The 72,089-nt window shown below is 44.4% G+C and overlaps 3 protein-coding genes and 2 pseudogenes across 5 annotated transcripts in view; 3 read left to right on the top strand and 2 right to left on the bottom strand.

Moving 5' to 3' along the window:
* The window catches only part of LOC125552498 (AAA-type ATPase family protein), a 5,658-nt gene extending 5,125 nt beyond the window's left edge, over positions 1-533 (bottom strand). Inside the window, exons 1-2 of one of the 2 annotated variants that reach the window (XM_048716076.2) lie at positions 146-533; positions 1-48 (exon numbers count right to left, since the gene is read on the bottom strand). The exon at positions 1-48 is cut by the window's left edge and continues 44 nt beyond it. In XM_048716076.2, coding sequence (XP_048572033.1) covers positions 1-48; positions 146-417 — 320 coding nt within the window. In that variant the 5' untranslated portion in view covers positions 418-533. The remainder of the gene's footprint in view (positions 49-145) is intronic. The other variant, XM_048716075.2, reaches the window with a different exon arrangement.
* A 19,397-nt stretch (positions 534-19,930) lies between these two features.
* On the bottom strand, positions 19,931-21,288 carry LOC125555733 (ervatamin-B-like). The gene is made up of 2 exons (XM_048718593.2): positions 20,916-21,288; positions 19,931-20,627 (listed from the first exon to the last, which is right to left on the bottom strand). The coding sequence occupies exons 1-2, from the start codon at positions 21,124-21,126 to the stop codon at positions 20,059-20,061; spliced, it is 780 nt and encodes a 259-aa protein (XP_048574550.1). The 5' UTR covers positions 21,127-21,288; the 3' UTR covers positions 19,931-20,058.
* A 4,689-nt stretch (positions 21,289-25,977) lies between these two features.
* On the top strand, positions 25,978-29,349 carry LOC147957523 (uncharacterized; annotated as a pseudogene).
* Positions 29,350-35,508: 6,159 nt separating this feature from the next.
* On the top strand, positions 35,509-53,624 carry LOC147957522 (uncharacterized; annotated as a pseudogene).
* A 10,300-nt stretch (positions 53,625-63,924) lies between these two features.
* The window catches only part of LOC125520573 (putative indole-3-pyruvate monooxygenase YUCCA11), an 8,691-nt gene continuing 526 nt past the window's right edge, over positions 63,925-72,089 (top strand). Inside the window, exons 1-5 of one of the 2 annotated variants that reach the window (XM_048685528.2) lie at positions 63,925-65,005; positions 65,147-66,986; positions 67,407-68,883; positions 69,054-69,421; positions 69,889-70,504. In XM_048685528.2, the coding sequence (XP_048541485.1) occupies positions 64,025-65,005; positions 65,147-65,341 (1,176 nt within the window). In that variant the 5' untranslated portion in view covers positions 63,925-64,024 and the 3' untranslated portion in view covers positions 65,342-66,986; positions 67,407-68,883; positions 69,054-69,421; positions 69,889-70,504. Of the gene's footprint in view, positions 65,006-65,146; positions 66,987-67,057; positions 68,884-69,053; positions 69,422-69,888; positions 70,764-70,844 lie in introns of those variants that run through there. The other variant, XR_015610224.1, reaches the window with a different exon arrangement.

Below are 72,089 nucleotides of genomic sequence, written 5' to 3'. Positions count from 1 at the left end.
TGCCACTTGGCGATCTTGTCCTGGTACACCCTCACCTGCCCCCTCTCGCTGCAAACCCCCCACACAGCACACCAATCAGCGACCTCAATCAAACCCTAATCAAGCCGCGCGCGCGCAGCGGAGGGAAGGGAATCAGAGAGGGGACCTGGAGGAGACGGCGTCGGGAACGCGGGCGGCCTTGGCCTCGAGCATGACGCGGAGGGCGTTGCGGTAGTGCGCCTCGGCGTCGTCGGGGAGGCCCCACTCCTCGGCGCGCACGGCCTTGTCGATCTCCTCCTTGGCCAGCTCGAAGTAGCCCCGCAGCTTCACGGCCACGCGCTCCCCCACCACGGCCGCCGCCGACGGCGCCGGCGCGTCCATGTGCGGCGCGAAGAGGAGCGACGAGAGGGAGTCGGCGAGCGCGCGGAGGAAGCTCATGCGCCGGCGGGGGGGAGCATCGTCGGAGATTCGCCGGAGGAGGGGAGGGGGAGGAGGTTTGCGTGGGGCCTTGGGGTTGTTGGGGGAGAGAGGCCGGAGAGTCTAGTCCCCCGCGGCACGCATCTCCCGTGGGCCGACGCTGCCGTTTCTCGGGCCGGATGGTATCTTTCCTCCGTTTGACTTCACACTGTTCTGGCCCGAAGACCATGGCCGCACTCGCGTGGCCCGCCCTACCCCACACGGTTATATCTCGCTTCACACGAATATAGTTCATGGAGTTAGGAGCTCAAATATCGAGGCCCACAAGTTTGTGAGACACGGGGTTTGGCTCTCATGTTTGGTTAGGCCAACTTGATGATCTTTTTTTCGTCTCTGTAAACGGAGACAGCCCTGGGACAGCTATGGCTATAGCCCCAGGCCTAGGAACAACTTCACTCAACATAGCATAGCCGCAGGCTTAACCTGCTGCTAGCTCCGCCACTGACTGTAAACACTGTGACAATTAAATAGAGCTTCAGAGTTTGTCTTAAAAAGAAAAGCCTACCTTGACACACAAAAAAGATGGAATCTGCTATCAATTCAGGCGCAGCACGAGCGGCCCGGCTCAGGACTCCCTCGTTTAAGGTTCCCTCGTTGTACTTTTCTTCTGCTTTCTCTTTCTTTTTTGTTTGGTTATTTTTGTTTTTTCATAGATTTTCTTCAATTTTTTCTTTGCTATGACTTAGTTTTATTTTCATTTTTACTGGTTTTCTTCATTTCTTTTTTGGTTTTCACAGATTTTTTTTGTTTCTTCCTTTTTTACTTTTACTCTTTCTTGCTTTTCCTCTCTCTTTCCTTATTGCACTGTTTTCTTGGTTTTATTATTTGCCTTTTTGTTATTTACTTTCGTTTCTTTATTAGTTTTCTTTTGATTTTTCCTTTTATATTTTCACCACGTGTCTACATTGTTTTACGCATTATACATTTTCCATACATGACAAAAAACTTTTACATACATGTTTAATATTTTTCAAATTCATGATGAACATTAATTTTAAATAAATATTTCAATATCTATTCTGGTATATATATATATATATAAATAATATTTTCTAAGTAAGTACAACTTTAACCATTTTCATATATATGACTAATTTTTTCAAACATATATTTTGATGTCTAATTTCTTCATGCAAATTGTACATTTTTCTTACATGATACATTTTTTATACATGTATAACCTTTTATATATACACCTTTGACATTTTTCATATACATGACTAACATTTTTTTAAACTTATATTTTTTGATACATCAGGAACATTTTCATATACATATTATACATTTTTGTATACATCATGACCATTTTATATACATGTTTCATTTTCCAAATACATTATTCATATTTTTTTAAACCTATAATTTTTATTTCTAATTCTTTTCATACTCACTGTACATATTTGTAAACATCGGAAACATTTTATATACACATTTAACTTTTTCAAATGCATGACTAACCTTTTTTTAGTGTTTTATGTAATTTTTTTGTAATATATATAAATATTAAGAATATTTGGATGTATAAACTAAAATATAAAAATAAATCATAAAAACAAAATGAAAAGTCATAAAAAAGCAAAAGTAGGCAGTTACTTGGCTGGCGCATCTCGCGGTCACCTTCAGGCCAGGCTATCTCCATCTCAAGCCAAGCGAGAGATATAGGGTTGCCCACCAAATAGCGACCAAACATGTACCCCCACTCACCCACTATGTAAACTTGGGCCAGCCCAACAAGCTCCCTCCTACTTTCGTAATATTCGGTCTTTTTCTAATTTTTCTTTCATTTTTTTGGCTTTTTTCATCTTCGCTCTAACCGATTTTTCATTTTCTATTTTCATTTATTTTTATTATTTTTAAATCTCATGTTTGCTTTATCTTTTCATTTTAATTTTGCTTTATCTTTTATGTGTTTTCTTTCTTTTTATTTTTCATTTTGCGAACAACTTCCAAATTCGTGAATTTGTTATGAAATCAGGCATATTTTCGTATTCATTATCGTTATTCAAAGTCTTCAAATAAAAAGTCAAATTGTAAAAAAATCATATTAGGAAAAAAATTAAATCATGAATAATTTTTGAATCACGAACATTGTTTTACAAATTATGAAACACTTATTGATTTGAATATTTTTATGACACTAGAGAAAGTTTTAATTAACCGGTAAACATTTTTTGCATCAATGATTTTATTCATGAACATTTTTTTAGAAACATTTTTTGAAATGCATGAACATCTTTTCGGTTCAATGATAATTTTTTGAATTTATGAACTCCTTCGGTAATATGGGAACAATTTTTGAAATTGGTAACCATTTTTTTAATTTCAAAAATATTTTTTAATTCATGAAAAAAATGAATATGCAAAAAATTCTCAGAATCAAGAACATTTTTAGATTTCCCAGAAAAATCAAAATCACGAACTATTTTTGAATCCACGGACATTTATTTATTTCCCGAACATTATTCAAAATCATGAAAAAATTATTCATTGACATTTTAGTACTTCCTGATAAAAAAACCATTTTTGAAAAAATTACAACTTATTTGAAATCCCGAATTATTCTATAGAGTAAGGATAAAAAAGAGAAAAGATAAAACATAGGCAGGAAAAATTTATTATGCAAGTATGCTACAGATGTCTCACGCAAACTATGTATGTGCAATGGAGATAGTTCAAGATGGATGAAAATGCCTCACTGAACCCCTTGTTGTGGATTGGTAACTGCCCTTCCCTAAGTATAACACTCATAGGTTATGGATAGGGAGTTGGCCCTTATACTCATCATAGGAAGCTTGTGTATGTAGGTTTTTCTTCGAACAATAGGAAGCCTATTGGTCATATATGATTCTTATTGCACCATTTAGCTGACATATTTTTCTTTGTGTGGACACTTACACAAATCGAACATTCACACAAACCTTCTAAAACCTACCACGAACTCGAAAGAAGCAACTCCTGAGATTTATCACTAATACAAATGATTTGATTCATTAGCGGATATAGGGGAGGGGTCAAGGGGGCCATGGCCCCCATACACATATTACAATTTCTATTTTACAAATGCAAGGTTTGGCAAGCAAGCACATGCAAGCGGCCTGTTTTCCTTTTCCTTTGTAGCTCCACTTAATGAAAACAAAATCCAGACGGTGAAGTCACGGTTTACGCAGTGCATGGGAGGTTGCGTTCAAGAAAGAAATTGCACATAAACTTACATAATGCAGCTGGACCTGGACTGTTGGGGAACGTAGTAATTTCAAAAAATTTCCTACGCACACGCAAGATCATGTGATGCATAGCAACGAGGGGGGGAGTGTGATCTACATACCTAGTAGATCGACAACGGAAGCGTTTGGTTCATGTAGGTCGTACGTCTTCACGATCCGACCGATCAAGCACCGAAACTACGGCACCTCCGAGTTCTAGCACACGTTCAGCTCGATGACGATCCCCGGACTCCGATCCAGCAAAGTGTCGGGGAAGAGTTCCGTCAGCACGATGGCATGGTGACGATCTTGATGCACTACAGCAGCAGGGCTTCGCCTAAACTCCGCTACAGTATTATCGAGGACTATGGTGGCTGGGAGTGCCGCACACGGCTAAGGAATAGATCACGTGGATCAACTTGTGTGTTCTAGGGTGCCTCTGCCTCAGTATATAAAGGACCAAAGGGGGGAGGCTGGCCGGCCACATAGGGCGTGCCAGGAGAGTCCTACTCCCTCTGGGAGTAGGATTCCCCCCCCCCAATCCTAGTTGGAATAGGACTTGTGGAGGGGGGAAAAGAGAGAGAGGGGCCGGCCCCCTCTCCTTGTCCAATTCGGACCAAGGGAGGGGAGGGGCGCGCGGCCCATGTAGGGCTGCCTCTTCTCTTTTCCACTAAGGCTCATCATGGCCCATTTAGCTCCCGGGGGGTTCCGGTAACCTCCCGGTACTCCGGTAAAATCCCGATTTCACCCGGAACACTTCCGATATCCAAACATAGGCTTCCAATATATCAATCTTTATGTCTCGACCATTTTGAGACTCCTCGTCATGTCCGTGATCACATCCGGGACTCCGAACAACCTTCGGTACATCAAACTGCATAAACTCATAATATAACTGTCATCGTAACCTTAAGCGTGCGGACCCTACGGGTTCGAGAACAATGTAGACATGACCGAGACATGTCTCCAGTCAATAACCAATAGCGGGACCTGGATGCCCATATTGGCTCCTACATATTCTACGAAGATCTTTATCGGTCAGACCGCATAACAACATACGTCGTTCCCTTTGTCATCGGTATGTTACTTGCCCGAGATTCGATCGTCGGTATTCCAATACCTATTTCAATCTCGTTGCCGGCAAGTCTCTTTACTCGTTCTGTAATACATCATCCCGCAACTAACTCATTTAGTTGCAATGCTTGCAAGGCTTAAGTGATGTGCATTACCGAGAGGGCCCAGAGATACCTCTCCGACAATCGGAGTGACAAAACCTAATCTCGAAATACGCCAAACCAACATGTACCTTTGGAGACACCTGTAGTACTCCTTTATAATCACCCAGTTACGTTGTGACGTTTGGTAGTACCCAAAGTGTTCCTCCGGTAAACGGGAGTTGCATAATCTCATAGTTATAGGAACATGTATAAGTCATGAAGAAAGCAATAGCAACATACTAAACGATCGGGTGCTAAGCTAATGAAATGGGTCATGTCAATCACATCATTCTCCTAATGATGTGATCCCGTTAATCAAATAACAACTCTTTTGTTTATGGTTAGGAAACATAACCATCTTCAATTAACGAGCTAGTCAAGTAGAGGCATACTAGTGACACTCTGTTTGTCTATGTATTCACACATGTATTATGTTTCCGGTTAATACAATTCTAGCATGAATAATAAACATTTATCATGATATAAGGAAATAAATAATAACTTTATTATTGCCTCTAGGGCATCTTTCCTTCAGTCTCCCACTTGCACTAGAGTCAATAATCTAGTTCACATCGCCATGTGATTTAACAGCAATAGTTCACATCACCATGTGATTAACACCCATAGTTCACATCGATATGTGATCAACACCCATAAGGGTTTACTAAGGTGTGATCATGTTTTGCTTGTGAGATAATTTTAGTCAACGGGTCTGCCACATTCAGATCCGTAAGTATTTTGCGAATTTCTATGTCAACAATGCTCTGCACGGAGCTACTCTAGCTTATCGCTCCCACTTTCAATATGTATCTAGATCAAGACTTAGAGTCATCTGGATCAGTGTCAAAGCTTGCATCGACGTAACTTTTTACGACGAACCTTTTTGTCACCTCCATGATTGAGAAATATTTCCTTATTCCACTAAGGATAATTTTGACCGCTGTCCAGTGATCTACTTTTAGATCACTATTGTACTCCCTTGCTTAACACAGTGTAGGGTATACAATAGATCTGGTACACAGCATGGCATACTTTATAGAACCTATGGCTGAGGCATAGGAAATGACTTTCATTCTATTTCTATCTTCTGCCGTGGTCGGGCTTTGAGTCTTACTCAATTTCACACCTTGCAACACAGGCAAGAACTCTTTCTTTGACTGTTCCATTTTGAACTACTTCAAAATCTTGTCAAGGTATGTACTCATTGAAAAAACTTATCAAGCGTCTTGATCTATCTCTATAGATCTTGATGCTCAATATGTAAGCAGCTTTACCGAGGTCTTTCTTTGAAAAACTCCTTTCAAACACTCCTTTATGCTTTGCAGAATAATTCTACATTATTTCCGATCAACAATATGTCATACACATATACTTATCAGAAATGTTGTAGTGCTCCCACTCACTTTCTTGTAAATACAGGCTTCACCGTAAGTCTGTATAAAACTATATGCTTTGATCAACTTATCAAAGTGTATATTCCAACTCCGAGATACTTGCACCAGTCCATAGATGGATCGCTGGAGCTTGCATATTTAGTTAACACCTTTAGGATCGACAAAACCTTCTAGTTGCATTGTATACAACTCTTCTTTAGTAAATCCATTAAGGAATGCAGTTTTGTTTATCCATTTGCCAGATTTCATAAAATGCGGCAATTGCTAACATGATTCGGACAGACTTAAGCATAGATACGAGAGAGAAAATCTCATCGTAGTCAACACCTTGATCTTGTCGAAAACCTTTTGCGACAATTCTAGCTTTGTAGATAGTAACACTACTATCAGCGTCCGTCTTCCTCTTGAAGATCCATTTATTTTCTATGGCTTGCCGATCATCGGGCAAGTCAACCAAAGTCCATACTTTGTTCTCATACATGGATCATATCTCAGATTTCATGGCCTCAAACCATTTTGCGGAATCTGGGCTCATCATCGCTTCCTCATAGTTCGCTAGTTCGTCATGGTCTAGTAACATGACTTCCAGAACAGGATTACCGTACCACTCTGGTGCGGATCTCACTCTGGTTTACCTACGAGATTTGGTAGTAACTTGATCTGAAGTTACATGATCATCATCATTAGCTTCCTCACTAATTGGTGTAGTAGTCACAGGAACAGATTTCTGTGATGAACTACTTTCCAATAAGGGAGCAGGTACAGTTACCTCATCAAGTTTTACTTTCCTCCCACTCACTTCTTTCGAGAGAAACTCTTTCTCTAGAAAAACTCCGATTTTAGCAACAAAAGTCTTGCCTTCGGATTTGTGATAGAAGGTGTACCCAATAGTCTCCTTTGGGTATCCTATGAAGACATATTTCTCCGATTTGGGTTTGAGCTTATTAGGATGAAACTTTTTCATATAAGCATCACAACCCCAAACTTTAAGAAACGACAACTTTGGTTTCTTGCCAAACCACAGTTCAGATTGTGTCGTCTCAACGGACTTAGATGGTGCCCTATTTAACGTGAATGCAGCTGTCTCTAATGCATAAACCCCAAAATGATAGTGGTAGATCGGTAAGAGACATCATAGATTGCACTATATCCAATAAAGTACGGTTATGACGTTCGGACACACCATTATGCTATGGTGTTCCATGTGGCATGAGTTTGTGAAACTATTCCACATTGTTTTAATTGAAGACCAAACTCGTAACTCAAATATTTGTCTCCGCGATCAGATTGTAGAAACTTTATTTTCTTGTCACGATGATTTTCCACTTCACTCTGAAATTCTTTGAACTTTTCAAATGTTTCAGACTTATGTTTCATCAAGTAGATATACTCATATCTGCTCAAATCATCTGTGAAGTTCAGAAAATAACGATACTTGCCGTGAGCCTTAACACTCATCGGACCGCATACATCAGTATGTATTATTTCCAATAAGTCAGTTGCTCGCTCCGGAGAACGGAGTCTTAGTCATCTTGCCCATGAGGCATGGTTCGCAAGCATCAAGTGATTCATAATCAAGTGATTCCAAAATCCCATCAGCATGGAGTTTCTTCATGCGCTTTACACCAATATGACCTAAACGGCAGTGCTACAAATAAGTTGCACTATCATTATTAACTTTGCATCTTTTGGTTTCAATATTATGATTATGTGTATCACTACGATCGAGATCCAACGAACTATTTTCATTGGGTGTGTAACCATATAAGGTTTTATTCATGTAAAGAGAACAACAATTTATTCTCTTAAATGAATAACCGTATTACAATAAACATGATCAAATCATATTCATGCTTAACACAAACACCAAATAACACTTATTCAGGTTCAACACTAATCCCGAAAGTATAGGGAGTGTGCGATGATGATCATATCAATCTTGGAACCACTTCCAACATACATCGTCACTTTACCCTTAACTAGTCTCTGTTTATTCTGCAACTCCCGTTTCGAGTTACTAATCTTAGCAACTGAACTAGTATCAAATACTGAGGGGTTGCTATAAACACTAGTAAAGTACACATCAATAACATGTATATCAAATATACTTATGTTCACTTTGCCATCCTTCTTATCTGCCAATCACTTGGGGTAGTTCCGCTTCCAGTGACCAGTCCCTTTGCAGTAGAAGCACTTAGTCTCAGGCTTAGGATCAGACTTGGGCTTCTTCACTTGAGCAGCAACTTGCTTGTTGTTCTTTTGAAGTTCCCCTTCTTCCCTCTGCCCTTTTCGTGAAACTAGTGGTCTTGTCTACCATCAACACTTGATGTTTTTCTCGATTTCTACCTTCGTCAATTTCCGCATTACGAAGAGCTTGGGAATCGTTTCCGTTATCCCTTGCATATCATAGTTCATCACAAAGTTCTACTAACTTGGTGATGGTGACTAGAGAATTCTGTCAATCACTATCTTATCTGGAAGATTAACTCCCACTTGATTCAAGCGATTGTTGTACTCAGACAATCTGGGCACATGCTCACCAGTTGAGCGATTCTCCTCCATCTTTTAGCTATAGAACTTGTTGGAGACTTTCATATCTCTCAACTCGGGTATTTGCTTGAAATATTAACTTCAACTCCTGGAACATCTCATATGCTCCATGACGTTCAAAACGTCTTTGAAGTCCCGATTCTAAGCCATTAAGCATTGTGCACTTAAACTATCAAGTAGTCATCATATTGAGCTAGCCAAATGTTCATAACGTCTGCATCTGCTCCTGCAATAGGTCTGTCACCTAGCGGTGCATCAAGGACATAATTCTTCTGTGCAGCAATGAGGATAAACCTCAGATCACGGATCCAATCCGCATCTTTGCTACTAACATCTTTCAACACAATTTTCTCTAGGAACATATCAAAATAAACACAGGGAAGCAACAACGCGAGCTATTGATCTACAACATGATTTGCAAAATATTACCAGGACTAAGTTCATGATAAATTTAAGTTCAATTTAATCATATTACTTAAGAACTCCCACTTAGATAGACATCCCTCTAATCCTCTAAGTGATCACGTGATCCAAATCAACTAAACCATGTCCGATCATCACGTGAGATGGAGTAGTTTCATTGGTGAACATCATTATGTTGATCATATCTACTATATGATTCACACTCGACCTTTCGGTCTCCGTGTTCCGAGGCCATATCTGTATACGCTTGGCTCGTCAAGTATAACCTGAGTATTCCGCGTGTGCAACTGTTTTGTACCCGTTGTATTTGAACGTAGAGCCTATCACACCCGATCATCACGTGGTGTCTCAGCACGAAGAACTTTCGCAACGGTGCATACTCAGGGAGAACACTTCTTGATAATTAGTGAGAGATCATCTTAAAATGCTACCGTCAAACTAAGCAAGATAAGATGCATAAAAGATAAACATCACATGCAATCAATATAAGTGATATGATATGGCCATCATCATCTTGTGCTTGTGATCTCCATCTCCGAAGCACCGTCGTGATCACCATCGTCACCGGCGTGACACCTTGATCTCCATTGTAGCATCGTTGTCGTCTCGCCAAGCTTGTGCTTCTACGACTATCGCTACCGTTTAGTGATAAAGTAAAGCATTACATCGCGATTGCATTGCATACAATAAAGCGACAACCATATGGCTCCTGCCGATTGCCGATAACTCGGTTACAAAACATGATCATCTCATACAATAAAATTCAACATCATGTCTTGACCATATCACATCACAACATGCCCTGCAAAAACAAGTTAGACGTCCTCTACTTTGTTGTTGCAAGTTTTACGTGGCTGCTACGGGCTTAAGTAAGAACCAATCTCACCTATGCATCAAAACCACAACGATAGTTTGTCAATTTGACTCCGTTTTAACCTTCGCAAGGACCGGGCGTAGCCACACTTGGTTCAACTAAAGTTGGAGAAACTGTCACCCACAAGCCACCTCTGTGCAAAGCACGTCGGGAGAACCGGTCTCGCGTAAGCGTACGCGTAATGTTGGTCTGGGCCGCTTCATCCAACAATACCGCCGAACCAAAGTATGACATGCTGGTAGGCAGTATGACTTATATCACCCACAACTCACTTGTGTTCTACTCGTGCATATAACATCAACATATAAAACCTAGGCTTGGATGCCACTGTTGGGGAACGTAGTAATTTTAAAAAAATTCCTACGCACATGCAAGATCATGTGATGCATAGCAACGAGGGGGGGAGTGTGATCTACATACCTAGTAGATCGACAACGGAAGCGTTTGGTTGATGTAGTCGTACGTCTTCACGATCCGACCGATCAAGCACCGAAACTACGACACCTCCGAGTTCTAGCACACGTTCAGCTCGATGACGATCCCCGGACTCCAATCCAGCAAAGTGTCGGGGAAGAGTTCTGTCAGCCCGACGGCGTGGTGACGATCTTGATGCACTACAGCAGCAGGGCTTCGCCTAAACTCCGCTATAGTATTATCGAGGACTATGGTGCTGGGGGCGTCGCACACGGCTAAAGAATAGATCACGTGGATCAACTTGTGTGTTCTAGGGTGCCTCTGCCTCAGTATATAAAGGACCAAGGGGGGGGGGCTGGCCGGCCACATAGGGCGTGCCAGGAGAGTCCTACTCCCTCTGGGAGTAGGATTCCCCCCCCCCAATCCTAGTTGGAATAGGACTTGTGGAGGGGGGAAAAGAGAGAGAGGGGCCGGCCCCCTCTCCTTGTCCAATTCGGACCAAGGGAGGGGAGGGGCACGCGGCCCATGTAGGGATGCCTCTTCTCTTTTCCACTAAGGCTCATCATGGCCCATGTAGTTCCCGGGGGGTTTTGGTAACCTCCCGGTACTCCGGTAAAATCCCGATTTTACCCGGAACACTTCCGATATCCAAACATAGGCTTCCAATATATCAATCTTTATGTCTCGACCATTTCGAGACTCCTCGTCATGTCCGTGATCACATCCGGGACTCCGAACAACCTTCGGTGCATCAAACTGCATAAACTCATAATATAACTGTCATCGTAACCTTAAGCGTGCGGACCCTACGGGTTCGAGAACAATGTAGACATGACCGAGACATGTCTCCAGTCAATAACCAATAGCGGGACCTGGATGCCCATATTGGCTCCTACATATTCTACGAAGATCTTTATCGGTCAGACCGCATAACAACATACGTCGTTCCCTTTGTCATCGGTATGTTACTTGCCCGAGATTCGATCGTCGGTATTCCAATACCTATTTCAATCTCGTTGCCGGCAAGTCTCTTTACTCGTTCTGTAATACATCATCCCGCAACTAACTCATTTAGTTGCAATGCTTGCAAGGCTTAAGTGATGTGCATTACCGAGAGGGCCCAGGGATACCTCTCCGACAATCGGAGTGACAAAACCGAATCTCGAAATACGCCAACCCAACATGTACCTTTGGAGACACCTGTAGTACTCCTTTATAATCACCCAGTTACGTTGTGACGTTTGGTAGTACCCAAAGTGTTCCTCCGGTAAACGGGAGTTGCATAATCTCATAGTTATAGGAACATGTATAAGTCATGAAGAAAGCAATAGCAATATACTAAACGATCGGGTGCTAAGCTAATGAAATGGGTCATGTCAATCACATCATTCTCCTAATGATGTGATCCCGTTAATCAAATAACAACTCTTTTGTTTATGGTTAGGAAACATAACCATCTTCGATTAACGAGCTAGTCAAGTAGAGGCATACTAGTGACACTTTGTTTGTCTATGTATTCACACATGTATTATGTTTCCGGTTAATACAATTCTAGCATGAATAATAAACATTTATCATGATATAAGAAAATAAATAATAACTTTATTATTGCCTCTAGGGCATATTTCTTTTATGGACGCCTAGCGCGCAATATTTCCGGAGAGAATCCGGCTCGCCATGACGGCCGGGAGACAAGACAAATCGGCTCGCCTTGACGGGTAGCCCGCTTTTGAATGATATTCTATTCTTGACGTTGCTTGATACCGGCCCCTCAGATCATGCATGGGAAGTTGCACGGATCGCCATCTTGTGAAAGATCCGGATGAGACTAGCCAATCCACCGAGCATCCCACTCCATAGGGCGTGTTTCAGATGCATTCACATTTGGTACATGATTTGCATTAACACATATGATGGGTATCCAATTAGATATAATTCATATATATTCAATCCCTAGATCTATCTTACTTTCCTACTTGGTAAATGTCACACTTGCAGATTTGGTCTAGCGATGGAGATAAACAGAGCGTCTTTAACTTTGAATTCAGATTTAGTACGGGTTGTACCAAAGCAGAAGTGGTATCCCAGATGAAATTTGTACAAATTCCGAATTATCCAAAAACATGGAACTGAGTCCCAATTTCATTTGCGTTAATTGTGTTCATAATCATGGATGTGCTACACAGTTTTGACTTGTGCTAAGCTGTAGAGTCAATCAAAGTTGTGACTGACACTTATCTGAGCATATCTAATTGTGTAGCTTGCCGTCCGTACTATAGCTGCTTACTCGGCTGAGAACCGCATCTAATTGACTATCAAAATAGTTAGTATTTGTCAATGAGACTAAATTTGATTGCTGCTTTTGGTTTTTTGTCCTTTTGCTAGCTAGCTAGTCGTCTTAGTCACAGGCACAACTTTGATCCGATAACAATAAATACAACAGAGCAACAAACAATGACGCACTATAAACAAAGAGAACAAGTGAATCAAGCACGGCAGCTAATTTAACACTCTACGACTTAGGGCCCTCCCTCACATAGTATGCACAAATAAACTTGATGGCTTACTATTTACAACTTATTTGAAATCCCGAATTATTCTATAGAGTAAGGATAAAAAAGAGAAAAGATAAAAGAAAGGCAGAGAAAAATAGGGGGCGTCCCGCCCGCATATGGGCCGGCCAAAAACGGCGCATGAGGGGGATCGGGTGAGTTGGCTGGTTCAGATGAGGAGGCCCCCTCAGATGGTACGCGCTGTTTTTTTCTTCTGCCTTTTCTCTTTGTGTTTCTATTTTGTTCTTCCCATTTTTTGAGTCTAATGTTACTATTTAATTTTTTTATTTTAATCCTTTTATAGTTTTATTTTTTTTGGTTTTTGCACTTTTTTGGTGGAAATATGCATATAATTTCAGAACATGTACATGAAGTAAACAATTATCACGTATTGAAAGATATGTATATAAACCTTATATTCATGTAGACGAGTTAACGTTTAGAAAGTTCATGGATGTTCTTAATATATACATGAACATTTATATATATATATATATATATATATATATATATATATATATTGGAAATAAAATGCTCATCACATATTTTAAAACATGTTCATGTACAACAACAATTACTATATTAAAATGTTTACGCAATTTTGGATAAATCAAAACAAAAAGAAGCAGATAATAAATATATACTACAAAAATGGATTGACATGAAAAGGAAAAAAGAGAAACTGGAAATGAAAGGAAAAAGAATAGAAACCATAATCTAGAAAGAAAACAAATAAAAAAGTCACCCAACCAAGCTCGACTGGGCTCTATAAAACTAACTGGGATTTGGGACTCTGTCATTACTTATTGTTACTCACACATTTCGCTAAGATTGTTGATATCTGGCAAACAATTAGTGATGTCCTTACTATGGCTTTGTTTAAGCGCCATGAACGCCTCTTGATCTAACCTTGTTTAGCAAAACACCATGTTGGTGCAAAAAAAAACGACATATCCCATGATTGCTCATGGAGCGGAGTACACTTAGATGATCATGATAGGGTGCATGCGAGACAAACGATTTTACCCAGGTTGAGGCCCTCAAGGTGGAGTTAATACACTACATCCTGCATGTCTAATTTTATTGACGGTGTTCGTCTCGTATGAGATCTTGTAATATTTGGTGCCGACTTGGGAGGCCATACCTCCCCTTATATAGGTGTACAGGAGGTAGGGTTACAACAGTCCAAGTCGATTTACATATTGTAACCACAGCTGATCTACCAGGGCCCAGGCTATAGCTGGGCCGCGAGGCTGGCCTGGCGATAGTCTTTACCGGGGAACAGATACCCCTGATATATTCTACTGTTAGTAGCCCCAGAGTCCGTCACGAGCTCGGCTAATTTGGCTTTATGTTGAACGAAATGCGCCACCTTGGATTGCTTGGCGAGGTCTTGAGGGTGTCCTGAGTATCCTTGCAATGCAAGAAAATGTCTTGTGTGGGCTTGTGTTGAAAGGGTTGGAGATGACGCGATCCGCCGGGCTTGTTACCCCAAAGAGGAAGGTGCATGGTGAGCAAGGTGTCCGACCTTCCTATCTTCTTTTGTTGTTGGAGACATCCGGTTTCACAGGAAAAACCGGCCTCACCAATGCTTGTGAAGCGTCGCGATTCCCAAAGCCACATGCCCTTCGAGTTCCTGCTGCCCAAGGAGCTCACTTGTAGTCTCGCCAGTGCCCCCCTTCCGGCCAGCCAAGGATTCAACCTGTCCGAGTTGACCAGCGACACACTCCTCTGGTTCCTAGTCTTCATCAGGTTCCAAACCGTCGTATGCATGCGCGTACCGCCTGGTCGTTGTCAGAAATTTGATGGTCATTGTGCTAGCACTAGTGTAGAAACGGGCTATAGCCCCGTTACGTAAGGTCCTTTAGTGCCGGTTCTATAACCGGCACTAAATGGTGGAGACTAAAGGTCCCTCTTTAGTCCCAGTTCAACATAAACCGGGACTAAAGGCCCACCACGTGGCATCGGTCATTGTACGTTCATTTTCGGCTCATCTTTATTACACAACACCGAAAAGATCAAATTAATACAAGTTCATACACACTTATTCTCATAAAACAACATACAAACTCTCTAGCTAAAGCATTTAAATGCAACAACAAATGCAATCAATATCACAACTAAGGTAACAATTGATCCAACAACATAATGATACCAATCCTCACTACCAATGGCATATTTTTTAATCTTTCTAATCTTCAAGCGCGTTTTCTCCATTTTGATCTTGTGATCATTGACGACATCGGCAACATGCAACTCCAATTCCATCTTCTCCTCCTCAATTCTTTTCAATTTTTTCTTTCAAATAATCGTTTTCATTTTCAACTAAATTTAACCTCTCGACAATAGGGTCGGTTGTAATTTCCGGTTCACATACCTCCTAGATAAAAATATCCATGTCAACTTGATGGACATAATTTTTTATAAACACGAAATGCAACAAATAGTTATAAAAGAGAATATACCACATCTGAATCATAAACCGGAAGAGGGCCGACGGGGACGGATATCAAAACCATGGCACTATGTATAACAAACAACGTACGGGTAAGAAAATTATAGAAGTAACTATATATCTAAATCACACAAACATGATTTTTTTTATATAAAAAAATATAAGAACAAGAGGCTCACCACAAGGTGGTGCCGGCGACGGGACGGTGCGGGCGATCGATGGTGGTTAGGACGGAGACGGGAAGGCACTAAGTAAACCAGACCTACATATGCAAACTAAGAGTTATTTTGAGCTCAAATTGCATATAAATCAAATAAACTACCACATATAATTCCTCCCAAACTAAAACCCACAAATCACTATACTTATAAAGCATTGCAAGAGCTAATCTAGCAATGAGAGATGAAAGGACAAAGTTGCTAACCTTTGTGATCACTTGGATGGATGGGGTGCCTTCAAATCTTAACAAATTTTGTCAAAAATGGAGGATGAGCTCGAAACGACAATGGCTGGAGCTACAGGAGCTGTAGCTCGGGACGACAATGGCTGGAGCTACAGGAGCTGTAGCTCGGGACGACAAGGGTGAGTTCATAGCAGCAGCCACTTGGTTTTTGCCTCATGTATATGCAATTGAGGCGGCAGAAATTCAGGCTATAAGGAATGGATTCTGGCTAGCACAAAAAATTGGCTGCACCTCCTTGATAATCGAGTCTGATAGCTCAACTGCACTTGAGGCGGTGAACCAACATGAATTATATGGTCCTGATGTTGCTGTGACTACAGAATGCAACCTTATACGGAGGGAGTTTGCATCAGCGACATGCGATCACTGTTTTCGGGAAGCTAATGAGGTGGCCGATGCTCTAGCAAAACACTCCTTTAGTAATAGATGCTCTGAATTTTGGGAAGCCTCCATTCCCGACTTTATTTCTCACATTATTGTAAAAGACCTGTCCATTATTTGAGAAATAAAGTCTTTTCCTTTCAAAAAAAGAAGTGGTTGCGCATGTATACATATGATACATGAATTTCACACATATTAGACTTGTTATCCGACAGCTCGTTTTCCGAGTCGCAATAGAAGATGCAACGGGCTAGATGCCAGGTGCATTTGAGCACAGGCACCAAAACGCCATGCTCTAGTTATTGACTCTATTGCATGATTAAAGGGAAAAGACTGAACATAAACTCTTTTTACAATGAGTCTCTTCTTCACAGAACTGTAACTGGTGCTATATTATTAGAAAAATATGAAATGCAAGTCGTTTGAACTATCATTGCGCCAGTAGCTGAAATTCAACTATTTGCTATTGTTGTCACCAACAGAACATTTTTTATAGTTCAGAATCCAACCAGATAGCTCGCACATTGCTTCCTTTAGAAATATTATCAAGCTAAGCCGAATAATTACATGTGGTTATCTTAACACCTTAAAGCCTAATGATATAAGAATATATTGAAGGCACACATGATCATGTTGTATAGATAAAATCAGCTACCTCATACACTAAAAAAACTCCCAGGCATATGAAACTGCTAGGGGTATAAAGTAGAACATGATGAATCCATATTCGATCTTGGCATGAGAGGTGGATTGGGAGAGAAGGCGGTACATCATATAAACTTGCGTCGCCATGGAAATGCCATGGCATACATATCTCTCAAGCAACATGGTTTGCGTTGAGAGATTGACAACTACATATCAAATTGGAGAGTGACAACTTGTAGCAAGACACTGGACACAAGAATGACAGGGACGATGCCTGTGAAGAGAGAGGGGGAGAGGGATGGTGATGAAGCAGTACCTGGTATTTCTTGTGGCACGAGATGGTGAGCAAGAGTAAGACATCAATTTCATTGAAAGGAATCGAGCAAGACAATAGATCTGGTGCCAGTAGGAAGTATGAATGCTCAGCAATGCAGAGGTCGTCTCATCGAATCCTTTGTACAACATCATCCATCATCCTCCTCTCCTTGCCTCCCTTGTTTCTCCCTCACCATCCTCCGTTCTAGAAAGCGTGCATTAGGTCAAGAAAAATAACTTCTCGGAGATGATGCATTGGGAGTCATGACGTACACAACTTACAAAGGAGCAACTGCCTTGTGGGAGTAGATCAATAGAAGGCGACCGGCGACCAAGTGCGTAATCAGGCGACTTCATTCACAGAGGCTACCAGATGCATAGGGAGCAGCCATGGGGTACACAATTGTTGGGTGAGAGTAGATCAACCGAAGGTGAGGTATGAACGACCAAGTGCGTAATCAGCCGGCTTCACGGAGGCGTGCAGATAAAAAAGAAGCAATCATGGCGTACAGAGCTACAAAGAAAACAACTGCCTAGTGAGAGTAGATCAATAGAAGGCGAGTGGTGATGGAGTCCGTAACCAGTCGTCTTGAGGTGAGTGGCGGAGGCATGCATGAGATTGCGAGAAAACACTAGGCGCGCGGGGGGGGGGGGGGGTGAAATCGAATCTAATGCTTTTGGTACACGATCATCAAAGAGGTGAGAGGAAAATTAACTAAGGGCATAGGTGGGTAATTATTTTCACATCAACCGGGATCCATCGTCTGTCATTATCTAATTAACGGCCATATATTTGTGAGTTTTGTGGGATTTTCTAGCACATTTATCTATTTTGATCTATATAGTGCTTTTAGTATATAATGGAAGATAGGTAGATGGATAGATTGTATGTGCAAGACTGGTCGTGCGACAAAGATTAAAAGGTGTAATGCAGGCCCACTGGCCATTAAAAATCTGCCATTATGAAAATTTAATTTTTATGTTTCTTATTAAAAATGGCCTACCAAATTAATGGCGGGATGTTTTCATTTCTTGTGATATTTACTAGCTTATCCTATATACCTAAGAGAGTGATCCCCTCTAGTACTTCTAATTACCTCAACATGTGTGCTTCCACATCATCAAAATTGTTGTACCGTTAGATTTCTAGCTTGCTCCATTAGCATTCATCTGACCTATGCATGAAAATCCTTCACCATGCGACATGCATTAGTGCATTCTAAGCGGGTTTTAAATTGCATTGTATTTTATTGTAGCATGCACAACTTTTCATGATAATATTATTTTTATGCAGAATTTCTCATATAGTTTAGATTGTAAGGAATGAATTAGTATTCTACACAATGTGTAGAAACTATATATCCAATTCCACGGCAACGCGCAGGGTATGGTATAGATTCCTTGTTTCTCGTGTTTCTAGTTAACCAATCAAGCACATTTGATATATGATGATAAAAAGGATGGATGGCTCACATGATCTACAAACAGAGTAAAAGAACTCAAAGTCTTAGTGTTGGTTGCTTAGCAACATAGCCTAGGAAATGGCGTACATGATTGAAACGGTATGGAAAGGCAACAAAAAATGTGTTCTGTTTGCAGTCTCGGCCTGAGAATGCTAACCATACTCTTTTCCAATGTGAGATGTCTCCTTGTGTTCATTTTCTATCAAAGAAGTTGTCGGATGGGCTGAAATCCCAGCAAGCATGCAGGGCGTTTCTTTAAAAAAATTAAGTGAGCAAGCAGGATTTTGCACGTATATATAACTGGTTTGCTATGATATTAAGGAATTATACTCTTGGGATTGGGGGGATTTTGCACAAATTTGTACACACTTGAAATTGTTGGCCGACAAAGCAATGGTGAGGTGTCAACTATCTAGTGGTTGCATGGATTCTAATATTTGTTTGGGTGGTTTATTAAAGCAGTTTGTTCGATTCAAAGTATATCAAATATGTAAATGCTATATCACCGAAAGTACGGAGGAAGAGAGATCATGACTGGAAAATAGAAAAACTAGGAAAGGTCATGAATTGATGAACAAGTCCAGTGCCAATAGTCTGCCGCGCTCATCTTATTATTATTCCACCACACACTACATCATCACACATCAAGGTTATTTCAGTTTATATACCACAATGGCTAATAGTGTGCATGCATAATTTGCCAGCATACATTAAGGCACTCCCACCGCACTCATGTTAAGCTACATCATATGCATTAAACATATATTTTGATATCTTCTCTAGTGGATTGTATCTAACAGATCCCTCATTTAATGTGTTTTATGTGAGAGGAAAAGTATGAGTTATCTTGATTTTGGCGCTAATAGCTATATGTAGATGAAGATATCATACCCCTCTTTTTTCTCACTAAATAGTGTGCCACATCTAGGGGTTATGACAAAGATATAGTCCAAGGTGAAGCAATTGGACTACCCTCACAGTTGTTAGATCCTAGATAGCTAGCACTCCCTCCGCTTCCAGAAGAAGGCCTAATTTTTATCTCAAATCAAATGGTGTAATTTTTTTTATCATTTTGTAGACAATTAATACTACCAACAACTATAATACAAAGTTAGTATCACTAAATGCACAAAAAACGTATTTTATTATATTGTATCTATTTAGTATTGTAATTCTTGATAGATTTTGCTTACACACTTGACCGAACTTTGTAAGTCTTCATTATTAAGACGGATGGAGTAGTGGTCTAGAGTCTAGACCGGATGTGCGGCGTAATTCGCAATGCCGCAGAGGCCTGCATCGTGGCCAGGTCCACGTTGCACGTAGAAGTAGCCGTGATCACCCCAATGGACGCCATACGAACTTTTTAAGATCCAGTATTTTCTGCCGTCGGCAAGGGCGCCATAACCCACTGCCAACATGGAGTGGCCAGCCTGCCCGCACGGTCCCGAGAAGATGCCTCCTGTGTAGTTGAGGAAGCTTGCTGGTTCGACCGACATCTTGACGGTCACCGGCTGCTGAGAGACGGCGAGCAAGAGCTCTTGCTCGGTTCGTATGGTCCAGACGAAGCTTGTGATGGACGCAGAGATCATATGCAGCTTCTCCCGCTTGCAGTCTTGGACTCGGTCCACGTACGGGTACGTCTCCTCAGAGGCAACGCCTCCGTTGCGGAGGACCCAGTCGTACGCCCTGAGGTGCGACTCGATCATGCTTTTGTTGGAGCAGTCGCATATCTGCTGGCTCGATAGGCGGACAAGTCTCCCGGAGCGGATCTTGTGCAGCCCCTCGATGGCGCCCGCCGTCGAGATAGCCCAGCAGGAACCTGTGCATGTAGATCAGATATATTACTTGGTAAGGAAGGGACGGAAGGACAAAGTAAGGTTCCATTCATGTTCTAAGAGCCTAGTAGTAGTTCATAGACTAGTATCACATTCGTCCCAAATTATCTTCCATTCATGTAGTGCGAGCCTAGTAGTAGTTCATAGACTAGTATCATCATAGTCCCAAATTGCTTATCTAGACACCTTTTCGTGTTAGATACATCCGTATCTAAAACAAATAATTAGGGACGGAAGGAGTAATAAGCAAGCAACGAGCTCCATTTCCTTACCGAGAACTCCCTGGTCCATGACCGGCGTGACAGCACCATGCGCACGCCAATCGACCATGGGCGGCGGTGTGCGAGCAGTAAAGATACTAGCGGCTGAGCGCGGCGTGAAGGTCACCGACCTCGGCCGCGGGATGCAATTTGCCCCCGATGTGCCTCCCGCTGTGCCTAGGAGGCACACCAGCAGCGCGATCGTCTTGGCCAGCGCCATCATGAGCTCTTAGTGCAAGTTTTTCCCTTGCTCTCCACTAGTCTCTCTGATCAGATCGTTTTGTGTGACGTTTAATTTGTTCTTAGCCTTTGTGCGTGGCTGATGAGGCCCAACGGATGCATATGTATAAAGATGCCAGGGGAGGTTAGGGCATCTCCAAAGCTGACCCGCAAATGGACACGGAAAATGTCTGTTTTTATGTCCGGGTGTGTTCTGCGGACATGATGCGGGAGGGAGCCATCCAAAGATATTCACAAATTAATCCGATTGGGAGGAGAGAGAGTAGAGGTGGATCATGCATGTGATGGGATATTGTGTTGTGGTGTCCAATTGAAAGGAGAGAGAGGAGAAGGAGATCATGCATGTGAAGGAGAGAAAAAGAGGAGTACCACGTAGGTTTTTTTGTTGTTGGTCAATTGCATGTCACGACTCCGGTCTAAGTTTGTCTCACATTTACTGGAAAACGGACGTCGACGTCCGGACCACTTCGTGAACCGATAAGGGTCTCCATTGGATAACAAAAGTTGACACGGTCTGAACACCATAATCTGAACATATACCAGAGCTTTGAGGGTCTCCTTTAGAGATGCCCTTACATGCTTTGCTGCACAAGGAAAACCCTACATCTGATTAGGATCAAAATTACAATAACACCCTCGCTATCTATCCACCCATCCATCTGTTGAGTGGGCACGTCCTGAACGCATGGGCATCTGCACCCACTTAAAAAAAGCATTTTAAGCACGTTTGAAAATGTCAAAAAATTTAAAAGAAAAATTCACACATACGTGTTCGCAAATGTGTGTGCATGGCACAAAGTTTTGTGAAAAATGTCTTTTTTTTCTTTTGTCTCTGCAAAAAAGAGAAATTTCAATGCTTCTAAATAGCGTTCCACAAACACAAATTTTGTTTTGTTTTTTTGCATTGGCCACAAAAAAAATTATTTTTCCGTAAAACTTTATGCACGCACATAGAACATGGAGACGTACCCATGCAACCTTTTTCAGTTTTTTAGCATTTAGAAAAGTGTTTTTTAAGTGGGTTCATATGTACCTGGATTCGTCCATGCACTTCCCTCTATCTATCTATCTATCTATCTATCTACCCCTCTATCTATCTATATATTTATGTATCTATCTATCAATCAATTGATCTATCTATCTATCTATCTATCTATCTATCTATCTATCTATCTATCTATCTACTGTCTATATCTATCTATCTATTTATCCCTCTATCTATCTATATATTTATCATTTATGTATGTATGTATCTATCAATCAATCAATCAATCAATCTATGTATCTATCTATCTATTATACGTATACTAACTAGTAAAGTGGTCCTCGCAAATGTGAGAGCATCGTATCTATTTCTGTAAACATTGAAAAAAAAACTATCTATCTATCTATCTATCTATCTATCTATCTATCTATCTATCTATCTATCTATCTATCTATCTGTCTGTCTGTCTATACTACAAAGTGGCCCTTGCAAATGTGAGATCATCTTATTCATTGATCTGAAAATGTTATGAAAATAAATTATATCTACCTATCTATCTATTGTACTAACAAGTAAAGTAGCCATTGCAAAATGCAAGCATGGAATTTATTGCTCTGAAAATGTTTGACAATAAAATTTTACTTTCATAGATATTCATATTACGGGGTTGAAAATTTATATTGTGATTACATAGACACTCCTTAATATAATATTATCATGGTGAAACATAATCTTCCTGTTGAAATTTTAGGAGAGCTTGAACCTCCAAAAGCTCATCCTTTGTCTGAACTTTAATATTTACCTGATAAATTGAAATATGCCGATTTAGATGAAAATAAAATATATCCTATTATTATTATTAATGCTAACCTTTCAGTGCATGAGGAAGAAAATTTACTCGTTGTTCTAAAGAAACATCGAGGGGCAATTGGTTACACTCAGGACGATCTTAAAGGCATTATCCTACTCTCTGTATGCACTAGATTCATATGGAATCTGATGCCAAGCCTGTTATAGATCATCAACGCTTCTTGAATCCTAAGATGAAGGAAGTCGTAAGGAAAGAAATTCTCAAACTCTTAGAAGCAGGTATAATCTACCCTATATATGATAGTAGATGGGTTAGTCATGTTCATTGTGTTGATAAGGAAAGAGAAATTATTGTTGTTCCTAATGATGAAAATGAACTTATACGACAAAGAATTCTTGTTGGTTATAGAATTTGCATTGATTTCAGGAAATTAAATAAATCTATTAGGATAGATCATTATCTCTTGCCTTTATTGGTCCAAGTTAGAAAGACTATCTAGCCAAACACTTTTTTGTTATCTTGATGGTTATTCTGGTTTCTCTCAAATAGTTGTTTATCCTGAAGATGAAGAGAAAACAACTTTCACCTATCATTTCTGAACTTTTTTTATAGACGTATGCATTTTCGTTTGTGTAATACACCCGCTAATTTTTCAAAAAGTATGGTTGCTATCTTTGTTGATTTTTGTAAGAAGATCATGAAAGTATTCACAGACCATTTTTTGTCTATGGAACTTCTTTTGATTGCTTGCACAATCTTAACATGGTTTTATAGAGACGTGAGGGAACTCACGTTGTCTTAAATTGGGAAAAGTGTAACTTTATGGTAAATGAAGGTATTGTCCTTGGGCATAGAATTTTTGAAAAAGGTTTTTAAGTTGTCAGAGCCAAAGTTGAAGCTATTGAGAAGATGTCTTGTCCTTTAGATATTAAAGGTACACAACGTTCTCTTGATCATGCTGGTTTTTATAGGAGGTTTATTAAAGATTTCTCAAAAATGTCTATACTAATTACTAATATTTTGAAAGAAGATGTCATTTTCTTTTTGATGATGATTGCAAGGAAGCCTTTGAAATTCTTGTGAAAGCTTTATTCGCTGCTCCTATAGTTGAACCACCTGAATGGAATTTGCCTTTTGAAATTATATGTGGTGCTAGTGATTGTGTTGTTGGTGTTCTTGGGCAAAGGGTTCATAAGGAACTGAATGTTATCTATTATGCTAGCAAACTTTAGACACAACTCAAAGAAACTATGCTACTACTGAAAATGAATTTTTAGTTCTTGCCTTTGAACGTGATAAATTCTAATTTTTTATTGTTTATTCTGAAGATACTATTCATATTGATCATGCTGCTATTAAGTATCTTATAGAAAAGAAATATACTGATCCTAGGCTTATTAGATGGGTTTTATTTTTACAAGAATTTGATATGCATATTGTGGATAGAAAATGAGGTAATAATCAAGGGGTTGATAATTTATATATGATGGAAAACATACCTATTGATCCTATTCCCGTTAACAATAGTTTTTTGGATGAGGAATTAGCTGTCGTGAAAGTTTCCTCTCATACTAATCCTTGGTTCACTGATTATGCAAATTTTAATGTTGCTAAGTATACTTCACCTAATCCTTGGTTCGCTGACTATGCATTAGGGGTACTACTCGGACATAGAGATGACAAACTTCTCACAAGGGTAAACATGACGAACACAGATGAAAGATCAAAGTAATACACGTACACTAGTAGAAAAAGGGTCAAACGTGAAGCACATTAGTGCCGGTTTGTATTTGAGCCGGCACTAATGTATACATTAGTGCCGGTTCCAATGGCTAGCCGGGCCGCTTTCATTAGTACCGGTTCATGGCGAACCTTTAGCACCGGTTCGTGCCATGAACCGGTACTAATGAGAGTGGTGGCAGGATGTTGTCAGACTGGGGCCCCTCCAGCCCCTTTAGTACCGGTTCTTGGCACGAACCGGTACTAAAGGTCGTCCTACATAAACCCTCCGTCCACCCGAGCTCGCTCTGTTCTTCCCCTTTCCCCTCTCCTCTCTCTGTTCTTTCCCTCTTCCTCTCGAGCTCATCACACATTTTGCCCAAAATTTGTCAAGATTTGAAGGCCCCCATCCATTCAAATGATCACAAAGGTTAGCAACTTTGTCCTTTCATCTCTCATTGCTAGATTAGCTCTTGCAATGCTTTATATAGTGATTAATTTGTGAGTTTAGTAATTTGGGAGGATATATATATGTGCTAGTATTTGATTTATATGCAATTTGAGGTCAAAAATAACACTTAGTTTGCATATGTAGGTGTGGTTTACTTAGTGCCTTCTAAATCTTCGTCATAACCACCGTCGATCGCCCGCACCATCCCGTCGCCGGACCACCTTGTGGTGAGCCTCTTGTTCATGAAATTTTATATAAAAATTGATGTTTGTGTGATTTGGATATATAGTTACTCGTATAATTATCTTACCCGTACGTTGTTTGTTATACATATAGTGCCATGGTTTTGATATCCGTCCCCGTCGGCCCTCGTCCTTGTTATGATTCGGATGTGGTATATATATTCTCTTTTAAAACTAGTTGCATTTCGTGTTTATGACAAATTATGCCCATCAAGTTGACATAGAAATTTTTTCTAGGAGGTATGTGAACCGGAAATTCCAACCGACCCTGTTGTCGAGAGGTTAAATTTAGTTGAAAGAGGAAACGAATACTTGAAAGAAAAATTGAAAAGAATTGAGGGGGAGAAGATGGAATTGGAGTTGCATGTTGCCGATGTCGTCGATGATCACAAGATCAAGATGGAGAAAATGCGCTTGAAGATTAGAAAGATTAGAAAATATGCCATCGATAGTGAGGCTTGGTATCATTATGCTGTTGGATCCATTGTTACCTTAGTTGCGATCTTGATCGCATTTGTTGTTGCATTTAAATGCTTTAGCTAGAGAGTTATTTGTTTGTTTCATTTAAGTGTTGTATGAACTTTATGTATGAACTTGTATTAATTTGGTCTATTCGGTGTTGTGTAATGAAGATCAGCCGGCAATGGATGTACGATGACCGATGCTCTCCCCAGTTCGTTGAGGGCGTGCATACTTTTCTGCTTGCGGCTGAGGCAAACAAGCGGGCGGATGGTTTTATGCCTTGTCCATGTGCTGGCTGTAAGAATGGTCACAATTACTCTACGTCAAGAACCATTCACGTCCACTTGTTTAAGTCCGGTTTCATGCCCCACTATAACGTTTGGACCAAGCACGGAGAAAGAGGGGTTATGATGGAAGACAATGAAGAAGAAGAGGACGACGACAGCTATCCTGGCCATGGGTTCCCTGAATACGATGATACAACAATGGGGGAAGAAGCTGAGCTGGTAATGCGGGAAGAAGCTGAGCCGGCAATGTGGGAAGAAGCTGAAGAAGAGGCATCGGATGAGCCCGTTGATGATCTAGGTCGGGCCATTGCCGATGCAAAGAGAAACTGCGCAAGTGATTTGGAGAAGAAGAAGTTGCAGCGCATGTTAGAGGATCACAAAAAATTGTTGTACCCGAATTGCGTAGGTGACAAGAAAAAGCTGGGCACCATACTGGAATTGCTGCAATGGAAGGCAGAGAATGGTGTATCTGACAAGGGATTTGGAAAGTTGCTAGTAATGATAAAGGATATGCTTCCAAAGGACAACGAATTGCCCGAGAGTACGTACGAAGCAAAGAATGTTGTATGCCCTCTAGGGTTAGAGGTGCAGAAGATACATGCATGCCCTAATGATTGCATCCTCTACCGCGGTGAGTACGAGGATTTGAACGCTTGCCCGGTATGTGGTGCATTGCGCTATAAGATCAGCCGCGATGACCCTGGTGATGTCGAGGGCGAGCGCCCCAGGAAGAAGATTCCTGCCAAGGTGATGTGGTATGCTCCTATAATACCACGGTTGAAACGTTTGTTCCAAAACAAAGAGCATGCCAAGGCGATGCGATGGCACAGAGAAGACCGTAAGAAAGGCGGAAAGTTGAGAGTACCCGCTGACGGGTCGCAGTGGAGAAAAATCGAAAGAAAGTACGGGAAGGAGTTTGCAGATGACGCAAGGAGCGTATGGTTTGGTCTAAGCGCAGATGGCATTAATCCTTTTGGGGAGCAGAGCAGCAACCATAGCACCTGGCCTGTGACTCTATGTTTGTATAACCTTCCTCCTTGGTTGTGCATGAAGCGGAAGTTCATTATGATGCCAGTGCTCATCCAAGGCCCTAAGCAACCCGGCAACGACATTGATGTGTACCTAAGGCCATTAGTTGAAGAACTCTTACAACTGTGGAATGGAACAGGTGTACGTGCGTGGGATGAGCACATGGGGGAAGAATTTGACCTAAAGGCGTTGCTGTTCGTGACCATCAATGATTGGCCTGCTCTCAGTAACCTTTCAGGACATACAAACAAGGGATACCGCGCATGCACGCACTGTTTGGACGATACCGACAGCATATATTTGGCTAATTGTAAGAAGAATGTGTACCTGGGACATCGTCGATTTCTTCCGAGTAGGCATCCCGTAAGAAAGAAAGGCAAGCATTTCAAAGGTGAGGCGGATCATCGGACGAAGCCTCGCCACCGTACTGGTGCTGATGTACATGATATGGTCAAGGATTTGAAGGTGGTCTTTGGAAAGGGTCCTGGTGGACAACCTGTTTCGAATGACGCCGACGGACGCGCACCCATGTGGAAGAAGAAATCTATATTTTGGGACCTGCCCTATTGGAAAGACCTAGAGGTCCGCTCCGCAATCGACGTGATGCACGTGACGAAGAATCTTTGTGTGACCCTGCTTGGCTTCTTGGGCGTGTATAGGAAGACAAAAGATACACCTGAGGCACGAGAGGACCGGCAACGTATGCACGGAAAAGACGGCATACATCAGGGTCATGCAAGCTACGCTCTTACCAAAGAAGAGAAGGAAATCTTCTTTGAATGCCTGCTCAGTATTAAGGTACCGTCTGGCTTCTCGTCGAATATAAAGGGAATAATAAACATGGCAGAGAAAAAGTTCCAGAACCTAAAGTCTCATGACTGCCACGTGATTATGACGCAACTGCTTCCGGTTACATTGAGGGGGCTTCTACCGGAAAACGTTCGATTAGCCATTGTGAAGCTATGTGCATTTCTCAATGCAATCTCTCAGAAGGTAATCGATCCAGAAATCATACCAAGGTTAGAGAATGATTTGGTGCAATGTCTTGTCAGTTTCGAGTTGGTGTTCCCACCATCCTTCTTCAACATCATGACGCACGTCCTAGTTCACCTATGCAAAGAGATTAACGTTTTGGGTCCTGTATTTCTACACAATATGTTCCCCTTTGAGAGGTTCATGGGAGTCTTAAAGAAATATGTTCATAACCGTGCTAGGCCAGAAGGAAGCATCTCCAAGGGCCGTCAAAATGAGGAGGTCATTGAGTTTTGTATTGACTTTATTCCTGACCTTAAGCCGATTGGTGTTCCTGAATCGCGGCATAAGGGCAGACTGGATGGAAAAGGCACGCTAGGAGGGGAACAAATAATATGTATGGACGGACATTCTCTCACTGAAGCACACTACACAGTTCTACAGAATTCCGCCTTGGTGGCTCCGTATATGGATGAACACAAGAATTTGCTACGCTCCAAACACCCGGAGCGGTCTGATGACTGGATTACACGTGAACAAACCAGGAGTTTCGCCAGCTGGTTGCAGACACGTACCATGCATGACACCTCTATTGAAGATGACCTGTACTTGCTGTCCCAGTTACCATCTTCGAATATAATGACTTTCAAAGGGTACGAGATAAATGGTAATACATTTTAAACGATCGCCCAAGATAAGAAGAGCACCAACCAAAACAGTGGTGTCCGCTTTGATGCAGAAACCAAGACGGGAAAGGAAACATATTATGGTTATATACAGGACATATGGGAACTTGACTATCGACGTGGTTTGAAGGTCCCTTTGTTTCGGTGCAAATGGGTCAATATGACACGAGGCGGGGTAACGGAAGACCCGCAGTACGGGATGACAACAGTGGATCTCAACAATCTTGCGTATGCAGACGAACCATTCATCCTAGCCAATGATGTGGCACAAGTTTTCTATGTGAAGGACATGTCTACCAAGCCAAGAAAAAGAAAAGATAAGGAAGCGAATGCATCGTACGATGAGCCAAAGCGGCACATAGTTCTTTCTGGGAAGAGAAACATCATGGGAGTGGATGACAAGACAGACAAGTCAGAAGATTGTTAAAAGTTTGATGAAATTGCTCCATTCACAGTGAATATTGACCCGAGCATCCCGTTAAATGATGAAGATTTTCCATGGTTACAGCGCAAAGGGACACACGCGAAGAAAAAGTTTCACACCCAAAGATCTGGGATGTGATCGGCTTCACTATCATCACTTTCTTCTGTGTTTCACACCCAGAAGGGAATCTTTGTAATAGTTAGGGTAGTTAATTATGTGTTTTGGCATTTGAAACGCGAAAATTTTTTATGTGCAAACAAATTCTTTCATGCCTTTACTGATTTTTAAAGTTAAGTTATTCACAAACTAGTGATTCACACTAATTTTAAATAATTCAAAATTTAAACTATTCAAATTTGAAAACTACGGGCACTAACAGAAAGTTTGTAATTTTTTGTACCTAAAGCAAAAATATTCACAAAGAAACTCTAAATACACAAAAAAAACAACTCAAAAATAAATAAAGCAAAAAAAAGCCCGCCTACTAGGCCAGAGCGGCCTACATACGACTAGAAACCCAACCTGTTGTTGGGCCAGGATGCAGGCCCGCAAAGGCCCAGTAGGCCAACAAGGCAGCACAAAACATGTAGGCCCAGTAGGCCTGCTTTGGAGAGGAGCTCGAGAGAGCTACCGCACGGGGGTTTATAAACCAGTGCGGTCGCCCCTCGGCTAGCGAGGTGGGACTAAACTTGCGCACCGCACCTGCGCCAGCGCACCCCTTTAGTACTGGTTCGTGGCACCAACCGGTACTAAAGGGGGGCCTTTAGTACCGGTTGGAGCCACCAACCGGTACTAAAGGGGGTGCGGTTCCCGCCGCTTGGCCTGGCCAAAACAGGCCTTTAGTACCGGTTGGTGGCTCCAACCGGTACTAAAGGTGCCTTCTATATATACAACACTTACGAAAATTTCATTCTCCCTCTGTTTCTTCCTCTGTTTCCCCATTGAAGCACCACCCGCGCGCCCCGATCGATCGACGCCGTCGCCGTCGCCGCCCCCGTCCCTGTCGCCGCCCTCGTCTCCGTTGCCGCCCCGGGCTCGTCCCCGTCGCGCCGTCCCCGCGTCACGCCCCGGCCCGTCGCCGCCCCCGGCCGTCGCCTCGCCGTCGCCGTCGCCCCGCTGTGAGCTCTCCCCCTCTAACCCCTCTCCCTCGCCCCCGGCGGCCACCATGGGCGCCGCCCCTCCCCGAGCCCATACACACACACAAGCATGATGAACACACACACACACGTACATATGTATGAATTAATGCATGTATATATTAGTATATACGTATTTTGTATGTTTAATTAGTTTAGATTTTTTTAGATTATTATTTTTTCACTAGTATATATGTATGAATGCATGTTAGATGGATATAATTAGTGTTTAATTAGTATGGAATTTTTTTATATAATGTTTTTTTTCAGTTTTTTAATGGATGTATAAAAGTTGTGTTTTCTGTTTTTAGTGTTAAATGCTTAATTAGTATGAAATAGCATATAGAATTTTGACATATGCAATGATAGCATAATTAGTGTTATATAGAAATGTTAGAAATTTTAGTTATCAAAATCCAATCATTAAAATAATGCTACTTTTTGCGGGCATATAGCTAGTATTTGTTCTCGACGATGCCCGGCCCGCATCCTCGCCGTCGACCCGTCCGCGACGACGTCCGACTGACCCATGTCCGGGACTGGGCTCCGCCGGGCTGGCACTGGGAGGTGCTGCCTGGAGGGGCGCGCCGCTTGATGAGAAACCTGGCCCCGGGTCCCGTCGTCGACCCTGATCTCGTTTGGTGGCGTTCGCGTGGGCCAGTTTCGGTGCGGAGGGAGCCGGCCCCGCCGGAGGTGGTACGTCGCCGTGTCAGGGAGGAGGACGAGCACGTCCATCGCTACATGGTTGCGTTAGAGGGCGGCAGGTTCTCCAATACCTGGCAGTTTCTTCAGGGATCTCACTTTAGCTATGATCCTGTGAGGGTTCCTTCTCTTTGGGTGTCCACCGCCCGCGCCGCAGGAACCGCGAGTGTCCTAGATTCTTCTGTAGTATTCGATCTTTAATTAGCTACCTAGCCAGTGATGTACTATTCAATATTATATATTATTCAAGACGATGTATTCGAGATTATATCTATTATTCGAGACGATGTATTCGAGATTATATCTATTATTCGAGACGATGTATTCGAGATTATATCTATTATTAAAGACGATGTAATTTGAATACTAAATTGTTTTATATTTCTTTTGGCATAGTTAAATAAAAGCTATGGCGGACAATACTGACAGAGAGGGAGAACAGACCATGTTCGATATAATATGCGGGCCAGATGATGATCAGAATGAAGAAGATTATGACGACTCCGAATTTCTAAACAACACCGGAGAGGGTGATATGATATTCGATCGCGACGACCGAATTGATGAAGTCATGAACTACGATTATGACAATGACGAAGAACATGTTGATCCTGAAACAACAAAGACCGGCGAGGTATATATATTTATATAAGCAGGCATCTGGTGATCATCACATGTTTTAAATGAGTTGAAGATATATTAACGAATCGATCTTTCTTCTTTCAGCCATACGGATCGAGCAAATCTTCAGGCAACAGGACGAAACGAGGCCCGAACAAAAAGTTGAAGGAGGGCGTAAAGTATAATATCGAGGCAATAAAACCTAATGGCGAACCATTAGCGCCTAAGAAGATTGCGGACAAGTTCGTTCGTCAGTGCGGAGTTCTTGTGAAGGACCAACTCCCGATCTCCCTTCAAGAATGGAGAGAGCCAGCAAAGCCACGTCCAGATCTTACTTTTGTCGACGACAGACAAAAAAGTCTGCTTTGGGATACTCTCATGGAACATTTCACCCTACCAGATCATTTCACAGAAGCAGAGCAGATGTGCAGAAAGTCAAGGACGCTGCTCTTAGGAAGATGGCAGTTGCATTCAAGAACCACAAGAATCGTGAATGGGACAAGTACGTCAAGGGAGGAAGGAAGACTCCAGTATTCGAGGGAACACTAGAGAATCAAATTGCTCATTGGGACGATTTCGTGAAATTCAAGGATTCAGAATTCTTGAAGCGCCTCAAATACAATGAAGATATACTACTTCCTTACAACTTCCAGTGAGTCACACTTTCTTGTACTACAAATTCTCTGTTTTTGCCTACTAGCTAGCTACATGTTTTTGCTTACATATGCCCGCTTAATTAAGACATGCAAACGTGTGTGCATGCAGATTTCACTGGATCTTGTGTATCATTAAAGTTGATGCCGGAACAGTTGAAATACTGGACTCACTACTCAAAGCAAATAGTGACTATAACATCTTGTTTGGGATAGTCAACAGGTAATTTCAATCATTATTAACTATATATCTCAGCCTATTTAGTTCGTCATTTCATGATATGAACTATTTAATAACCCCTTTATTCATTTTCTTTGTTGGCGGGCAGGGCTTGAGCAAGGTTCATCAGCGTCACGGAAGGCGAATGGAAACGACAGCTGAAATGGTTTCGACCCAAGGTAAGTATTTAAGTAGTACTAGCTAGCTAGCTAACTGCCATCTCTTTAATTATCATGCTTGATTAATTATTATCTGATCAAATTAAATTCCATTCTCGTAATAAAGGCCCTGAAGCAGGCGCAGGGGACTGATCTGTGTGCATTCTGCGTTTGCGAGAACATTCGCATGATGGCGTCCGAAAGGAGCAGATCTCAAAGACAGGAATGGGTACGCTTGTTAGAACACTATTCACAATTTTTACACCATTATCGATATCTAGTCACACAACTAATACACATGCATATTGATCTCCTTCTTAACAGTTCACAGAGGTGCGGGACAAGCTCCTAGAAACGGAGCGCGTAGAAGCACTTCAAGAGAAAATAGCGGGATTTTTGCTCGACCAGGTCATAAATCCGAAGGGAGAATACTATTACCCGCTACCGCCCCCATCGACCAGGTCATGAACCACTTCCAATTGTCATCGTGCTCCGAAGGCACCAATTAGGCTAATGCCACTGGCTCCGAAGGCAACATGCATATGTAGGAGAAATTGTATATAGCTATACATGTGTGTATGTGCGAATTAATATGGTGGTTTGTGAGACATTGATGATATATATATATATATGATTGGTTCTACTAGAAATTCTATTTATATATATATATATATGCATAACGTGTACAATGTGTAGTATCGTAAAATACCAGCAAACGAAAAAGAATTAAAATGAAAAACACAAAATTAAATGAAAAAGAAATCATAAAACCAAAAACCCCCCAAACATTTTAGTACCGGTTGGTGTTACCAACCGGTACTAAAGGGCTCCCGGCCCCCGGAGCTGGCTCGTGCCACGTGGTTGCCCTTTAGCACCGGTTAGTGCTGAACCGGTACTAAAGGAGGGGCCTTTAGTGCCCACACTTTAGTGCCGGTTATGGAACCGACACTAAAGGGCCTTACGAACCGGTGCTATTGCCCGGTTCTACATTAGTGGTAGGTTTCCACTTAGGGTTGATGTCGGAGTGTCCTTGATCGATCTGACAGCATGGCAGGGCCCTTCTATTGACCCCCCTCCAAATGCTAGGGGACTCTGTACCTCTGATTTACAATCCGAAGCCACAGTGTGAAGTAATCGACCCAGGGGTGGCGACACTACCTGGTATGAGCAAGCGCGCATGTACCAAGCATCGTCTTCTCTCCTAGAGTCCCTCTTTCAACTGGAAATTGCTTCGCTGCTCACCCCTCTTTATTGTAGGTTTTCATCACATTAAATAACGTGATTTTCACCCATATACTTGGGCTCTTCTCTTTAGTGCTCCTGATTTAACCCTTCATTAACCTAGTGAAATCAATCAAAGGGTGCACGAATGAGTTAAAATTTGACAAAGTGTACAACTACTACATGAAAACTAAATGTAAAAACGAATGCAAACTTGGATTCTTCAACGATGTGGGGTACAGTCTGATGCGCTCATACCTGGCAACCGGGGTTAAGAAAACAACCGTAACTTCTGTGAATCTTCAAGGATTTTATCTCCATCTGTTCGCGCGACTTCCTTGGCCATCAGGAGATGATTTGAGATGGGATTTGGCTCATCTAGAACCCTTGGACAAAGGAGAGAAGTTACATGTATGGAGGACACCCATGGACGTCGACTATAGATACAACTCCAACCCTACAATACTAGGAAAAGGCTTATACATAGAAGTTTACCAGTAGCGTGTATTATGGACCCCACGCTACTGATAGTTACCAGTAGCGTCTGTTACAAAGCGCGCTACTGGTACAACATAGTAGCAGCGTTGGTTTTTGGAAGCCACGCTACTGGTAAGTTTGCCACAGCACACCACCCGACCAAAAAATATTAGCAGCGTTTGTTGTCTAACAAGCGCTACTGTTAAGAAAGTAGCTGTAGCGTCCGTGCACCTAGACGCGCTACTGCTATTTCTTCTATGGGTAAACTTATACCAGTAGCATTGTTTTTGTACAAGCGCTATAGCTAGTTTTATGTACCAGCAGATATTTTGGCTGGCACTCATAGCAGTAGCGTGCTTTGGCACCCCGTGCTACTGCTATGGTCGCCACCCACCTGCCACCTTTTCCCTCCTTCCTCCCCTTTCTTCTTCCTCTCCCCCTTCCTTTCTCCCCCTTTCCTTGCACCTTGCTTGTTCCATTCAATGCTCCCCCTCCACCACCCCCCATTAGAGCCCTCCCTCCCCCTCTTCTTTGCCCTCCACCACCCCCTCCATTAGAGCCCTCTTCTTTGCCCTCTACCACCCCCCTCTTCTTTGTGCCCTCCACCACCACCCCTCCATTAATGCCCTCCCCCCTCTTCTTTGCCCTCCACCCCCTTCCATTAATGCCTTCCCTCTCCTCTCCCACTATCTCCCTAGCTAGCTCTCTCTCTCTCCCTAGCTAGCTAGCTAGTTAGAGCTATATATCTAGAGCTACTAGGTAATTAAGAAGAAAGGTGCTTGATATCCCTCTCAACACATAGGTGAGCAAAAAAAGGTGTTTGTGTGGATAGGATCGCAACTATATATATATATGGGCGATATGAGAATATATATATACCGATTTGTGTGTGGCATAATTTGAGTTTCCTACATTGTGTATTTGATGAAATAATGTGGGTGACATGAGTTGCCTATATTTTGCCGAAATGTCGATTCAATTCCGTTTCGGCAAATTTCGGGCAAACTCAATATGTCCTATGTTTAGGGAAGGTCATGCTGAATTTTTGTATGAATTTGATCCAGGCATGCATATATACGTGGTTATAATATTTGCTCCGCGCGCAGGTGATCATGAAGGTCAATGGGAGGATGGTGGAAAGATACTGGCAATCCGCTGTGGACGACATGTATGAAAAAAGACTGAAGGATGTTTTATGTCTGTGTCGAAAATGCAAAGGAATTGTCAGGCTCGACCCCTTTGAGGGTGGCACATTCAAGGCGCACCTGCTCATGCATGGTTTCATGCATGGCCATACTCGATGGATAAGTGAAGATGATGAGGACGTCGACGGGGCAGGAAATAACGACATGGGGCCACCAGACGAAGAGATGACTAATTATGTGCCCGAAGAGGAAGACGGCCTTGGAAATGTCGATGGCGAAGAGGCAGTTCAAGGCGGAGAAGACGCGGACACGCCACCGTATTCGTTGCTACTAAGTTCAGCCATGTGGGACCCGCATGTTCGAGACCTTCTTCGCAAGAAGACGACTAGCGACAGAGCTGCTTCTAGAGAGGAGGCCAAACTGGCGCAACTGGAGGTAGACTCGATGACTCCTTTGTATGATGGTTGCAATAATCCCGAGGTGACCCGCTTGAGTTTCACACTAGAACTTCTAAAGATGAAGGAAAAAAACAAATGGACAGATACAAGCCTGGATGAACTTTTGAAGTACCTAAAGAAGGTTCTTCCCGCGGGAAGCCTGTGTCCAACTAGTGTCGATGAGGCAAAGAAAATCATGTGCCCTCTTGATCTGCCACATATTAGATATCACACATGCATCAATGATTGCATCATATATCGGAACGAGCACGCTGAAAAAACCATCTGTCCAAAGTGCAATGCTTCACGATATAAAAAGGCGGGAAAGAAAGCTCCACAGAAAGTTGTATGGTACTTTCCGATCACTCCGCGTCTACAGCGGTATTTCGTAGATCCTAAGGAAGCAAAGCTTATGCGCTGGCACGCGGAGAGGGTGAAGCCAGATGACGGAGATGAGCCGAAGCTGAGACACCTCGTAGATGCTATCCAGTGGAGAGCATTAAATGTTGAATTTGATTTTTTCGCAAATGATCCAAGGAACATCGTGCTTGACGCTAGTAGTGATGGCATGAATCCATTTGGCAACCAGAACACCAATCATAGCACATGGCCCGTGTTTGTATGGATGTACAACCTCCCCCTGGTTGTGCATGAAGGAAAAATACATACACATGGCTATGCTTATTCAAGGGCCGAGACAACCGGGAAATGATATAAATCTGTATCTTGGGTTACTAAAAGAGGAGTTACCAACCTTATGGACAATGCCGGCCAAGACATGGGATGCAAGCAAAGGAGAGTATTTCTACATGAGAGTCGCGCTGATCACAACGGTGCAGGACTATCTCGGTTACAGCTATCTCTCTGGCCAGGTGTGCCATGGATATTGCGGATGCACGAGGTGCATGGATGATACAACTTCTCTGCAGCTGTCGAAAGATGGCGGGTCTTCGAAAATCATGTACATGGGGCATCGAAGATGGATCAAGAAGGATGACCCATGGAGAAAGCATGGAGATCTATTCAATGGTAAGGCTGAGCATCGAGGTCCTCCACATAAGCGTAGCGGTGCAGAAATATATGAGTTATTGAAGAACTGGAAAGAGTGCCCCTCGCCGGGAAAGATGAAGAAAAAGGCGTCGGAGCCCCTGCTGAAGGTATGGAAGACGGGATCTATTTTTTGGGACTTGGAATACTGTCCCATACTTGACACACCTCATAGCCTTGATCAAATGCATATCACAAAAAATATCCTTGAGAGTTTGCTTGGAACATTGATGAACATGCCGGAGAGGACCAAGGATGGGCCGAAGGCAAGAAAAGACTTGGAATTTTTGAAAATCAGGAAAGATTTCCAAATGCCCGGTAAAAGGTCGTCAGAGGAGACCGAGACAGAGACTGAGACGGAAGATAGGGGCAAAAAAGTAAACAAGAAGGAAGAACAATATTTCCCCCCTCTTGCTTCACCTTAGATCCGAAGGAGGTCGATCAATTGTTCAAGTGCCTTGCCGGAATCAAAGTTAGTTTCGAATACTATGGGAAGATAAGCAGATATCTGGACACTAAGAAAAAAGGTTCAGTGGGATGAAGTCTCACGATTGTCATGTGATGATGACTTAGTTACTCCCGGTTGCACTTAGAGGGATTATGGACACACATGTGCGTGAGACGCTTACTGACCTATGCCACTTTTTTGATGCTATCTCTCGAAAGTCGATCCGTGTGAAGCAACTCCATAGGCTACAGGAAGAGATCGTTGTCATACTGAATGAGCTAGAGATGTACTTCCTGCCCGCGTTCTTTGATGTCATGGTGCATCTATGTGTCCACATCGTGGATGACATCATCGACCTAGGGCCGACATTCCTGCATAGCATGATGCCGTTCGAGAGGATGAATGGGGTCATCAAATGATTCATTCGTAACATGTCCCGTCCAGATGGAAGCATAGCCCAGGGATATCTGACCAAAGAGTGCATCTCTTTCTGTGAGAGTTATCTGACCAAAGACCGTGTTGTTGGTTTGCCCGTCAACAAGCACTGTGGAAGGCTCGAAGGCGAAGGTCACACCAACGGTCATAGGGATTTGAATGTGTTACGCTCGGGCCGACAAAACGACATTGACAGGGCAAACTTAGTAGTGCTACAACACCTAGATGTGCTAGAAGATTTCGTGACACTGCACAAAGAGACCATCGCAAAGAAATACCGTGACCGTGGGGTGCACAGGACGGACGCTGAAGTTATTAGAGAGCACAACTCCACTTTCATGCGTTGGTTCAAAGAGCGAGTTCTGGCTAATCCCTCGGAAGAGGGTTGTCCGAACGGAACACTCATATACGCCTTAGCACATGGCCCCTCGACCAACCTCGCGACTTATCAAGCATATGATATCAACGGATACACGTTCTACACGGAGGAGAAAGATATAAACAGTGATGACCAAAACTCAGGGGTGACGATGGAAGCCATGACCGGGAATGCAATTGAAAGATATTACGGACGGGTCGAAGAGATATGGGAGCTTAACTACTCTGGATTGCATAGCGCGATGATGTTCCGTGTCAGATGGGCTAAAAATGTACACAGAGAAAACCAACATTTGACTACCATGTGTATACCCGACTCCGATGATAGCGGTACCGTCAACGCCATCGTCAAAAATGAGCCATGGGTACATGCTAAACACGTGACACAATGTTTCTTCATAACTGATCCGATCAATCCCAGCTGTGTTGTCGTGAGGAGAAGCAAAAGGAGCATCGCCGGAATGGATGGAGTCGCCAACGAGGAAGACTATGACCAGTACAGTGATCCGATGAGGGAAGATGATGTTGATGACGACGAAACATATGTCAAAAGAAGAATGAGGACTACATTACCTACGAAAGATCGTAATCCCTGGAGAAGGAAAAGTCATGACCATGGGCTCAATTATTCGACAATGAACAAAAGAGGGAAGAAGATCAGTCAAAAGCGTCGTCGTTGCCCAAGCTCACAAACTAATCCCCAAAGTTTGTGTGTGTCTTTTTTGTATACCGGTGTTAGCGGTCAAATCATGTAATATATTATACTAATTATTATCCGGAGGGTAACAGTGGTATTGCTCTAACAACAGACCAAATTAAAGGAACGAAAGTGCAAAAGAAAGATAAGAAAAAGAAAAGTGCAAATGAAAGAAAAAGAAAAAGAAAGGAAGTTTTACAAAATGAAATGAAACGGAAAAGAAAAAGGAACTAATAAGTTGTGGAAAATGAAATGCAAGGAAAATAAAAAAGAAAAATAAAAAGAAAAAAGAAAAAGAAAAAAAAAATTAGCTGTAGCGCGTTTTATCCTGGGAAGCGCTATAGCTAAGAAAAAGAAAAAATAAAAAAAACTAGCAGTAGCGCGTTTCTTTTGGACAAGCATAGCTATAGCGCGTTTTGCCAACAAGCGCTATAGCTAATTTAGCTATAGCGCATTTTGCCAACAAGCGCTATAGCTAATTTAGCTATAGCACCGGTCCGCTAGCCCCCCTCTTTCTGTCTCTCTCACTCGCGCCGCCGCTCGTTGATCCCCTCTGACGCCAACTGTCGACGCCAGCCCCGCCCCTCCCACGCCGCCGCCGACGACAGCCCCGTCCCGCCCCGCCTCGACCCCATCCCGCTCCGGTATGCCCCCCTGCCCCCGCTTCCTTCCTCTCCGATGTAACACCCCGGATGTAATTTACCTTATATGTATCCCAACTCTTGCCGTTTCCGGCGTTAAATTATTTTATTTTCCTCGGGTTCGGGTTTTTTTGTCTCCGTGTGTTGTTGCCTTTGTCATGCATCTCATATCATGTCATCATGTGCATTGCATTTGCATACGTGTTCGTCTCATGCATCCGAGCATTTTCCCCGTTGTCCGTTTTGCATTCCTGCGCTCCTATCTGCCCTGGTGCCCCTTTCTACCTCTTTTCGTGTGTGGGGGTTAAACATTTCCGGATTGGACCGAGACTTGTCAAGCGGCCTTGGTTTACTACCGGTAGACCGCCTGTCAAGTTCCGTGCCATTTGGACTTCGTTTGATACTCCAACGGTTAACGGAGGGACCGAAAAGGCCTCGTGTGTGTTGCAGCCCAACACCCTTACAATTTGGCCCAAAACCCACCTAAACTCTCTCCATCATCTAGAGCGTTCGATCACGATCGCGTGATTGAAAACCGCACTCCATTTGGAGCTTCCTAGTTCCCTCTATGCCTATATATAGACCCCTTCCCCGAAATCCGGACGAAACCCTAGTCCCCTCCCTCTCCACGCGCTGCCGGACACTTTTTCGTCCGGCCGGACACGTCCGACTCCACCGCCGCTGCCACGTGTCGTAGCAGGATTGGCCGCCTCCCGGTCCCCAGTTCGCCGAGCCGGCCCGCCCGGGCCCAGGCGGGGCCCTCCCGGCCCAAGCCGTCGCCGACCGGTCCCCGCGCCCCGCACCGCCATCCGTCTTCGTCCGCCCCGACGCCGACCACCGCCGCCACCGCGACGACCACCGCCGCCATCAACGCCGGCTGACTCCGCAGCCCGAGCCGGCGACGACCCCGCCGCCTACCTCTGCTCGCGCCCGCGCGAGAGGAGCCGCGACCTCCCTGCGCCGGCCTGCCTCACCGCCCTCTCCGGCCAAACCCCTCTCCGGCAAGTCCCTCTCCGGCCGCCTCTTCTCCTCCGGCGAGGTTCCGGTCAACATCGGGTTGCGCGCCGCCAGCAACAGTACCGGATCCAGATCTGATCGGGAGGTTGACTTTTTCGTCCCCAGACCCTAATATTTAGCAATCTTTGGCATGTCGTATCTCCGCATCCGTAGCTCCGATTTGCGCGTGTAGCATATCAAAATGTTCGTCTCAGAGAGTACATCATTTCATCTCATTGCATCAATTCATTTGAGCTCATCTTGATGCCCGAAATGCTGTTCGAAGAGGGCTATATGGTTAAATTGTCAGATCTGTTTCATCAAATAGCTATTTGTCATTTTTGCCATGATTAATGTGTGCATGATATGCTCCTGAGCTCTACATGACTTTTGTTATATGCCATGCCATCTTTACAGAGGTGCTTTCCATGTATTTTTGTGATATGTGTGGTGACTAGCACAAGCTTGCAAAGTAGCGTATTCGGTAATGCTGATTTCAGGGACTTAGAATTTCACCAAGTCCTTGATCTGATTTTGTCAATATGCCATATCTTCATGTTGTTTCTTAGTGATCCGTGCCTCTTTTGAGGATGATCAGTAAGGATGATTTGTTAACATTGTGGTGATCTATCCATCCATGTCTTTGTTTGAATTTATGGAGCACCCTAGCTTGAGTCAATCGAGCTCTACTTTTGCTATTTCGTGAATCCTAGCAGATTGTTGACTTGTTAGCAATTTTGCTGAGGATGTTGTTATTGATCCGTGCATGCTATGTTGTTGTTCTTGTCATGTCTAGCTTCTGTGCCATGTATTCTTGCTGGGTGTATGCTTGGTTTGTCATGCCATGCTCTGTAGCGAGTGCATCAAGCTCGTAAACATGCCTACTCGTTAACAGATTTGCATGCTCCAGTTTTTCACTAAGTCTGTAATCTGTTTATGTTTTTGCCATGTTCACATGCTTGCAATTGTATTTTCTGATCCCTTTTGGCTGAAGGTCACTAAGGGACTTTTGTTAAGTGCTTTGAGTAGCTTCATGCCATGCCTTGCTTTGCCATGTTAAGTTCCTGTAGCATATAGTTTTCATGCTCCAAAGTGTGCTACCTGATGTTAAATTCCATACTTGTGTTAATTTCACTAAGTCTGAAACCTGTTATCGTTTGCATTTTTGCCATGCTTGTTTGAACCTGTTAATGGATGAATTAGCCGTAGCTCAGTGTTCATCTTTTGTCAAGCATCATGAGTGGATCCCTGCCATGTATTTTGTTGTCATGTTTGAGTGCTTTAGCATAATTATCTTGATGCTTTTAGATGGCTACTTGTTGATTATCGCAGACCGGTACCATATTTGTTTTGCTAGCCATTTCCAAACCGTGCATCCGATTCCGGTGATCTTTATATTGATTTCAACCGAAATCACCTCACCTTTCCAGTGGCACTCTTGGATTTCCAAGTTGAGGCCAGGTTCAATCATTCCTTGTCAAATCTTGCATATGCATCGCATCCCGCACAGCATACCATGTTTGCATCATGTTTGTTCAGCGTTGCACGTGGTTGATTGTGTTCCTTTTGCTTGTTTGTCTTGTTTGGGTAGAGCCGGGAGACGAGTTCGCTAACGAGGAGCCCGTAGAGTTTGCTCACGAGGATCAATTCAACTCTGACAACTTTGCAGGCAAGATGATCATACCCTCGAAATCACTTCTATCTTTGCTTGCTAGATGCTCGCTCTTTTGCTATGCCTATGCTACGATGCGTACCACTTGCTTATCATGCCTCCCAAATTGCCATGTCAAACCTCTAACCCACCATGTCCTAGCAAACCATTGTTTGGCTATGTTACCGCTTTGCTCAGCCCCTCTTATAGCGTTGCTAGTTGCAGGTGAAGATTGGAGATCGTTCCTTGTTGGAACTTTGTTTATTGTTGGGATATCACCATATTATCTTGTTTATCTTAATGCACCTATATACTTGGTAAAGGGTGGAAGGCTCGGCCTTTTGCCTAGTGTTTTGTTCCACTCTTGCCGCCCTAGTTTCCGTCATATCGGTGTTATGTTCCCGGATTTTGCGTTCCTTACGCGGTTGGGTGATAATGGGAACCCCTTGACAGTTCGCCTTGAATAAAACTCCTCCAGCAATGTCCAACCTTGGTTTTACCATTTGTCACCTAGCATCTTTTTCCCTTGGGTTTCCGGAGCCCAAGGGTCATCTTATTTAAACCCCCCTGGGCCAGTGCTCCTTTGAGTGTTGGTCCGACTGAGCTGCCTGCGGGGCCACCTCGGGGAAACTTGAGGGTTGGTTTTACTCGTAGCTAGTCTCATCTGAGTGTGCCCTGAGAACAAGATATGTGCAGCTCCTATCGGGATTTGTCGGCACATTCGGGTGGTGTTGCTGGACTTGTTTTACCATAGTCGAGGATGTCTTGTAGAACCGGGATACCGAGTCTGATCGGAATGTCTCGGGAGAAGGAATATCCTTCGTTGACCGTGAGAGCTTGTGATGGGCTAAGTTGGGACTCCCTTGTAGGGTTTTGAACTTTCGAAAGCCGTGCCCGCGGTTATGGGCAGATGAGAATTTGTTAATGTCCGGTTGTAGATAACTTGAAACTTAACTTAATTAAAATGAATCAACCGCGTGCGTAACCGTGATGGTCTCTTCTCGGCGGAGTCCGGGAAGTGAACACGGTGTTGGAGTAATGTTTGGCGTAGGTTGTTCTAGGATCACTTCTTGATCATAGTTCTTCGTTCGTGCTTTGCCTTCTCTTCTCGCTCTCATTTGCGAACAGGTTAGCCACCATATATGCTAGTCGCTTGCTGCAGCTCCACATATTACCTTGCCTTACCTATAAGCTTAAATAGTCTTGATCGCGAGGGTGCGAGATTGCTAAGTCCCTGTGACTCACAGTTTACTTCCAAAACCAGATGCAGGGACCGATGATTCCGTTCCAGATGATGCGCTTGAGCTCAAGTGGGAGTTCGACGAAGACTCACGCCGTTACTATGTGTCTTTCCCAGATGATCAGTAGTGGTGCCCAGTTGGGGCGATCGGGGCCGTGTCGCATGTTGGGGTTGATCTTTTATTTTGGTACCGTAGTCGGACCATGAGTGTATTGGATGATTGTAATGTTATTCATGTATTTGTGTGACGTGGCGAGTGTAAGCCAACTATGTACCTTTTTCCCCCATTATCTATTTACATGGGTTGTTGTGAAGATTACCTTACTTGCGACATTGCTTTCAATGCGGTTATGCCTCTAAGTCGTGCTTCGACATGTAGGAGATATAGCCGCATCAAGGGCGTTACAAGTTGGTAATCAGAGCCTTCCCCGACCTTAGGAGCCCCCCTGCTTGATCGAATAGCTGGCGTTGTTGAGTCTAGGAAAATGTTTTGGGTCATTTAGGAATTATATATCGGAGAGTTTAGGAATTCTTTTTACTCCCCAGTCCCTTCATCGCTCTGGTAAGGCATCCTGACGTAGAGTTTTGACTCTTCTCTTCTCAAATTTCACTAAAAAAAATTTAGGATCATGCGGGTATCTTGGAATCGTTCCGATCGATTTGTGACGAGAACATTGTTCTTGGTGCCTCCTGTCATTTAGGGGTTGTGGCAGTGTCTCGGGGAGTTGAGCTCCAAGGTGTTGTCGTCACAATTTTATCGTTGCAGTTCTGGAATACCTGAGTTTAGGTTCGCCGACATCGAAAATCTCTTTTATGCAGTTGTTGGTGAGATAACCTCGACGCCACCCAGTACTGGGGCGGGAGTTCGGGAGTATTGCCATAACTTGTATAACGGATGCTTTTCGAAGGTTGAGGTAGACGATTTCCGAAGTTTTTCTCGGTTATGTGTTGAAGGATGGATACAGCTGGATGTAGGATTTGCTAGATTTGGCTGAGATATTATGCTTCCCCTGTATCCCCAACACCTGATTGCATAACCAGAAAGGTTCTGGAGTTTCATAGGTGGGAATTCTTGTAGCTCTAGTTCTTCTTCCACGGATATTTGGTTTGAGATTGGGTGATCCTTACGGAGTATTCGTTCTTGTTCCGTACCTTATGGTTGTTTTTTTCTTCTACCTAAATTCTAAGTGGCTTCTCAATTTATGGATATGTGACCATTTCAATTGGAATGCATTCGTTCATTTTGTTCGGGAATGAGGACTATATATTGCAATTTCAACCCGTTTGATTCAGCTTCAATATTTGTCTGTCAATGTGCTAATGGATGTCAACCTCTTCAGGATGGCTCCTCCAACGCGCACAACTTCGAATCCTGATCCGCCACCACCACCTCCACCTCTGGAGGCATGGCAAGCTGTGATGGCCGCTACCAATGCAAACACGCAGCTGATCATGCCACTTCTTCAAGAGCGCAACCAAGGGAACCAGGGCCAAGGCAACAATCAGAATCACTTTGCTACACTCAACCAGTTCCTTGGTAACCAGCCAAAGACCTTCAGCAATTGTGTTGAGGCAACAGACGCTGATGATTGGCTCGTGGACATATGCAAACATTTCGAGTGTAGTAACGTCAGGCCTGAGGACTTTGTCAAGTTCGCTTCCTTCCAACTCAAAGACCAAGCTGCAGAATGGTTTCAGCAGTACAATGATTCTAGAGGAGGCCATGTGATTACCTGGGATGAATTCCATCAAGACTTCAAAGCTCATCATATTCCTCAGAGCATGGTTGAAAGCAAGCGTGAGGAATTCCGCAACCTGAATCAAGGATCTATGTCTGTCTACGAGTACAATAAGATGTTTCAGAAGCTCGCCCGTTTTGCTAAGCAGGACGTCCCTGATGAGAAGAGCATGATATACCAGTTCAGGGGTGGTCTCAGAGAAGAAATCCAGCTAGCTCTTGTCCTCTTTGAGCCCAAGAGGTACAATGAGTTTTACAACATGGCAATGAAGCAAGAGACTGCTCAACTGAAGTGCGATGCTTCCAAGAAGTGAGTCAGAGATGCTACTCCTTCTTCCTCAACTCAAGTGGCTAAGCAGCAGAAGTATTGGCTTCCTCCTCCTCCGTTCCGTCAGCCTTATCAGCAGAAGAGCAAAGGTGGCAGTGGATCTTCCCACCCACCCAACCCTGGCTTTCAGAACAAGACTTCGTCTCAAGCTCCAAGATCCAGTGCTCTGTATCACCATCCGCTTTCAGAGGTCACATGCAACAAGTGCCAACAGAAGGGTCACTATGCCAACAAATGCTTCAATCAGAGGCGTCTCCCTCCTCCTCCTGTGAGATCGGCAAGTACAGTTGTGGTCAAGCATAACCCCAAGCACGCCAAGGTCAACTTGATGAATGCAGCTCAGGAAGAGGACTCGTCAGATGTCATCATGGGTAACCTTCCTGTTAACGATATTCCAGCTAAAGTACTTTTTGACTCTGGTGCATCGCATTCCTTCATGTCATTCCCATTTGCATCGGAGAACAATTTTGGTACTAAGGCTTTACCTAGAGCATTGCAAGTTGTCTCTCCGGCTAAGCGTCTGAGTTCTAGCATGATGGTTCCGGATATTTCTATCATGATGGGTGATTTCATGTTTCTGGCTTCTCCAATGGTCCTTGGTAACTCGGATATTGATCTTATTCTTGGAATGGACTGGCTTTCTAAGAACAAGGCTCAGCTTGATTGTGCTGCCAGGCAGATTCAATTGACTCATTCGTCTGAGGATGTAATTGTCTTTGCCGCTCGGGATAATACCATCCGTCTGTTTTCTCTCAATGAGAAGGGTGAACTGGATGCCATCTCTCAAATTCCAGTCATTTGTGAATATCAAGACGTCTTTCCAGAAGAGCTTCCAGGAATGCCTCCGCACCGGCCAGTTGAATTCGTGATTGATCTTGAGCCTGGCACGGAACCTGTTTGCAAACGTCCTTACAAGCTTGGACCTGAAGAGTTGAAGGAGCTGAAGAAACAACTCGATATTCAAGAGCGAATGGGTCTCATCCGACCTAGTTCTTCTCCATGGGTTTGTGGAGTTCTTTTTGTGAAGAAGAAGGATGGAACGGACCGACTTTGTGTTGACTACCATCCATTGAACAAGAAGACTATTAAGAACAAGTACCCACTTCCCAACATCAATGAGCTGTTCGAACAACTCAAAGGTGCTCAAGTATTCTCCAAGCTTGATCTCCGTATGGGCTATCACCAGATTCGAATCCGTGAGCAAGATATTCCCAAGACGGCTTTCACAACAAGCTATGGTTCATATGAATACACTGTCATGTCTTTTGGCCTCGTCAACGCTCCTCCGAATTTCTCTCGCATGATGAACTTCATCTTCAACGCCTACACAAATGACTTCGTCTTGGTCTACCTCGATGACATTCTGGTCTTTTCGAAGAACAAGGAAGATCATGCCAAGCACTTGCGTTTGGTGCTCAATAAACTCAGGGAACATCAGTTCTACGCCAAGTTTACAAAGTGCGAGTTTTGGCTCGATGAGGTTCTTTATCTTAGGCATATCATCTCCGCCAAGGGCATAGCGGTGAATCCTGAGAAGGTGTCTGCAATTTTGAATTGGGAACCACCTCAGAACGTGAAGCAACTCCGCAGCTTCCTTGGTCTCGCAAGCTACTGTCGAAGGTTCGTTGAGAACTTTTCAAAGATCGCGAAGCCTCTTTCAAACCTTCTCCAGAAGCACGTCAAGTACATTTGGTCTCCGGAATGTGACATCGCTTTCAACACTTTGAAAGAAAAATTAGTCACTGCTCCAGTTCTGACTCCTCCTGATGAATCCAAACCGTTCGAGGTCTTCTGCGATGCCTCTCTTCAAGGTCTTGGTGCAGTGTTGATGCAAGAGAAGAAATTTGTGGCTTATACCTCTCGCCAGTTGAAGCCCAACGAGAAGAACTACCCCACTCATGACCTCGAGTTGGCGGCAGTTATGCATGCTCTTTTGACTTGGAGACATCTCTTATTGGGAAGAAAAGTGGACATCTTCACTGACCACAAGAGTCTCAAGTACATCTTCACTCAGCCTAATCTCAACCTCAGGCAGACTCGTTGGGTCGAAATGATTCAAGAGTATAATCCGAGTATCGAATATACTCCAGGCAAGGCCAATGTGATTGCTGACGCTTTGAGCAGGAAGGCGTACTGCAATAGTCTGATTCTCAAGCCCTACCAACCCGAGCTTTGTGAAGCTTTCCGCAAACTCAATCTGCAAGTTGTTCCTCAAGGTTTCCTCGCCAACCTTCAAGTCTCTCCTACTTTGGAAGATCAGATTCACGAGGCTCGACTTCTTGATGCTATGGTGAATAAGGTGAAGATTGGGATTGCCAAGAGTCAACCCAAGTACAAGTGCTATCGCCTTGATGACAAGGATACTCTCTTCTTCGAGGATCGCATTGTTGTGCCTAAAGGTGACCTTCGTAAAGTCATTATGAACGAGGCTCACAATTCACTCCTCTCCATCCACCCTGGGAGTACGTAGATGTACCAGGACCTCAAGCAGGCTTATTGGTGGACTCGAATGACGCGCGAGATTGCTTAGTTCGTGAATGAATGTGATGTCTGCAGAAGAGTGAAAGCAGAACACCAATGACCAGCTGGTCTCCTCCAACCTCTTGCCATTCCAGAATGGAAGTTTGACCACATTGAGATGGACTTCGTGACTGGGTTTCCAAAGTCCAAGCGTGGCAATGATGCTATATTCGTTGTCATCGACAAACTCACTAAAGTGGCTCACTTTCTGCCTATCAAAGAGTCTATCACTGCAGCTCAATTGGCGGAGCTTTATACCTCTCGGATTGTCTCCCTGCACAGCATTCCACAGTTGATTTCTTCAGACCGTGGTAGCATCTTTACCTCCAAGTTTTGGGATACTTTTCAGAAGGCCATGGGCACCAACATCCGCTTCAGCACAGCTTTTCATCCTCAAACTAGCGGTCAAGTCGAGCGTGTCAATCAGATTCTCGAAGATATGCTCAGGGCTTGCGTTATCTCTTTCGGTATGAAGTGGGAAGATTGTCTTCCATATGTCGAGTTTTCCTACAACAACAGTTTTCAAGCAAGTTCGGGCAAGGCCCCATTTGAAATTCTCTATGGCAGGAAGTGTCGTACTCCTCTTAACTGGTCAGAGACCGGTGAACGTCAACTTCTTGGAAATGACTTGATCACAGAGACAGAGGAAATGTGCAAAGTCATTCGTGATAACCTCAAAGCAGCGCAATCGCGCCAGAAGAGCTACTATGATAGTAAGCATCGTGATTTGGCTTTCAAGATCGGAGACCATGTTTACCTCCGCGTCTCTCCAATGAAAGGTACTCATCGCTTCGGTATCAAAGGGAAGCTTGCCCCTAGATACGTGGGTCCTTTCAAAATCGTCAGCAAGAGAGGCGATCTCGCCTATCAACTCGAGCTTCCTCCCAACTTTGCAAATGTGCACGACGTGTTCCATGTCTCTCAGCTCCGCAAGTGCTTCAAGACCCCTGACCGCACCATCAACTTCGAAGACTTTGATCTCCAAGAAGACCTCTCTTATCATGAGCACCCAGTTGCTATTCTTGAAGAGACTGAACGCAAGACTCGCAATAAGTCAATCAAATTCCTCAAAGTCAAGTGGTCACACCATTCTGACCGTGAAGCCACCTGGGAATGAGAGGACCACCTCCATTCTGAGTACCTGGCATTTTTCCAGTCCTAGATCTCGGGACGAGATCCTTTCGTAGTGGTGGAGTGTTGTAACACCCCGGGTGTAATTTACCTTGTATGTATCTTGCCGTTTCCGGCGTTAAATTATTTTATTTTCCTCGGGTTCGGGTTTTTTTGTCTCCGTGTGTTGTTGCCTTTTTCATGCATCTCATATCATGTCATCATGTGCATTGCATTTGCATACGTGTTCGTCTCATGCATCCGAGCATTTTCCCCGTTGTCTGTTTTGCATTCCGGCGCTCCTATCTTCCCCGGTGCCCCTTTCTACCTCTTTTCGTGTGTGGGGGTTAAATATTTTTCCGGATTGGACCGAGACTTGTCAAGCGGCCTTGGTTTACTACCGGTAGACCGCCTGTCAAGTTTCGTGCCATTTGGACTTCGTTTGATACTCCAACGGTTAACCGAGGGACCGAAAAGGCCTCGTGTGTGTTGCAGCCCAACACCCTTACAATTTGGCCCCAAACCCACCTAAACTCTCTCCATCATCTAGAGCGTTCGATCACAATCGCGTGGCCGAAAACCGCACTCCATTTGGAGCTTCCTAGCTCCCTCTATGAGTATATATAGATCTCTTCCTCGAAATCCGGACGAAACCCTAGTCCCCTCCCTCTCCATGCGCCGCCGGACACTTTTTCGTCCGGTCGGACACGTCCGACTCCGCCGCCGCCGCCACGTGTCGCAGCGGGATTGGCCGCCGCCTGATCCCCAGTTCACCGCGCCGGCCCGCCCGGGCCCAGGCGGGGCCCTCCGGCCCGCCCGGGCCTAGGCGGGGCCCTCCCAGCCCAAGCCGCCGCCGACCGATCCCCGCGCCCCGCGCCGCCATCCATCTTCGTCCGCCCCGACGCCGACCGCCGCCGCCATTAACGCCGGCCGACTCCGCAGCCCGAGCCGGCGACGACCCCGCCGCCTACCTCCGCCCGCGCCCGCGCGAGAGGAGCCGCGACCTCCCCGCGCCGGCCTGCCTCACCACCCTCTCCGGCCAAACCCCTCTCTGGCAAGTCCCTCTCCGGCCGCCTCTTCTCCTCCGGCGAGGTTCCGGTCAACATCGGGTCGCGCGCCGCCAGCAATAGTACCGGATCCAGATCTGATCGGTAGGTTGACTTTTTCGTCCCCAAACCCTAATATTTAGCAATCTTTGGCATGTCGTATCTCCGCATCCGTAGCTTCGATTTGCGCGTGTAGCACATCCAAATGTTCGTCTGAGAGAGTACATCATTTCATATCATTGCATCATTTTCATTTGAGCTCATCTTGATGCCCGAAATGCGGTTGGAAGAGGGCTATATGGTTAAATTGTCAGATCTGTTTCATCAAATAGCTATTTGTCATTTTTGCCATGATTAATGTGTGCATGATATGCTCCTGAGCTCTACATGACTTTTGTTATATGCCATGCCATCTTTACAGAGGTGCTTTCCATGTATTTTTGTGATATGTGTGGTGACTAGCACAAGCTTGCAAAGTAGCGTATTCGGTAATGCTGATTTCAGGGACTTAGAATTTCACCAAGTCCTTGATCTGATTTTGTCAATATGCCATATCTTCATGTTGTTTCTTAGTGATCCGTGCCTCTTTTGAGGATGATCAGTAAGGATGATTTGTTAACATTGTGGTGATCTATCCATCCATGTCTTTGTTTGAATTTATGGAGCACCCTAGCTTGAGTCAATCGAGCTCTACTTTTGCTATTTCGTGAATCCTGGCAGATTGTTGACTTGTTATCGATTTTGCTGAGGATGTTGTTATTGATCTGTGCATTCTATGTTGTTGTTCTTGTCATGTCTAGCTTCTCTGCCATGTATTATTGCTAGGTTTATGCTTGGTTTGTCATGCCATGCTCTGTAGCGAGTGCATCAAGCTCGTAAACATGCCTACTCGTTAACAGATTTGCATGCTCTAGTTTTTCACTAAGTCTGTAATCTGTTTATGTTTTTGCCATGTTCACATGCTTGCAATTGTATTTTATGATCCCTTTTGGCTCAAGGTCACTAAGGGACTTTTGTTAAGTGCTTTGAGTAGCTTCATGCCATGACTTGCTTTGCCATGTTAAGTTCCTGTATCATATAGTTTTCATGCTCCAAAGTGTGCTACCTGATGTTAAATTCCAGACTTGTGTTAATTTCACTAAGTCTGAAACCTATTATCGTTTGCATTTTTGCCATGCTTGTTTGAACCTGTTAACGGCTGAATTAGCCGTAGCTCAGTGTTTATCTTTTGTCAAACATCATGAGTGGATCCCTTCCATGTATTTTGTTGTCATGTTTGAGTGCTTTAGCATAATTATCTTGATGCTTTTAGATGGCTACTTGCTGATTATCGCAGACCGGTGCCATATTTTTTTTGCTCGCCATTTCCAAACCGTGCATCCGATTCCGGTGATCTTTATATCGATTTCAACCGAAATCACCTCACCTTTCCAGTGGCACTCTTAGATTTCCAAGTTGAGGCCAGGTTCAATCATTCCTTGTCAAATCTTGCATATGCATCGCATCCCGCATTGCTTATCATGCCTCCCAAATTGCCTCCCAAATTGCCATGTCAAACCTCTAACCCACCATGTCCTAGCAAACCGTTGTTTGGCTATGTTACCGCTTTGCTCAGCCCCTCTTATAGCGTTGCTAGTTGCAGGTGAAGATTGGAGATCGTTTCTTGTTGGAACTTTGTTTATTGTTGGGATATCACCATATTATCTTGTTTATCTTAATGCACCTATATACTTGGTAAAGGGTGGAAGGCTCAGCCTTTTGCCTAGTGTTTTGTTCCACTCTTGCCGCCCTAGTTTCCGTCATATCGGTGTTATGTTCCCGGATTTTGCGTTCCTTACGCGATTGGGTGATAATGGGAACCCCTTGAAAGTTCGCCTTGAATAAAACTCCTCCAGCAATGTCCAACCTTGGTTTTACCATTTGCCACCTAGCCTCTTTTTCCCTTGGGTTTCCGGAGCCCAAGGGTCATCTTATTTAAACCCCCCTGGGCCAGTGCTCCTCTGAGTGTTGGTCCGACTGAGCTGCCTGCGGGGCCACCTCGGGGAAACTTGAGGGTTGGTTTTACTCGTAGCTAGTCTCATCTGAGTGTGCCCTGAGAACGAGATATGTGCAGCTCCTATCGGGATTTGTCGGCACATTCGGGCGGTGTTGCTGGACTTGTTTTACCATAGTCGAGGATGTCTTGTAGAACCGGGAGGCCGAGTCTGATCAGAATGTCTCGGGAGAAGGAATATCCTTCGTTGACCGTGAGAGCTTGTGATGGGCTAAGTTGGGACTCCCCTGCAGGGTTTTGAACTTTCGAAAGCCGTGCCCGCGGTTATGGGCATATGGGAATTTGTTAATGTCCGGTTGTAGATAACTTGAAACTTAACTTAATTAAAATGAATCAACCGCGTGTGTAACCGTGATGGTCTCTTCTCGGCGGAGTCCGGGAAGTGAACACGGAGTTGGAGTAATGTTTGGCGTAGGTTGTTCTAGGATCACTTCTTGATCATAGTTCTTCGTTCGTGCTTTGCCTTCTCTTCTCGCTCTCATTTGCGAACAGGTTAGCCACCATATATGTTAGTCGCTTGCTGCAGCTCCACATATTATCTTGCCTTACCTATAAGCTTAAATAGTCTTGATCGCGAGGGTGCGAGATTGCTGAGTCCCCGTGACTCACAGTTTACTTCCAAAACCAGATGCAGGGACCGATGATTCCGTTCCAGATGATGCGCTTGAGCTCAAGTGGGAGTTCGACGAAGACTCACGCCGTTACTATGTGTCTTTCCCAGATGATCAGTAGTGGTGCCCAGTTGGGGCGATCGGGGCCGTGTCGCATGTTGGGGTTGATCTTTTATTTTGGTACCGTAGTCGGACCATGAGTGTATTGGATGATTGTAATGTTATTCATGTATTTGTGTGACGTGGTGAGTGTAAGCCAACTATGTACCTTTTCCCCCATTATCTATTTACATGGGTTGTTGTGAAGATTACCTTACTTGCGACATTGCTTTCAATGCGGTTATGCCTCTAAGTCGTGCTTCGACACGTAGGAGATATAGCCGCATCGAGGGCGTTACATCCGACCCCTCAGCCCTGGCTCACTCTCTAACCCCCTCCCGCTCTCTGCAGATCAGCGACCCCGACGCCGACGCCAGCCCCGCCCCGCCCCGCCCCGCCTCGACCCCATCCCGCTCCGGTATGCCCCCGCCCCCTCTTCCTTCCTCTCCGACCCCTCAGCCCTGGCTCTCTCTCTGACCCCCTCCCGCTCTCTGCAGATCAGCGACCCTGGCGACCCCGACGCCGGCGCCAGCCCCGCCCCGCCCCGCGTCGACCCCATCCCGCTCCGGTATCCCCCCCGCATAGTTAGTGTTAGTGTTGGTTAGTTAGTTAATTGCTGTTAGTGTTAGTTAGCTTAATTTGCTGTTAGTGCTAGTTAGTTAATTGCTGTTAGTGTTAGTTAGTGTTAGCCCATTGATAGTTAGTTAGTGTTAGTTAGCTTAATTTTGCTATTAGTGTTTGTTTTTAAATGAAAATGGAAATGAAAATTACAGTTTTTGAAAATTAGCTTATGTAGTTGCTGTCCATTTTGAAAATGAGGATTTTTAACTTACAGTTTGGTCACTCTCTCTCTCTGCAGATCGAAGCTAGGCGCAGATCGACGAGGAGGAGAAGGACCCCGGCCCCCTCTGCCCCGGCGACCCTGACCCCGAGGTGCGCCACCCCTTGTTACCTCCCTCTTCATATGTCAGCACATAATGATGCAAGGGGTAGTGTTCATAATGTGGCTGTTAAAGTGTTCATAATGATGCATGATTGTGTATATGTTGGGCAGCAATGTTCATGATTGTGTATATGTCAGCAGCAACAAAGTGACCTATGTTTTGCCTGAAATGTTGATTCATTTCCATTCCGGTAAATTTCAGGCGCTCTATATGTGCACTTTCTAGCAAAGGTCATGCCGAAATTTTCCGTGAATTTCGGCATGACTTGTGCTAGAAAGTTGGACATATCGAGTGCTCGAGATTTGTCGCTCCGGGAATGAAACGACATTTCCGGTAAAACAAAGGTCACTTTTTTGTCATTATTCACTTTATTATATAAAGCTCGATAATTAAACCACTACGACATTGAACCCTAGGAAATATGACCGCCACCGATGAGGCCGGAGGTTCTCAGTCCCAATTAGGTCAAGCACATGCCTACCTTGACTTTCTGGCGGATTAGGAGAGACAGGAAGCTGGGTGTCCGGATCGCCTTGTCATGACGGATGACGACGGTGGTGGCGCCGGCGCCGACACTGATGCCACCAACGACACCGGCACTGAGACTGGCGTTGATGATGTTCCTAACTGCAGCACGGAAGGTGGGACCTCCCAAGCCAGTGAGGGACAGAAGGAAAAGAGGACACGACGCCCAAATGAGCTCGGCATCGGAAGAATGGTGGTCACGGCGGTGCACCCTGGCGAGTTCGAGCCAATAGAGCCGCGAGAAGTGGCAGCGTGTTACGGAAACCAACTAGGATGCATCCTACGGGATACCACTAACATCAACACCACAAAAATACGGAAGGATGAACATTTGAAGAAGCTGCTTCTAACTAGGTTGCACGCAAGATTCCAGTTCCCCGGTCGGAATGACGATGTCGCCCCATGGGATGATGAGGGCATGAAAAAAATCAATAACAAAGCCCTAGGGAAGTTCAGCAACGCATTGAGCGCTTGGAAAACTAGGGTGAAAAGGGCGATTCAATTAGACCATGAAACCTATGCCAAGATTGTTGCAGACAATCCGAAAATTACAATAGAGGACTTTGAAAGGTTCAAGGAGACTTGCAATGAAGAAGCTGCCAAGGCCAGGTCGGAGAGAGGCAAGCAGCTGCAGGCAAAGAACATGGGGAACCACCGCCTTGGAAGTCGTGGTTACACGGGAAAGAGGCCCATGTGGGCTAAGGAGGACGCAGAACATGAACGTCAGGGGATCCCAGACCCATTGGCTGAGTTCACCGACCAGCAGGAGCACGACTTCATCAGGGCCCGATTCTCGTGGGACCCCAGGAAAAAGATTTTTTTCACCGACGGGCCGACTAGGCAATTCATGAGATTACTGGTAATTATCCTTTTTACCACCTTACATATTAGGTTCTGATCAATGAAGTCTACTACATTCTAGTTGCATTCGTAAATGATTCACGGTCCATTTTGCAGAGAGAGCAACACAAGCTTGCGGCCGAGAGCGACTCGTCAACTCAGTCGACTCAGTCGTCGGCAAAGTACAAGTGGGACACTCCTTTCACCCGGACCATGAACATAATGATGGGACACCCGCCCGGCCAACGGCCGCAATATGGACGTGTGCATGGCGTCGGGGATGGGGCCACTTGGAAGTACTATTATAACGAGGACCCCGAGGCCAAAAGACAGAGAAAGAAGTTCAGTCAAGTGACTATCGACGAGAAGGTGGCGCGGGCGATGCAGAAAGCAAAAGCTAAGACCAAAGCTGAGATAATCGCTGCCTGTAGATCTGATATGGTGGCTGCCTTTACAAGCTTGATTCCAACAGTGGTCACATGGGTGCAACAAAATCCAAACGCGCCACCAAGTGATGTTCCCATGCCCAGCTTCACCGGGAGCAACTCAATGAACACCGGACCCATACCCATACCTAGTATGGCAACCGCACCCGCACCTCCTCCAGCACCCGCTCCTGCACCCAGCTCTCACAGCAGCCCTAGCTCTGTCTCTGGCTTGAATGTCGGGCCGTCGACATTGGCTGAGCTCGACGCCCTCACGGTAAATACGCGTCGTTGCACCTTCATCAACTCAATTAATTAATTAATCTTCAGTTGCCGTTCTTTTTGGATCTCTGACGCCGCACGTATATTTCTTTGTAGGCCGACTCCACTCCGTGCACCCTCCTTTACAACATGAAGGGCGGGTTGGTGGATGTGGGGAAGGGTACTATAGTGAAGCCTAAGGATCGATTATTTCACCGCCGGCAGATGCCTGATAACGCCTTAAGGGTCTCCATGGCGAGTGTGAAAGCGGGCTACGAGGGTCTCCCTCGTCCGATACAAACCAATGGAGAGGATGACGAGACCCCCACGCAGCTTGGGCAATGCAAAAATTGGCCGATCCTGTGGCCGAAAAATCTTCTTCGTGTCGAGGTGGCCGGGAGCACACCAACGGGACCTCAGGAAGGTATGACCACAACACCACCTACACAAGTACAACCATCGTCTGTGCTACTTGCTGAGATCGAGAGACATGAGGAAGGAGGGCCAACCGTTCCGCCGGCAGATGATGCCATCTGCCCCATGGAAGAGGATAGGGATCATGACATGGAGGAGGCCGACAATGACCCTAACCAGTATTTCAATACTGCCTTTGACAACGAAGTAACAATGAGTCAACCATATGAATATGAGATGCATGTACTAGAGCCGGAACGTCCTCGGGAGTGCAAGAAGTCTTTGTTCATGCAATCCTCGCAGGACACGCCTCCAGATGCCGGCTCACCCAAGCTCAGCTGATTAGCCAGAGTCGTCCAAAGCTGAGCCCGACAACACTAGGGGTGGTGCTCAAGGAGGGTCTAACAGACCCACCAGCACCTGAGCCCAAGAAGAAGCAGAGGAAGAGACCGGCGGCGAGAAAATCCAATAAAGCTGGCAATGTTGGTTCTAGCAGCCAGCCACCTTCGACCAAGGTTGACCGTGTACTGATGAAACATGTGCCATTAATCCATGTCACGGGACAGCCAATGGTACCGACGAATGCACTAGCTGCCATAGAAGGGGATCTCAGGAGACTCCGTGACCATGTGCTTTCGACAGAGAGAAGCCTCCTCGCCTCGGATGATCCAGGATACCCACTTTATACGGTTCATGTGCCGAGCAGTTGCAAGATGTATGTCCACACATGCCTCGCGGACCTCTTCTTCCTGAGGTTTGATTACATCTTCAAGATGTTTCAAATGAGGACATTCGATTTTACCTTCGTCCGCCTGTATGCGCTGCACATGAACTACATCGTCAGGAGAGAGCAAGTAACCGGTCTTGCGGTTGTGGGCCCATACTACATGCATGAGGGCTTCTTGTCAATCAACGACGCCAACCGTCAATATGCGAGTCAGTACATCGAAGAATTCTTGCTCAGCAATAAGGACAAAGAAACAATTCTCCTACCTTATCATCCCAGGTAAGTCATCCGCGGATAGCACTATAACACATACATCCTTTCGTGCATTTCAATAGTTACTTTGCACGCATGGAGGCTAAACTTGATCGTGTATTTTGCGCAGCGGGGGGTGTCGTGCCGTTCTCATTGTTCTTTACCCGCGTTACTCCCGCGCTCTATATTTAGACCCGTCGAAGAACATACAGAAGAAAGATTACACACACATAAAGTATGTTCTGGACAGAGCTATGCTAGGCTTCAGCATGCGGGGTGGCTACATCCAATGCAAAAAAACAAATAAGGCCGGGTTTTATTTCAGCCACAAGACTGACTTCTGTTGCATCCAGCAACCGGCAAGAAGTGAGAATGATGGATTCTACGTCATCCATCTAATGATGGAGTACAGAAGGGATGTGCAATCACTTTGCATGAAATCTTCATCCGATACCCATATCCAGAGATGGGCCGAAGCCTTTGGAGCCGTGCCGAATAATCGACTTTGAAATGATTTCTACCGGATCCAACAGGAAATTGCGTCCATCATCATCAAAGATGTCCTCGAAGAGAATGGGATGTTCTACGGCGGCCCAATATCGCGAGCTGATGTCCGAACCTGCATTGCCCTATAGCGTCAGGACATGACGCCTTTCACTAAGCTTGGGTACACCCTTCCGGATATGGACAGATGGGAAGAGTGCACTGCTTAAAAACAATGTGTATGTTTAGTTACTTGTTACTTTCTATACGACGAAACTTCAAATCTCTCAGTACGACGAAACTATTAGATGTATGGTGCCGCGCTCTAGTTAATTACTTTTGGTACAATGAAATTTGTTAACTATGTTTACTATATATGTTGCTTCTATTTCATAACTGTTTTGTTGAATTCGCTTCATGTATATATATGTGCATCTCTGACAGGTATATAGATCAACGATGGCGAGGAAGTGGTATGCCGTGTATGTAAGGCATGTTCCGGGTGTGTATGATGAGTGGCCAGAGTGTCAGGCCCAAGTCTCTGGCTTCTCCGATGGAAGCCAGTTACTTGAGATTCATAGCACAACAGGGGATTTAGAACCAGCGCCGCTGCAAAAACTACTACATCATACCGCTTTTGATCATCGTGATCGCTCTTATCGTGTATGTCTTAGTTTAGGTAGATGATGAAACATGTGTCTATGGTGACAATGTAAGAGACATGTGATCATTAACTTGTATCGCTATTTCGAGATGATGATGAGATCGACATCATTTGTGTTGAGACTATGTTGATATGATGAGACTATGTTGTACCACTTCGATGATGATGATGAGACATTCCTTTTTCATATAGTTCCAGTGTATGTGTATATTGTAACTGTATAAAACCTGAAAAAATACGAATACATCAACATAAAAAAAGAAAATACTAGCAGTAACGTGGGGTATTGGAGTAGTAGCAGCGCTGCTTACCAGTAGCGTTTTTTTAAGGGACGCGCTACTAGTATTAGCAGTAGCGATGGACAAAGACGCGCTACTGCTAGATACAGATAACAGTAGTGCTGGTTCAAACAAACGCTACTGCTAGAAAATAGCTGTAGCGCCGTAGCAGTAGCGCGCCTGCCTGCGCTACTAATTGCCAAAAAACCAGCACTACTGGTAAGGGTTTTGCTAGTAGTGCTAGTCGTTGGGAAGGAACTGTCAACAACTTCCATCTACTCCCACGAGTTGACACACAATCATTGCAGCGGCAAGGCTATCCCCAACATAGAAGAAGGGACAAGACAAGGAAGAGGGAAGAGGGCGCCTCCTCCAATACCCCTCACCGGCCTTTAGGACGCTGCTATCTCCATCGGCGCCATCACGCCCTTCTCCTTCACCAACTCGATGTTGGCTTGTAACTTGTCTCTCCCATCTATGTTAACCTTGTATATTTTTTATTAATAAATTAGTTCTCGGTATTCAGGATGAACACTTAGTTTGTATTTGAGCTGAACGCGGATAGAATACAATATCCTCTTTTGCATGTTTATGTTAGTATTCTTCGTGATGTTGGGTGAGTGCATAAGTTAATATTTGTCTATTAGGACAAGAAGGATATTACTATCCGGATGAAGCGAGGAGCTGAGGTACTGAGGTGAAAAAATATACCTCCCTCCTTGATACCCTGCTTAATCTGTGTGAAGGTGGGAAGCGGAGGTAAAGAGGTGACAGTAATATTGTCCCTCCTAGAGCAATTGATAGGGGGAAAACAGAGAACAAATCATCGATCGCGTCCATGGGGAGACCCTTAATCATATTTACCGTAACCTGCATGTGGGGAGGAACAGTGGTGGCGTGTGTGATACATGTGTGCCGCATGTATTTATGTATATTGTACCAGGCTTCACCCATTGATAGAAATAATGTGAAGTGGCTTGGCGATCTGAAGCTAGAACTATGCATTTGTGTATTGTCGGACCTAAACCTGGTAGATCCCCCGGTAGGGTATCCTAACCAGGCGACTTAGCACGATGGTAACATGAGGCGTGGTTTTACCCAAGTTCGGGCTCTCTGGAGGAGACAACACCCTACGTCCTAGTTGTGTTTATTGTGTTGGAATGTGTACAATGTACATGCAAAGTACCAAGGTATTGTAAGTTGTCTATGTACGAGCCAGGACGTCGATTTATATAGCATACTGGGGTCCTAGGGGTATAGATCCTAGTCGTTGGCATATGGCGGAGGCAGAATCCTCCATGATCCTAGCTTCTTGTCTTGCACGACAAGTCTTCTGAAGTCCTTGCCTAATCCGCGATGGGCTGCCCGAAGTGGCCCAAGATAGAGTCAACCTAGGGGGTCCACAACCTGACCCACCAAGCCAGGAATCGACGTGATGAGGACCCCTCGGCTGGGACACCGAGATCTATTTTATGTAGATCACACTGGAAGTGATGACTCCGAACCCCCTTGAGAACACTTTATTACTCAAGCGTCATTCCTACTAACCTAGAACATTTTATTTATTCTTTTACCTTCTCGCTCGTAGTTTAGTTAACTCCCTTTTTTGTTTCTACCTTCCTAGATCACACTGGAAGTGATGACTCCGAACCCCCTTGAGAACACTTTATTACTCAAGCGTCATTCCTACTAACCTAGAACATTTTATTTATTCTTTTACCTTCTCGCTCGTAGTTTAGTTAGCTCCTTTTTTTATTTCTACCTTCCTAGCAACCGATAGAATAAAATAATTTCCAAACTATGTTTGGTGCAAACGTAGCTATGTAGGTGACAACATATATAGTTGTGGGGCTGGTGGTGTCATCCTTTCTTCCCTATGGGTTTGACACTTACTTATCATGAATTATGCTATATAGCCCTATGCACTTGTAGGACATCAATCCCTGTGTGGGCCGGTCTTGCCGAGTGGAGGAGCAACCAACACAAGTGGCTATGAGGCCTAAGACGTGACATGAGTCATCTAAGGTGGCTTTCGCAAGCTTCTACCAAAATATGTACCCTTGTATTTTGATAGTTTGTAGAGCCCTGATGGTGCCCTTTTTGTACAAATGAGTGTAAACTATAATTTTGAGCCTCTTAGATTGTGATGGGTGAATAATTGAAGATCGGAGTGGGAACATAAGTAGTATCATAGATCATGAAGAGCGTCAAAATGAGTTGACGATGCTACAAGTTGAAAGGTTGCTAGCAGCTTCTGTTCAGTGTATCAAAGCTAAGGAGTAAATTATAAAGAAGATGAAAGGTTGTAAATTGTCAAAACATTATGAATCAAGATATTATGATCTGTGAAAACACACCGATGGCCGTGTAATTTCGAAGTTATAGGACTAAACTAACACACCTCCAATAGTTTTAGGACCTAAAACTGCAGTATCAAAGTCATAGGACTAAACTAACACTCCACCAATAATTTTAGGACCTAAAACTACATTTTCTAAGTAGTAGGACTAAACTGGCATACCTCCCATAGTTTTAAGACTTATGATGCATTTTACTCACCACTCCATGATAATCTTGTGCCTACAAGATGATGATATGATCTTCTTTTAGAATTCCTTGTTGGTACTGGTTTTGATGGGTTTGATGAAAGGAAGTAACAAACACTATGTCAGGTTCGAAATCCTATGAACTCACTCACCACACAAATTGGTTAGAAACCGTCTAAAACAAAAAGGAAATGACCACTATTATATTCCTGCTAACATATTTTCATTTTTAAGATTTATTATTTGTCTCTTGCAACATCTGAGTTATGCCATTGCTATACTACTCAAATCTCCGGTCACTGACCAATACTCCTTCTTCCTCGTGAATCAAGAAAATGTCCGGGACTTGTAAAAACTGACCCCCATTTTTTGAATTGTAAAATTCTAGGGGGTTTGTGATAAATAAGTCAACCCTTTTCCATTAACATTTTATATTCTAGGGTTCCCAGTAAATTAGTATTATGTGTTCTCTTTCTTCTTGTGCCACTACCTGGCGTGGCCAAACGGAGCTAGCTCAAGCTCCACGAAGTTCTGAGTTTCTTAGTAGTGGGTCGATTCAAGCCGTCACCTTCAGAAAAGAGAGTGATGGCCACTAAAACAAGACACATAGCTCCTCCAAGTTTGTTTTGGATTTGCCGGAAAACGAAGATCGGGACTGCTAGTCTTTGGACGTTTAAGGGTCTCCAATGACAAAAGTTAGCAAAAGTGCTCCGGACGTATACCGGAGCTTTGAGGGTTCGCTTTAGAGATGCCCTAACTCAAGTTCCACGATGTTATGCGTTCGGTCCCCACTTTCCCACATTATTTTTTAGTAGCTGGTGGATTCGAACCCGCATCTTCAGAAAAGAGAGTGACTACCACTACAAAACGACACATTTGCTGATTAATTGTAGAAAAAATAATGATGTTGGAATTCAAAATTCATCCAAATAGTGCTGGTCCAAAAGATCCAGAATTCCCAAGATTTGACGAAAACTTTGTTTTCTAGCCTCTACCCAGAAAAGTTAATTGTGATAGAAAACCATGATTTGACACATCAGTGTTTTGGGATTTTGTGGTAGGAGTCGGAGGCGAAGACAAGATAGTGAAGGAGAAGTTTCATAGGAATTTTATATTTTATGGTAGTGGTAGCAGTCCATGTAGTAGTGGAGGAGCACGACGGCGGCGACATGTGCGGGGACTGTGTGGAAATTCGTAAAGGGCGGTGCTAGGCGCACGTCGACTAGCGCCAGTCCCCCCACCGTTCGCATCCTGTACGTGTCAAATGTTGTCTCCAACCACCAGATTTGGCCTCTACTTCGTCCCCTCATTGTTGTTTTGCTTTTTTCCCCAAAAATCATACCAATCGCGCATGGGGGAGAGCGACGGCGAGCGCCGCCAACCCCCAACATGGATGCGCAAGGCGACCGACAACGAAGCATCGCCGGTTGCCACCCTCACAATCCCCCGCTAGTCCGTGCACCATCGTCATTGACACCTCCATGCATATGTGCTGGTCCTCGTAGCAACACCCGGTGCCCACCATCGCAGCACGCCGCATGCTGGTTGTAGCACTTTGTCCACCGTCCTTACCTCAGCAAGCTTGTTGAAGATGTTCACATCGCCATTGTAGCTTTCCCGGCCGGCAATTGCAGCTTTTTTTCCTGGTTACGCGGTGGCAAGCCCCTAGCTTCTCTTGTCTTGGGTTGAACCTTTTTCACTCGCCGGTTGTAGCTTTCTAGAACGTCCGTCGTGACATTTGGTGGTGTTGCAGCTTCTCCGTGCGTCGGCCTTGTTCCAGCAAAAATCGACGTTGGTCCTAGCATTTGGTGGTGCTGGTTGCAGCTACGCAACACGCCGGTTGCAACCCCGGCTTTCTATGGTTCTAGCAAAAAAGGGCGCCGACTATAGCAACTGACAATCTAGCGCTGCTAGTTGCTGCTCCGCGTTGTGCCGGCCGCAGCTCCATCATAGCCAGTTGCAACACCCAATGCATCACATTGGTGACCGGCAGCGTCGCAAGGCCATGGTTGCAGCACCGACGTGTGCCAGCCGCGCATGGCGATTGAGGGGCTCACGGCGGCTGGAAACAGGCTTGCGCAGCACGGAGAGTACGGAGGGGATAGGGCCATAGGGGGAAGAGGTGAGACGGGAGGAGAAAGAAGAAAAACGAGTGGTTTGGGTCGCGCTTGAAGAGATAAGGGTAGGTGATGATACACGGTCGCATGGGCCCATGGCAAGACCGGCGAGGACACGTAGCTGCTTGGCCAGCCGGGCAACATTTTCCATCCGTGAATCAAATCACTGGAACGATCGGTCGATTGGCCGACCTGTGATGCTAAACATACGAGCAGATTTTTTTCCTACGGCATTGCCTGTCGAACTCTGGATGGGAATTGGAGGGACAAAGGGTTTGGTAGAGAGGGTCCGTGAAAACGGCAATGCTACACTTACGAAAATGGGAATTGGAGGTTATGATTTTCAGGGGGTGGGCCCCTCACTCCCCTAAACACCAATCCTATTCTTCCATGTTGGCTGATACGTAAACTTAAGTAGCTCCTTTACGTAAGTGTAGCATTGCCGCCGTGAAAACCAACCGGTCCTGGCATAGGGATCTCCTGTACGTACATCCAGGCTGAGGCAGCTTGTGCGCACCAAACAACGGCAATGGAAAACAGCGCGCCGCCGGTGATCATCGTTGGGGCGGGGCCGTCGGGGCTGGCGGCGTCGGCCTGCCTGGCGCGGCGCGGGGTGGATAGCATCGTACTGGAGCGGGATGACTGCGTCGGCTCGCTATGGCAGAAGCGCGCCTACGATCGTCTCCACCTGCACCTCCCCAAGCAAGCAAGCGCGCTCCCCCACCTGCCGCACGCCGACGACGCGCCGGCCTACCTCCCCCGCGACCACTTCGTCCGCTACCTCGACGCCTACGCCGACCGCTTCGCCGTGCGCGCGCGCCTCCGCCTCCGCCGCGAGGTCCGATCCGCGCGCTTCATTGTGGACGAAGGCCGATGGGAGGTTGACGCCGTCCACCTCGGCACCGGCGACACGGAGCAGTACGTGGCGAGGTACCTGGTGGTGGCCACGGGGGAGTTCGACGAGAAGGTCTTCCCCGTGGTGCCCGGGCTGGACACGTTCCCTGGCGAGGCCATCCACGCCAGCGAGTACCGGTCCGCCGAGGGGATGCGGGGAAAGGAGGTGCTCGTCGTCGGCTGCGGCAACTCCGGAATGGAGATCGCCCTGGACCTCGCCCAGGCCGGCGCCGCGGCCTCCATCGTCGTCCGCGGCGAGCTCCACCTCATGACGAGGGAGATCATGAACGCGTCCACGGCGCTGTTCGCCTACCTGCCCGTCTGGATGATCGACCGGCTGGCGGTGTTCGCATGCCGCGTCGTCTTCGGCGACACGGCCAGGCACGGCCTCCGGCGGCCCGACGTAGGGCCCTTCACCAGAAAGATCCAGAGCAACGTCTACCCAGTCATCGACGTCGGCACCTACGACAAGATCAAGAGCGGCCAGATCCAGGTGCTGCCGGCGATGACGAACATCGAAGGGGACGTGGTGGAATTCTCCGGCGGGGAGCGGCGCCGCTTCGACGCCATCGTCTTCGCCACCGGGTACCGCAGCATGGCAAAGAAGTGGCTCAAGGTTCGATCGATAACTCATGCCAAGAATCAATCAACCCATATATGTATTGTATTTGTGTTGCCAACTTCTCAGCTTGCTAATGCTAGCTCGAGAAGTGGAACTGAAGCTGAATCGTCGGAATGCTGCCTGGTTTGGTTTCAGAGCGACGACGGCGGGCTGATCGGTGACGACGGGATGGCGTCCGGGAGATCTCCCAAGGGGGGGAACGGGCTGTACCGTGCGGGGCTGGCAGGGAGAGGGATCTACGGCAGCGGCACAGACGGGGAGTTCATCGCGGAGGACATTAGCAGGCTGCTCCGGCAGGGCTCCGGCGACGACGACGGCGATGGGGTCTAGAGCTTGGTAGTAGACCCCAGGTCATTGCGTCCCTCGAGGAGATCTCTCTCATCGGGCCGGCCCAGCTTGATGGACCCTTCTAGCGTTTGTGATCTAGCTATATATATATATATGCTTGGGTGGGTAAAATAAGTCTTCAGAAAATGGGTGATCTAGCACTGGAACCTGTCAATGTCGAGGTATCATCCAAGGTGGCGAGGAATAAGTGGGTGATCTAGCTATATGTTTGGGTGGGTGATTAACCAAACCCACTCATGCCCGTGTTGTGTGCCATCTCTAGTCTTCGCCGGTTAATTTTCGTCCCACCGTTTTCGTCCGGTTTTTTTCCGTAAATTAACTTGGTAGATTTTTTTTTGTCCCCCTCCGCATCGCCGCTCGATCCAACTCCTCCCTCTCCCTCGGTCTCGCCTCTCCTATGGTTCGCCGCCCGCCGCCGTACCCCGCCGCCCTGCTCCGCTGTTGCCCCTCCCTCTGCCTGCCTCGCCCCTGCTCTAGGGTTCGCCGCCCGCCGGAGCCCCCCGCTGCCCTGCTCCGCTGTTGCCCCTCCCTCCGCCTGCCTCGCCCCCTCCCCTACACTCACCCCTGCCCGATCTGGATCTGGATGAGGCGTTGCCTCCCGTTCCTCTCATCGCGTCCCTTCTGCCAGCCATGGAAGAGGGGAGGAAGAAGCTTCTCTGTAGAATCAGCCGATCGAGCGGGCTCCTGATGTTGGCTTGCGAGAATGCGGCAGATCTCGTCGATGCTGCAGGGCCTGGCCCGTTCCATGTCTCTGGGAAAGGATAGGAAGGTGGAGGAGGAGCACAAGGGGACGGTGCTGCGGTCGTCGGGGACGCTCTGGGGCGAGGGCTTCGAGACGTTCGCTGCCGCGTGCTGGACGTACAAGCACCAGCACCACTGCTGGCCGTTTCCTCCATACTGACAGATCGCCGTGTTGCTATCCTTGTATGTTGTAGCCAGGAGGAGAGGTAGGCGCGGTGCCGCTCATGGCCGTGGCGTCGTGCTTGTGGTAGTGGTGAATTGGAGAGAACGACCTCCTATCTATGCACGTCCATCTACTGCGGGCTTTCCCTCTTCCAGCAACATCATGTCTCAGTTTGCCGCCGCCATTCATCCGGATGGCCCTGGACATACATACCAGCACCACACCCTTCCTCCTGTTGCTGGGGACGCAGCTATCATCGGTCCTCTGTTGTCTTCCTTTGCATAGGCTGCACAGACGGGTGTACAAGTTGTTGCTTCTGTTCATCCACGCGCCAGTGACTCACATACGTTGCTAGCTTTTGTTACTTGGTCCATCCCTAGGAAGCAATAAGATTACTTCAGTATGCATATACACGTTGCTAGCTACGTGCAGGGTATCTCAAGTTCACAAATATTTATGAGATTGTTTTACTAGCTTTTGTTATTATTTGGCCCTTCAGTATGCAGATTGATCTCAACATTCATAAGAATCTTCAAAAAAAAATGGAGATGAAAATACTTCAAGTAGTTCTGAGTGGACATCATTTGATAGCATTTTGTTGTAGCATCTACAGAAGACCTTTTCATTTCATTTTACCGAGAAACGCTGGAGGGTTCATGTTTTCCTTATCCAGGACATTTTGAAGGTTCCTGATGCATTCTTACAAGAAGCAACAATCCAGAGGTTAGTCAATGTTTGTCGGGATTTTTCATTTCTAAAGGTACACTAGCGACTATTGTACATATAACTAATTATTTGCTTGCTTTCTTAATCACGTACATCAATATAATCCTCCATGCTAAAAACACTCATTCTAGATTGCGTGAGCTTGTCATACCATTTTTTTTAAAGACAAAAAAATAATTTATACTCCACAACTTGATGCATTGTTGTTGCATCAACATTTCCGGAATTAGCAAGTCAATTTTTTAGGTGTATGTTTGCTAAATTGGTGAACACAGTTGGTCTCTTTAATCAGGAAAAAAATAGCATGATTCTCTAAGCTACATGAATTACTCTTCAGCGGCATTTCATATCAGTGGTGTGTTACTTGCTATACTGCCTATGTGTGTGTACTGAAGTTTTCTTCTTTTGAATATGTAGGTAATTAGTGAAATGATAAGAGGGTCAACTAATGGTGTTCAATTTTTCCTTCAAGCAAACAGTTTGTACCCAAATACAATACTATTCAGTATCATCCTGAAACCAATATCTCAAAGATTCATTCTTTATGAATTCGAGCCTTGGCAAACCACTCCCATTACAAGGTTCCATAAACATGCTGGATTTGTATGTCGATATTCAAATTAATTGGGCAAAAAATAGATATATTTACTCTGATGTTTTTACATATTTAGGTGAATAGCATCCTGTTTTTACTTCAAATAATTAACAAAAAATTAAAGATCGTGATTATGTTGTTTATTAAATTCCTCTTGCATTATCTTTGATGAAAAGTATATTATCTGTCAGCAACGATATGTTAATATGGGCAAAGGAAAGTCAAAATATGTTATCTCAGGCCAATATTCTGAAATTAGTGAAGCCCTATAGTATTTACTGGATTGATCGCGACACTGCTCATATTTTTTGGTACTTTAATATCTGAAAATTTTCTTTTAATCATGAGCCGAGGAGATAATGGGTTGCAGGCACGCGCCCCGTCCTTCTCTTGTTCAAGGTTTGGCGGATGCATTAAGTTTGGAGAGGAAACTAACATGAATGACCAGGCGATCTTTTTCTGACCTTTTTCTCCCTTTCTAATTACTCCTCTCATTTCCTCTGTTCTTCTCAGCCATCTACTTTTCTATCGCCATATCGATCTCTAAACTCACTTCATCTTTTTTCTTCCAATTCATCCGATTGTTGTGTTCCAAGCACACATGTCATAAAGCATCACCTCCTGCTTGTTCGAACATGTTTGATGTACTTACATATTAACATGTTTGATGTACTTATACATTAACAAAACTGATCAGTAACATTCATGCCGAATTATTTGGGTTTGGTCCTCTGCTTTTTTACTGTTTATTTATTGATGAAGATAGCAGATGTTCATGTTTTTAAATATAGTTACATGTGTTTGTACAAAAAAAATATAGTTACATGTGCTTCCAGTTGGTAGAGATCAAAAAATTAACTCACTGATGCAAGGAAAAAGAGCTCTTTTATAGACACTGCCAGCAGTGGATACATGGTGAGCCTTTCTGAATGTGTTTTATGAAATAAGGCTAATTTAAGGTCATTTTTTTGTTGGATAAAAAACAGACAGTTGGTTATTGGGTTATTCATGTTTGTTCTCAATTTCTCATGTCGCTCTCTTCTCTGTCCAGGGATACGGGTGCCAGGACGACACCATCTTCTGCGCCGTCTGCCTTCCTCTCCTCCAGCGGGAGAGGCCCCTGCCTTCCTCTCCTCCTGCGTGGTGGCAGATGGCCGCAGTTAACAGCGCTCCTGCGAGCGGGGGACACGAGTGAGGTGCAGACAGTGACCAGGTGTGACGAGACAGCCGCCGGCCAACTGTGGGCGGTTCTTTCACGTGCAGTAGACCGTGCCATTCTATGACGAGGATGTGTTCCAGGTGAGCATTCTCTGAAATGGTTACCTGCTTCACGAAATGCATTCATAAGTAGCGCTTTTCTTGTTAGATCATCATAAAAATCTGGATCTTACATTTGATACCATGTTTATTTTATGAAATTGCTATCTCATTCACATGCCAGACTGATCCACTAGCCAAAAATGTAACAGGAAATGGAAACAAATGAAACTGGATGCTCATCATGTATTTCATGAAGAAATTTGCATGTCTGGGGCATGTCTCCATATAAAAGGCCGATCTCTGCACAACAGTAGTTTCTTCAGGTTATGGTGTCCGATTTTTTTCATCTCATTTTGCCATGCACTAGATTACATGGTTAATACTGTCACTATGCAATAACTGGGAAGATTACGGAGGGAAGGGACAATATGTAAGATGGGGCAAGGAGGCTGGTGTAGATCTTGCTTCTCATGACGACTTCATATCTGATGCAACACTTCAGAGTTACTACAAAAGCTTTTTTTAGGAAGCTACTACAAAGCTTTTTTTCGGAAGCTACTACAAAGCTTTTGTTCAGGTAAATTTCTAGCTTAAATGGCCATCGGAAATGGATTCCTGTTATCCGTCATGCTTGGTGACTAATGGATATCATCATATGCATAGCTATATGAAATGCTACCAGCAACAGTTACTGTAGTTTACCAGCTCTGAATTCTGTAGTCGTGTTTTCCTGTTATACCAGACTTTCAATATTGTGCATATGTTTCCTTTTCTTAGCTTGTTTTTTCAAGAGTAAACACAATCACAAATGAGGCCTACAAAGACGATCCTACCATTCTTAACTAGACGATGATCGTCGAGTCATGCTGCCCTTCACATCCATCAGGCGATACACTCTAGGTCCTTATTGCGGTCTTATTTTTGGGACTTTGAAACCATCTTCCATCACGTCTAATATTGTTGTATTTCATAATAGTAATTGTTCAGCCTTTGACTGACATATGGATGATATTTGTAATATATTTCTTTCTTCCATATTACCAGGAAATATGTCGAAGCACAGAATATATTCCATTTGCAGTGAACTAACAGAACAACACAACACATAAAAAGAGGAGTATAAGTGGAAACCTTTCTTTATCTTTAAATTCTTGAGGACGGTAACATTATGATGAAGGTGGAACCATAGAGAGATGTGTATTTTTAATTGAGATATTTTCAGGAGTACCTTTGCAAAGCTGATATATCTTTCTTTTACAAGATATGGTTGCACTTGCTTCATCTACATAGGCCGTCTGGAATGCCATGAGGCCGGGATTGGTGTAGGAAATCTTCAAAGCTATTATATTGGTCTCCAGAAACTTGCAATACATCAATGCATTTTTATTTTTATTTTTTTGCTGACACCACAGCTACCACCTCTTCACTAAATGACAGAGGTTGCCAGCAACTGCACATGGAAAGATTGAATGTTATATTCTGTCTACTAATCAATAAGGAGGGAGATCAAATTACTGCTCTCAAATATTCACCTGATTGATTTTGAAAATAGGGTTAAAAATGGTGTTATGAATGAAGATGGATGGGGGTGAGGGCTGGGAGAAAGATGTTGTATTGCAAGAAGAAGTTGGTTAAGAAGACTGATGATTATGAGAATGAAGGACACGAACTTTTGAATTAGACCAATTGTTTGATCGATCATTTTTGTTCTCTTGAAAACGATGTATGGTCAATTTTAGTATTCTGATGTGATTGAAGAATATAGGAGGGACAAAGAGATGTGCTACTGCCAGGACAATTATGACTCTCTATTCAGGTATTCAGTTATGATTCTCCATGGTCATGCTTCTCCTATTCACCTGGAAGTTTATTGATGGGAGGGAAGCCACTTCTGCTTTGATGATTTCTTGGAAGTTCAGGTTAAAACACTTTTGCTCTTAAAGTCTGTTTATCAATTCTTTGGATAACCTATGTAACGATTGGTTTTGATTTTCATACAGCTAGGTGAATTTACGATCAGTATATACAAGTCAGGTTGTTTGCGAGAAAATTTCATTCCTTAGAATCATTGTCATTGTTGTTGCCTACAAGGTACTTGAAGAAAATGCCCGAGACATATTTTAAGGAGTATAATTCAGCACTAAGGCTATTATTACAACGATGAAATCTTTGTTGTGGTAGTTATGTCTTCAAATGTGTCGATCCCTATCGGCTTACTGAAGTAAACTTTTTTTTGTCGATTTCTATTGGCTTACTGACAGCTTGTTTATTCTTTTCGAATTTTAATTCCTTGATCTTTGCCTCTGCCCATCTCCATATCACACAGAAGGTGCTCAGTGCAATGCATCATGCAGTGATTCCATGATAGCTAGGAATTAGGAACTGCCCATCATTTGTATGTTTCTACAATTTTCCTGCTTGTTGGAACATGTTTGATGTACTTACACATTAACAAAAATGATCTGTAACATTCATGAAAATATTTGGGTTTGGTCCTCTGCTTTTTTACTGTTCATTTACTCATGAAGATAGCAGATGTCCCTGTTTTTAAATATAGTTATCTGTGCTTCCAGTTGGTAGAGATCAAAGTATTAACTCGCCGATGTAGGGAAAAAGAGCTCTTTTATAGACACTACTAGCAGTGGATACAGGGTGAGCCGTTTTGAAATTGTTTCATAGAATAACTCCCGTATAAGGTCTGGTCTTTTGGGTATACAATCCTTTCTTGAGATGAGCATTGGCAGCTCACATAAGTATACAGTAGTATATTTGACAGATGATGATGATCATTGGCAGCTCAGATAAGTATACAGTAGCATATTTGACAGATGAGCATTGGCAACTCTTCTAAATCTGTGTTTACCACTTAACAATGAACTATGTAATTTAATCAATAGACTCACTTCAGTTGCCATGCTAATTGAAAATCTATATGTCAAATGATGCGTCTGTCAAGTGGAAGTTACTTATATTTTCTTACATCACCTAAGTTTCTTTTTAGCAAGCTTATTTAAGTGCGGCCAAAGTGTACTCTGTTTTTTAGACGATCTCCATGTTTTCTATTGAGATCAGAGAGCAGCTGAAGTAGTGATGGGACTATACCATTTTTAGGTTCTGAAGGCAAAGCTAAGAGTTAGTCACATTTGTCAGTTCTGTGAGTAGAAGAAATCTTGATAGCTTGTTGCTTCTGCTCAGTGTGCTTGGTGCATAAATTGATTGCTTGCTGCAAATGTTGTTTAGTGTCC

This window comes from Triticum urartu, chromosome 7A (genome assembly GCF_056163025.1).
Source record: "Triticum urartu cultivar PI428250 chromosome 7A, HENAU_Tu73, whole genome shotgun sequence".
NCBI classification, from domain to species: Eukaryota; Viridiplantae; Streptophyta; class Magnoliopsida; order Poales; family Poaceae; genus Triticum; species Triticum urartu.
Note: the sequence above shows the minus strand (reverse complement) of the source record. Positions and strands in the feature narration are given on the sequence as shown.

Bases quoted from the DNA above. Each gene is read 5' to 3' on its own strand.
- LOC125555733 (XM_048718593.2), bottom strand. From the start codon at position 21,126: ATGATGGCGCTGGCCAAGACGATCGCGCTGCTGGTGTGCCTCCTAGGC. The intron at 20,628-20,915 runs GTAAGGAAATGG...CTACATGCACAG, and splicing joins CATGGACCAGGGAGTTCTCG to GTTCCTGCTGGGCTATCTCG.